Source organism: Dama dama, chromosome 10 (assembly GCF_033118175.1).
Source record: "Dama dama isolate Ldn47 chromosome 10, ASM3311817v1, whole genome shotgun sequence".
Taxonomy (NCBI): domain Eukaryota; kingdom Metazoa; phylum Chordata; class Mammalia; order Artiodactyla; family Cervidae; genus Dama; species Dama dama.
Window position 1 is genome coordinate 41,178,518 of NC_083690.1, and position 65,724 is coordinate 41,244,241.

The 65,724-nt window shown below is 61.8% G+C and overlaps 3 protein-coding genes across 4 annotated transcripts; 1 reads left to right on the forward strand and 2 right to left on the reverse strand.

Moving 5' to 3' along the window:
- Positions 1-3,072: 3,072 nt before the first annotated feature.
- Positions 3,073-11,499, reverse strand: LFNG (LFNG O-fucosylpeptide 3-beta-N-acetylglucosaminyltransferase). Its single transcript, XM_061153788.1, has 8 exons — positions 11,003-11,499; positions 6,618-6,666; positions 6,029-6,128; positions 5,766-5,919; positions 5,551-5,636; positions 4,990-5,155; positions 4,366-4,451; positions 3,073-4,214 (listed from the first exon to the last, which is right to left on the reverse strand). Exons 1-8 carry the CDS (start codon positions 11,432-11,434, stop codon positions 4,148-4,150), a joined length of 1,140 nt encoding a protein of 379 aa, XP_061009771.1. The 5' UTR covers positions 11,435-11,499; the 3' UTR covers positions 3,073-4,147.
- Positions 6,957-8,667, reverse strand: LOC133063890 (uncharacterized). Of its 2 annotated transcripts, none has more exons than XM_061153789.1 (2): positions 8,271-8,667; positions 6,957-8,161 (listed from the first exon to the last, which is right to left on the reverse strand). In XM_061153789.1, the coding sequence occupies exon 2, from the start codon at positions 8,072-8,074 to the stop codon at positions 7,439-7,441; it is 636 nt and encodes a 211-aa protein (XP_061009772.1). In that variant the 5' UTR covers positions 8,075-8,161; positions 8,271-8,667; the 3' UTR covers positions 6,957-7,438. The 2 variants fall into 2 exon arrangements, with proteins under 2 accessions (XP_061009772.1, XP_061009773.1); XM_061153790.1 differs by having other exon boundaries at positions 6,957-7,789; positions 8,065-8,667.
- A 21,891-nt stretch (positions 11,500-33,390) lies between the features above and the next one.
- On the forward strand, positions 33,391-47,390 carry GRIFIN (galectin-related inter-fiber protein). Its single transcript, XM_061153791.1, has 5 exons — positions 33,391-33,685; positions 46,102-46,181; positions 46,273-46,432; positions 46,930-47,096; positions 47,255-47,390. Exons 1-5 carry the CDS (start codon positions 33,635-33,637, stop codon positions 47,268-47,270), a joined length of 474 nt encoding a protein of 157 aa, XP_061009774.1. The 5' UTR covers positions 33,391-33,634; the 3' UTR covers positions 47,271-47,390.
- Positions 47,391-65,724: the final 18,334 nt, after the last annotated feature.

Here is a 65,724-nt window from a genome sequence, read left to right on the forward strand (position 1 = left end):
GGTTTCCCTGTCCTTCACCAACTTCGGGAGCTTGCTCAAACTCATGTCCATCGAGTGGGTGATGCCATCCAACCATCTCATCCTCTGTCGTCCCCTTCTCCTCCCCCCTTCAATCTTTCCCAGCATCAGGGTCTTTTGCAATGAGTCAGTTTTTCGCACCAGGTGGCCAAAGGATTGGAGTTTCAGCTTCGGCATCAGTCCTTCCAATGAATATTCAGGACTGATTTCCTTTAGGATGGACTGGTTGGATCTCCTTGCAGTCCAAAGCACTCTCAAGAGTCTTCTCAAACACCACAGTTCAAAAACATCAATTTGTCGGCGCTCAGCTTTCTTTGTAGTCCAACTCTCAAATCTGTACATGACTACTGGAAAAACCATAGCTTTGACTAGACAGACCTTTGTTGGTAAAGTATTGTCTCTGGTTTTTAATATGCTGTCTAGGTTGGTCATGGCTTTTCTTCCAAGGAGCAAGCATCTTATAATTTCATGGCTGCAGTCACCATCTGCAGTGATTTTGGAGCCCAAAAAGAGGGTCCAGCCCAAAAAAAGGTCTGGTTGGGTGAGAAACCACCAACTCTGGCCAGCAGGCGGCGCCCAAGGACCGTGGCAGGTTGTGCAAGGGGGCTGCCCGCTGCTTGGGCAGGGGGAGCAGAGGCGCGTGGCGCGGGAGGCAGCCACAGCTCTGAGCCCCCAGACTCAGCATGGCGACATGATCTGGGCGACCTCCAGGGGCCAAGATGAGAAGCCCCCGGGGCCCTTGGTCCCCTCCTAGTGACAGTGGACCACGTGCCTTCTGTGTCCAGCCCCGGGCTGGACTTGGGGAAGAGATCACCTTCAAGAACATTTGGTGAGGGCGAGGCTGGGGTGGCAACAGGACTGGCCTTTGGTCTGACAACAGAATGGGGCTGGCTCTGGTCCCCCCGAGGCCCTGACCCGAGGCCCAGAGAGGGCATGACGGGCTGAGGCTGCAGCAGGGCCTGGCCTCTGGAAGCATGGATGCAGACTTGTGGGCAGCCATGGGCCAGGTGGATGAGGGCCGTGGAGACCACCCTGTCTCCAGACATCCTGACGAGCCCCACCTCCGCCCCTCGTCCAGTCTGTGCCGGGGCCTGGAGCGTCTTCCTCTGCCTGCTGCCCTCTGCAGAGCCTCCCTGCTCCAGCTCAGGTGGGCCTCTTCGGGGCAGCTAACTGTGATGGCCCAGCTGAAGGAGGTTCATTTCAACGGAACAGGGCGGGCCCCACCCTGGCACCCGTCTCGGCCCCTCCAAGACATGGCTCAGCCTCTGCTCTGGCCGTCTAACCAGGCCCTCGCCCATGGGCAGCTCGGGAGCCAGAGGCAGGGCAGGGTTGGGGCGCCCAGCGGCCCCCGGGTTGTGCTTTTACATTTCATTTCTGAAAGCCCACAGTGACCCGCTGTTCGGGAGGGCCAGACTGGGGGACGTGGAGTCCCTTGAGCCCGCCAGGACCCTCTCCAACCAGCCCTCAGCCCAGTGCGCGGGGAGCGCCGATGCCACCAGGGGTGGGGCATGGGTGCCCCGGGCCGTGTCCGCTGGAGGAGGGAGGGCGCCTCTCCGTGACTCACTGGGGGAGGGCCGCCTCCCGCACCCCCAGGGCGGCGGATGCCTGTTCCTATAAAGCCTCCTGGACCGCTTCCCCTTCTGAGGATGGAGCCCGCCCCCCGCGCTCAGCTTCATGTTGAGGAGGAACGGGCCAGGGTGCCCCAGGCCTGCCCCTCCATGACCCCGCCCGGAGGCCAGGGGCTCAGCTGCCTCGTGCTGACCCCCATTTCCCACATGGAGGTGGAGACTCCCCCCACCCCCACCCTGGGCTCCCTGCTCCGCCGCCGGGACAGCCCAGACCAGCTGTGATCCTCAATGCCCACCCCTGGACCCCAGGGCCCCGCCGCTCCATGGGGAGGCGATGCCAGCCACCGGGGGCGGGGTGCCAGGCTGCGGGTCCGCTCCAGGCAGAGGCTCCTCTGACTCACGCCAGCCGGAAGGAGACCCGTGGCCTCTGCCCGCAGCGGCAAGTTCTGCTGTGACCGCCCCACGCCCGCCCAGCCTGGCACAGCGGGCTCTGGGGGCGTCCCCCAGACAGGGTCAGGCCGTGTGACGGTGAGGGGCCGTCTCTCCTGCACTGTTCCCGTCCCTGTCGCACCCCCAGGGCAGCTGCTGGGCAAACCACGCGCTGACTCAGGGCTGCACAAGGCCCAGGTGGGGTCAGGCACCGGCCGCCTGCTCCCCGGGCCAGAGCGGGCACCAGCAGGGCGTGCGGAAGCGGCGCCCTCCCAGACCCAGTGGGGGTGCTGAGTAGGGCAGCGTGGCGGGGGGGCGGTTCTGTCCCCACATCAGGGGTGGGAGGAGAGCCGCTCCTCCACCCTCGGTCTGTTCCCAGATGTGCCAACAGGGTACGCGGTGGGCATTGGGGAGCGGAGGCAGTGGGAGGAGCCCCAGGTCCCAGAGAGGACCCGCGGGGCGGAGGCGGGGGCAGCTAGGGGCTGCGGTCGGGCTGGGGAGCAGCCTGTCTGGGCTATTTGAGGAAGAGGAAGTGAGGACTGCCCCAGGCCCAGGGAGGGGACTCCCCCAGAGGCCAGAGCAGGCCCTCCCCACCCCACATCACACAGGCTGATCTGAGGAAGGGCCTGAGGAGCTGCCTTCCGTAGAAAACATTGCCACCGTCTAGGGTCAACAGCACGGGTAGGGGTGGCAGGGTCGGGGGTCCCAGGTGAAACCACGGCAAGCGCCTGTCGCCCTCAAGAGAGGACTGGACTCCCTGGCAGCCGGCCCGGGCCAGGTCTGCAGACGCCGGGGCTGCAGAGTCTGAGGGCAGCGCGTCTGATCACGTGAGATCTCCCCCTACACCTGAGGCTGTCCTGGGCTGGCCACCCAAGTTCCTGGGCCTCTCAGGAATGTGCAAGTTGCTATTCTGAGTCCAAGTTCCCGTCCCACGATAGTTGGCTTGGGGGGCGGTCTGTCCATACCTACCCCACACGAGTGCCACCGAGCCCCCAGAGCCAGCTTCCATGAACCTGCATCTCGGGCGCCACTTCCAGCCAAGACCAGGACCCCCAGGTTGCCCCAAAGAGCATCTTTATTCACAGCAAAGGACGTCACCATAGCAACACACGTCAATTCCCTGAGAACGTTTCCCTTATCGTTCACTTTCCTAGCTATGTCTTGCAGAAAGAAAAACAGAATGCAAAACACACCTCATTGGTCAGGTGCGCCGAGCTGGGCTGGGAGGAGACGGGTTCTGTGAAGGAGGTGGGCAGGGAGAGACCAGATATCATGACACATAAATACACAGAGTGTCAGACATTTCCATCAGCTTTAACAGCAAAGACTATCCCAAGTTTGGCTTCTGCTTTTCTGATCCACAGAAAAGATAACACCTTCCCCAAGCCCCTGAAAACACAGACAAAAACACCCTACTTTTTTACCCACCCCCTTTCAAGAAACAGTCACAGTAAAAAACACTGTCACAATATTTACAGACACACCCACTATGGGCGACTTTCTCTCTACTTTGGAGAGGAGTTAAAATGCTCAGCTGACTCCCCGTCACAAAGGGAAGCTGGCTGAGAGAGCAGGGGAGACCCCTGCCCGGGATGCTTCACCCAGTGGCAAGGTCGCTGGGGCCGCTGTCACTCGGAGCTGTGGTACCCAGGCCGGAGCTCAGCACGAGGGGGCTCAGGGCACTCCCCCAAACCCAGCTTCCTCGAGCTGAACACAGGGAGCTGTCCTGGGGGCTCTGAGCGGGGAGCCAGGGTCCCAGGGGGGCAGGTGCCCACGGCCACGGGCCTGCGCTCAGCAGGACTGAAAGGCGCCCACACGTCCCTGCAGAGCAGCCCCTGGGCCCCACGCCGCCCAGAGGCCCCGAAAGGGTAACAGAACCGCCCTCAGAGTGACTGACACACAAATCCTTCCGGGGCGGAACACGGACAGACAGGCGGACAGACAGGCAGGACTTTGCCTGCCCCTTGGCAGAGCAGAGCTGCCCAGCAGTCTGCTACAGGGATGGGCTCACAGCACACACACAGGCGCAGCCCCAGGGCAGCCTCGAAGGCCCAGGCCGGGGCGGCATGACAGGGGTCCTCGGGCCCTTTGGATACCAGGGGCGCCCGGGAACGGGGTTTCAGCCACGGCCGCTAGAGGATGGCAGTGCGGGGACACCAGGGTGTGTCTGGGTACAGATGGCAGTGGATGGAGCGGAACCTGTGGGGATAGAGCGGGGGCTTGTCCGTGCGGGCTGGGGGCCCTGCTCCACCCGAGCAGACGCCTGGGGGGCGCTCCAGCTCTGCCCGAGCTGCAGTGGACCCCAAGGGACCTCCGTGAGCCCGCCCCCTCTAGGCCTCCCTTTCCTCACCTCGACGGGTCAGCCTCCACCGAGAAGGGCCCCTTAATGTGGACGGCATTCCGCTTGTTTTCAAACATGCCGTAGCTCAGGGTCACCTGCAGGGAGATGGAAAGGGTGATGCTGGGGGGTGCGGTGCCCAGGCCACCCTACCCTGGCTCTGCCCAAGGCGGGCACATGTGCAGTTCTGCGCGAGGGGACAGCCTGGCCTTCTGCCCACCTCGGGCCGAGAAGCCAGGTCCATGTTGCACCCCCCTGCTCTGCAGCCCCAGGAGTAAAGCCCAAGGGAGCTTCAGCTGCGGCGGCGGTCTCGCCAGCTACGGCGAGGGAATGTTTACGGACACAGGGAAGACCCGAAAGGCTCAGAGTAGGTGTCCTGCCGAAGACAGAGGCAGGACAGACGGACCATGGGACTGCTGCTGGGGAGGTCTGGGTGCCTGGGTGGTGGCAACCAACAGCCGGGCCTTGGTGACCTATTCAAAACCGTGGCCCCTCCGCGGCCCCATCCCCCTCCCCCATCCCCTCCCCACTTCCTTCCGCCCTCCTCTCCCAGACGCTCTCCTCCGGGGCCCGCATCGCTTGCACGCGCATCGCTTGCACGCGCATCCCTTGCACGCGCATCCCTTGCGCGCGCACCTGCTCGTGGAGCTCGGAGGCAGGCACCTGCTGCAGGTTCTCCAGGTGGGAGTGGAAGAGCCCGCAGCGCACCAGGGGCACGCCCAGCAGCGCCTCCACGATGTAGCCGATGGTGCAGTCGTCCGGCAGCCGGATCCGCTCAGCCGTGCTCATGAAGTGGCCTCCGCTGCGGGAGGGAAGGGCCGAGGGCTGCAGTGAGCCGAGGGGGCAGCCGGGCAGGGCCCCAGCGGGCAGCCTGCGGCTCGGCCGGCCGGGCTCCAGCAGGAGGTGGACGCGCCCCGCGGGGCCGCTCCCAGCCTCCCTGAGCCCCAGGACAGCCCCCTCCTCTGTACAAGCCTGAGGACTCCCCTGCGCGTGGTGGGGGCGGTGGGGGGGTTACCAGATGCAGGAAGGGGTCCTGACCCCCCCTGGTGGCTGGCGGGCGGTGGTGGGGAGGACTCACCCTGCCGGAGGACGTGAGGTTTGGGGACACTGGTGCTGGGAAGATGAGCCGTGCCAGGCCGGCCGTGGGGGGACCCTGGGAGATCGGAGGCAGCCTCACCTGCGCCCCAGGGCACTCACCTGGCCCAGGGGCTCATCTTCAGGGCCAGCCCTCGGCTGATGCAGAAGCCAGCCCCGCCGGTGGCAAACCAGAAGTGGACAGGACGCTGTGGGGAGCCGGGGACGGGGGGGACATGGTGAGACTCCCAGACCCCCGGTGCCGGGCCGCGGGGCAACCCCAGCCTCCTCCCCGCGCAGCGGTGCAGGCTGGCTTGTGGGGCGGGGGGGACACTCACCACCTTGTTTTCGCTGACCCGCTCCGTGGCCTGGATGGGCCGGTCCAGGCTGGGCTTGCCCAGGTAGACGTCCTGCGTGTGTGGGTAACTGCCCAGCAGCCTCAGCAGGGCGCGCACGTTCACATAATTATCGTCATCCACGTGGCAGAACCACCTGGGGTGGGAAGGCAGGGCCGTCACGGGGGTGTCATGCGGGTGGGACTGCCAGGGCCAGAGCCCCACGAGGAGACGCTCCCGGGGCCCCGCCAGAGCCCGGCACTCACTTCCTCCCCGACTCGATGAAGCGGTCATACTCCACCGCCATCTTGCAGGACAGCGCCTGGCGGCTGTGGGCGGCGGAGCAGTTCGTGTTGACCACATGGCCTGTGGACAAGGGGAGGGGCTGTGAGCGGGTCCGAGGCGGTTCAGAGAGGGCGGCCTGGCCTGGGGTCACACAGCAGGCCCGGGAAAAGCAGAGCAAGAAGGGGTGGGGGGGAGGTGGCATTCTGTCCCGGGGCGCCCTGGGTTCAAGAAGTGCCTGCAGCGGCCACCCCACTCAAGCCCTCCCCCTGAGCCGACCCCGGCCTGCAGACCCCAGCCCCAGCGCGGGCGCCCCGCCCCGCCCCGCCCCCGCCCATTCAGGCGGCTTTTTCCCAGCACCAGCCACCTGTTGCCGCCACATCAGCTCAAAGGGCCCAGGAGCTGAAAGGGCCTCATTTGCATGAGAATTGGGGGGGGTGAGTGGTGGGGCGGGGCGCTGAGCAAACCCGTTGAGTAAACTGCCCTCCCAGGCCCTCGGCCCCGGCGACCTCTCCCGAGGGGCGCGTTTCCCCCGGGCAGGGGCCCCCTCGCCTCCCCGCGCCCAGGGCTCACCGGTGCGCCTGGCCAGCGCCTCGTCTTCCCCGTCCGTGAAAATGAACGTCTGCAAGGAGAAACGCGGCCTTGAACGGGCAGCTCGGGGGGACGCCCCGGCCACTGCGGGGCCCAGGGCTGGGACCCCTCGTGCCCACGCCGCACCTTGGAGCTTCCGTTTCCACACCCCCATGCAGAGCGGGGCTCCAGGGCCTACCCTGAGTGCAAGTGGGCTGGGGGCTCGGGAAGGACCCCCACCCCACCCCCGCCCACGGCGGCAGCTGCGCCCAAGGTCGCCGGGCGGCAGCTGCGGCGGCACGAGCCAGGTGCGGCGCCCCGCCCACCGCCAGGTAACCGCGCGCGGCCCGCCCTGAGCACCTGGCGGGCACACACCCTTATTGACAGAGTGCCCGGCCTGCGGGAGGGGCAGGGCACAGGCGGAGGGGGTCGGCTTCGGGAAGCCAAATCTCAATCAGTCGGGGACAAAGGCCTCCGCTGGGCGGCTGCCAGGCACTGGCGGACAAAGGGCCCGCAGGGAGGGTGAGTCACCGGCATTGTCCGCCAGCTTTGTCCCGGGCCGCGTTAAGCGGGAGTGGCCGCACGGCCCATTACCATACAGCTGGCCTGGTTAACTGGGCCAGGCTGGGTACAAGGTCCGGCGGGGCAGGGGTGTGGCCACAGCCCCGAGGTCCCCCCGGCTGCACCCTCGGGACGGGCCCCTCGCACCGCCGGCCGCGTGGCCAGCCCACCGAGGCGGTCGCCTTCCCTGAGCCAAAGCAGCCCCCAGGGTTTTCCGGAGACTCTGACAAGTCTACGGGGCTGGGCCGGGAAACGGCACGGGCTCACGGCTCCGCACAAGGGTCAGCGGCCACGGCTTGGGCTCGCAGACAGGCCTCGCTCGAGGCCACGTCGAAGCTCCAGCTATGCCAGCCTGGCTCCTCCACCCCTGCCAGGATCGCTCTACGGAAGCGGGGGGGCCCGACGGGGAGGGGCCAGGAGCTGCCGGCGCCCGCCTGGGCCCGTCGGCACACGGGGAGGAATGTTCCTTCCTCTGCCGCCCGCCCAGCGCGTGCCGCCCAGCGCACCCAGGCGTGCCGAGTGCAGAGCCCGGCCTGGCGGAGGGTGTTGTGAGCGCGGGCAGCAGGAGACACCCCCCACCACCACCTCCGTGGCCGCTGGGCCCCGGTTTCCTCCTGGGGAAAAATGGGCACGAGGGAGGGGCCAGCATGTGCAGGCCTAATGCAATGTGTACTCGGGAGCTGGGGGACCCACCTGGGGTGCCCACCCTCGCCTGGTAGCCCCGGCTCCCGGTCCAGCCTGAGCCCAGACCCGGGCACACGCTCAGGTGAGGCCGCCAGCTGGGTGGGCCTGGGAGGCATTGAGGGAGGGAGGGTGGACGGGCCCCTCCCGCCCGCTGCTCGCACGGTGCCCTCCTCCCCAGCAGACACCCCAGGGCGCCCGCACGCACGGACTCGCATCCAGCCCCCCGCCTGCTCTCCAGCATCTTGGCCCAGGAATGCCGTGGGAGGCCGAGGCCGGCCCGTGCAGACGCGCCGTTGCCGCCACTGGATTAAAAGGAAAATGCTTTCTTAATGAGATCAAGCGAGGCCTGTTCTCCCGCGCTTTCGATGGTGCCCTAAAAACCCAGCCCAAGGCTACAGAGATTAAAGTCACCTTTGTTCAGAGAGGAGCACTCGGAGGCGTGGGGCTGTGGGGGTGTGAGGGTGCCGGGCCTCCTGTCTCGCCACATCAGAGCAGTCAGGAGAGGAGGGGACGGGCCTTGCCCGTGGCTCCCAGCCTCAGTTTCCGCCCTCTGTGCAATGGGCGTAACCAGAGCTCACGCGCCCGGAGCAGAGCGCCCAGCTCCTTCTCTTCTTCCAGCTCCCTCACGGCCTGGGAGGAGGACACCGTCCCTTCCCGAGTGTACAGGTGGGGAAACAGAGGCCCACAGAGAGGCGGGCCCCGGCCTGCGGTCACGCCCTGGGACAGAGGTGGTGCTGGTCCCCGTTAGCCGTGCCCCGCAGACCCCTCCCCACTTCCCTGAGGCCGCAGGGCTGGGGGAGGAAGAGCCGGGCAGCAGGGCGGCAGGGCTGGCGGAGGGCGGGGGAGGGGGGGGGCGGGTGGACACCCACAGGAAGCGGCATTGTTCCTGGAGCTGCGATTCAAAGAAACACAGGATGCCAAGCTCTCCCCCCCCCCCACCCCCGACAACTGTGGCCGCTGCGGTGGCAGCCGCCGCAGCCTGGCCCACGCCTGGGAGGGACGGGGGAGCCAAGTGCGGGCCGAGGGCCCACCCCCTCACCCTGGACCTGTCATGACGTGGCCCCTGCTGACCACCCCGCCCGAGCCTCTCCAAGGGCTGGAAGTCGCTTGCACACCCCACAGGTTGTGTTCAAGATGCCCAGTTGCCCTTTCAGAGCATTTCCTACTCTCCGTCTAGCTCAAGTGGCACCTCCTCCAGGAAGTCCCTCCCTCTCCAACCCGGGTCCGATGCCCCCCTTGCAGCTCACACAGCCTCTGTGGGTTTCCCCCGCCACAGCTCTGACTTCCTGGAGTCTCCCCCATCAAACCGGGTCTGAACCACTCTGCACAGACAGGGTTGGGAGGGGAGGTCTCTCCGTTGAAGCAGTTTCAAGGACCCCTCACCCATAGGACACCATGAGAGGGATTCTTGCTAGACGGGACACACAAACTGACTGTTGGGAGTCAGATTCGGCTTCTCCCGGGTGTGGTCAGATAGTGAGAAGGGAACCTTCAGTGGGGAAGGTGACCTCCCTGCCTCTCCAGGTTTTGGCCGTCCTCTTTCACAACCCCGACCAGAGGCCAGTGCCTTCCTTATTTCAGAGGTGAGCGGACTGAGGGCCACAGAGGCCCTTGGTCATGCCCAGGGTCACCTTGCTTGGCCGGAACTGCTCCCCGAGACCCCCCTGACCATATCCCGTCTGCTGGAGGAAGTCCTCAGAGTCCGAGATGAGAGGGGCTCAGAGCTGGTGGCAGCCCAGAGGGGGCTGAGCACTGCCAAAGGTCACAGAGCAGGCAGGCAGAGTCCTGGGGGTGGTGCCTGGCTCGGGGACGGCGCCCTGCAAGTGCTGTCACTCAGGGAGGGGGGGGCCCGCAGGCCGTCATCGCCAGGCAACCTGAGTGGCCAGCACGCCGGCGGCGGTTCCCATGGAGCACATAGCTGCACACAAGAGGCCGGACGCCTTTCTCCACTGGAGAAAGGGGCTTTGTTACCTTGCCCGAGCGGCCGGCGTGAGAGCCGCCCGGCGCTGGGAATCCTAACGGCCCAGCAGCCAAACAAAACCCGCAGCCCCCGCCGCCCCCTCCTGCCAGCCTGCTGAGCCCCTGGGAAAGGGACGCCGTGTTCCCAGGAGGCTGCCGTGGGCTGGCTCCCAGGGCCCCTTCCCCACGCTGGGACCAGGAGGATCCTGCTCCCCTGGCCCTCATCGTGACCTCGTCAGAGCCCTGCCCCTGAACAGGGCTCAGCCAGGCCAGGAGGCCCCCAGGCCTCGACGGTTTCAACAGGGAGGAAGAGAGGCAGGGTCTTCTCTGAGCCCCCAGCCCAGTCAAGGGTCCTTCACCCTCATCCCAAATACTCAGACAGTCCCTGGTATCTCCCAGTTCAGGGAATTCCCCCACCCCCTCCCCAGCAGCACTCACACTCTGCCCCCATCCTGCCCCAACCCAACCATCCAGCTGCAGCCTGGAGGGAGATTTTTCAAAGTGGGGTGTGTCTTTATTATGTGTGTGGAGGAAGTCAGTACTCAACTAGGATGTGCTAAGCTCTAGGTCTCAGGCTCCAGAGACTTCTGCACTGTGGAGCGCGGGCCCCAGAACACACCCCGAGACCCAGGGCGTGCTCTCTCGTTCTTGTTCGGAGATGGACCCCCCCCCCCAGGGCCCCCAGCAACACCCACTCCCAACTTCAACAGCGACGTGTCCCCTGCCCCATGGCAAAGGCTGGGATGGGGGACAGGTCTGGCCCTGTGCCCAGGGATCCTAACCCTTTGCTCCACTTCTCAGGAAAGAGGCTTCCTCCCGGAGAAGGGTGTGAGCCCGGGGAGGACGCCCCACGCTGAATCCACCTTGGGAAGGCTTGGGGACAATAATTCCCAGATGATGAGTTCCAGGGTTTGAAGACAAGAAGCACCACTGGCGCCAACGCAGGGCACCGGTGGCTGGCGAAGGCTCAGTGCAGGCCGCTGACCGAGGTGTTTGGGGAATGAGTCCCACCCTGCACTTCCACATCAGGCAAACTGGGCTGGAAGGGCATGAACCGGCATCCCTACGCCCGATATTCCCGGTGGCGGTACAGACAGGCAACCTGGCGCCCACTGGATGCTGCCACCAGCTGGACAAGAGGGCACCTCCTCCCCTGCCCACTTGCCCAGCCTGCGGGGGCTCACCATCTCCTCGTGGCGCGAGATCCACGTCTCCAGAAGCAAGTCGAGACGCGCGCGATGAAACTTTTTGGTGGTCTTCACCGCGATGAAGACGTCGCGCGGCGCCAGCTGCTCGACCGGGGGCCGCGGACGGCCGTCGGCGGGACGGGGGACGCCTCCGGGCGGTGGGCCCGCGTCTCTGCGAGAGCGGGTGAGTAGGCTGAAGTACTCGGACAGACTGTGCACCTCGCGGACGGGCGCCCCGGGCGCCGCCGCCGCCGCCTCCAGCCCGGGCGCCGTGGCCGCCCCCGAGGGGCCCGCCAGGCTGCGCAGCGCGCGCCTACCGCGCTCAGCCGGCACCGGAGGCGGCGGCGGGTCGGCCGTGAGCACCAACAGACAGGCAAGCAGCGCGCCCGCCAGCGCCAGCAGCAGCCGGCGGCCGCAGCGCTTGAGCATGGTGGGGTGGCGGCAGCGCGGAGCGCCCGGCCCCTCTCACCCGCGCCGAGGCTCCGGGGTCCCGCCGCACGTCCAACGGCGCCCCGCCCGCGGCCCGAGCTCTTAAACCGCCCTGGCCTGGCTCCGCCCCTGAGGCGTGGCTTCGCGCGAGGCCCCGCCTTCGGCGCGAGCTCACTGGCTCCCGGGCCCCCGGGGGCGGGGCCTCGCGCGTCGCCCCTGACGCCCGGCAGCGCCCACGTGGGACCGCGGCGGGGGTCTGGGAACCGAGGAGCCGGCGCCCTGCGCTCTCGCCCCCGGTCCGCACGTGCACGCCCCGCCCCGTCCCGCCCGGATCGCCCCCCGCGGGCAGCCGAGGGGAGCAGGGACTTGGGCCCGCCCCGCCCCGCCCCGCCCCGATGGCCCTGAAGGGGAAAAACCCAGGCCGGTCAGCGCGGGGCCGGAGCTCCACGTCTGGCCTACGGAGGGGCGCGCCCTCAGCGCTCTGACGGCGATTCCGGGACAGGGACTCTGGGCTCAGACGTCCCGCGGGGGACGTCCGTCCCTCCCCGCTGGGCACTTCCCCTCCCCGAGCCGGCTTCCTCCGCTAGGGCTGGCGCAGGCCGGGTCACAGGATTGGCGGACCTCAGCGCTCCGTCCAGAGCAGCCCTTATTAATAAAACCGAGGAAGGGCTTAGCCAGCTGAGCCACAGGTAGGGACACGAGGTTCCAGCGGGAAAACACCTTACCAGATTACATCCCTAGACCCGAGCGAATTCCCTCCTCTCGGCCCAACGTCGAGGCGGGGGAGAGGGTGGGTGCCCCGAAATCCGAGGCCGAGGCCGCCCCTCCCCGCGCGGGATGAAAGGCCGCCTTCTGTCCCATTTGGTCCCTCTGCGCTCGGGCCAGATACGGGTGGCCCAGCTGTGCCCCCGCCCCGCCTCCCCGGCACACGGCGGGCCCCCATCCCGGCCCTTCCCGCGGGCTGGGCCGGCCCACCGCACGAGCAGGGGCGGCAGGAATGCGCGCCGGCAGCCCGCGTTGAGGGTGAGGGGCGAGGAAGTGGCCAAGGGCTCCCCGTGGCGAAATCAGAGTCTGAGCCCCCAGCCCGCAGCGTCTTCCGGAAGCGCGGCCAGGGGCGGCTCTCCGCTTGGCTGCGTCTCCTCTCCCTCCCTCCCCAGTCCCTCGCATCCCCTCCTAAGGAGGGAGCACCTCGGCTACACTGGTCCCCCTCTTAGCGCTGGCTCTGCCCACTGGTCCATTTTCTTCACAACGTTTACATCTGCTCCAAGGCACCCTTCGTGGTCCTTCTCCCTCCCCTGAATGTCAACTGCAGAGATGAGGGCCTGGAACACAGTAAGCACTCTATAAAGATGTATTGTGTAGGGAGTTCCCTGGTGGCCCAGTGGCTAGGACACGGAGCTCCCAATGCAGAGGGCCACAGGTTCCCTCCCTGGTCAGGGAACTAGATCTCACTTGCTGCAACTAAGACCCAGTGCAACTAAAAAAAAAAAAGATTTATTGTGTAGATGTCTGGCCCGGTTCAGCAATTCTCACCTGGCCCATTTGTTCTTAGGGCCCTGGGGCCCTATCCCCTGCCCCTCTGTGATGGGGTGCGGTGGGGGATGGGAGTTCCCAGGCCTCTTCCTGTATCCACCCCAAGGTAATTAGCAGGCGCCACCCCAGGCAGGCAGATGCCTGAGCAGATGGTGCTGGCTGTGCCCAAGTGACGAGACTCCCATGGAGTCACCTCCTGCCATAAACTCCTCCCCAGCCTGGGAGCCTCTCCTCGGCTGCAGAGGTGGGAGTGGACAGGGGTCAGCCGAGCCCCAGCACAGCTCCAGTCCTGTCTGAAGGGTCTCTGTGCCCACTTTCCCTCGCCACCCGCCCCCACCCCCCCCCCCCCCCCCCCGCTATCCCAGGTCTGGGCTAGGTTGATAGGGAGCCTCCCCCACAGCCTTCCTCTCTCCCCTGGACCTCTCGAGCCGCCTCCACGCGGGTCCTCCTGCCAGCCTACCTGCTGTATTGATTCTCCACTCAGAAACCACACAGCTCGAATCATGCACGCAGGTCCAAACCTTTGATGGTTCCCCATGGCCTCTGGGGGCTTCCCAGGTGGTGCTAGTGGTAAAGAAGTCACCTGCCAGTGCAGAAGACATAAAAGATGCAGGTTCGATCCCAGGGTTGGGAAGATCCCCTGGAGGAGGAAATGACCACCCGCTCCAGTATTCTTGCCTGGGAAATCCCATGGACAGAGGAGCCTGGCAGGCTGTGGCCCATAGGGTCACAAAGAGTCGGGACACAGCTGAAGCAGCTTAGCACACATGCATGCATGGCCTCTTTTCAGTTCAAGTCCTGGACCAGTGTCCACCTCCCTCCCACCTAGGTCCCAGCTCCATTGCGTGCCTCTGCCTGCAATGCCTCCCAGTTCTCTAACAGCCCCAAACCGTCATGCCCCGAAGTCTCTGCATGAGCGGTCAGGGCACCTGGGGTCCTTCATCGGCGTCCATGTTAAGCAGCACCACTAGGTGCTAAGGGTTCTGCAAGGGGGCGGAGGGAGGGACAGCCATGCCACCCGTACTCCTGCCTGACCCTGACGAGGTCCCATGAGCCCGCTCCTCCGTAGCCCCGCTCCAGGGGTGGGACCCCCTGCTCTGCACCCAGAACATCTCTGCTTTCTCCCACCCGCGCTCCTGGCCTCCATAGTCCTGGCTGCTGTGGTTTCCACCCACCAGGCAGCGAGAGTGATGTGCCCATTGTACAGAAAGCAAGTGGAGGCTCAAGAAGCTCTGCTGCATTGTGCTCAGGGAGCAAGGAGGAGGAGCAGCTGGACAGGGCGCAGAGGTCGGCAGGGGCTTTTCCGCACCTCTCCGCAGCCGGGCTTGGTGGGAGTGGGGGGACCTGGGTGTGACTGCCTGTCTGGGAACAGCAGGACGAAGCTCTGCAGCATTCTTGTGGGGGCCGTGGGCTTTGGCAAGAGTGATTCAATCTCTTTGCTGTCAGGAGAATGGAATTTCGTGGTGACTCCTTGAGGTCTGAAAACTGGAGGGGGTGGCCGCTCTAGCTGCCCCTGCCCCCTTCCCCAGGCTGGCTCCAGCCAGAGGTTCTCCCCTCCCCTGCCCTCACCCTAGACCCAAAGGCTCCCTCCAGGGACCCATTGGGCCAAACAGCTCTGAGGGAGTGTGTGGGGGGTGATAGAGGAGGTGCTGGGCCCAGACAGGAAATGGGGAGCCAGGCACGTGGACACAGCCCAGGGGCTAGGGGCTTCTGGAGCCAGACTAACCGCTTTCCAACCCCAGAGGGGCCACTTCTCAGCTTTTTGACCTTGACCTGGGACCTCCTCTGAGCCTTGGTTTCCCCACCTGTAACACGAGGATGACGCTATCATCTGTCGTAAAAGGGGCTGATGGGCAGTGGGTCAGAACGCCGGCGGCCTGGCCCTCTCGCCCAGGGACTTGGGCCTGGTGCCACCTGGGTGGCTGACCCCTGCTCAGCACAGCCCCTGCTCCAGCCCACGCGGGGCTCCTGGGCAGCCAGGTGACCCAACGGCTCGAGACCTGTCCGTGAGGCTGGGTGGAGAGGTGGCCGAGGACAGGGGACCTGCATGAGCAGTCCTACTCTGCCTCTCCGTCAGGCTTGGAGGACGTGCTGTCTACCCATCTGAGCTCAGGCCCCCTTTCCCAGTCGGGGCTCAGCCTGGGGCCCCCTGCAAACGGAGTCAAGTCCCAGAGGGCTCTAGAAGTCCCTTCCCCGTGAGCCCCGGAGCCTTGGGCTAGCCTCCCTGAGTGGCTGTTTCCTGGGAAGATCCTGGAGACATAATGGGTGAGCCATTAACTGGGAGGATGTCATCCATGGCAGTCCTGCTTGGCGTCCGGGAACTGCCCAGAGAGGGACGGGAGGCTCTGACCACCCCTGCGCTCCTGGGGGGCTCACACGCCCCCTCTGACACCGGCATGCGAGAGCCAGTCCTCAAGGGGGAGCTTGGACAGCGTGGGCGCCCGGGTGCCAGGGTACCCGTGGGCTTTCTGAGAGCGGCGAGTGGCATGGCCACAGTGGCCCCGGGAGGCCCCCACCCAGAAGCTTCTGGACAGAGTCTGTGCTGGCAGGAGGCCCCAGGGCAGGAGGGCGGGGGCGCAGCCGGCAGCTGCTTCCCGCTCCTGCTGTTGGGGTGGCGCTGCCCCCGTGAGAAGGACAGCCCACAGCTGCCGACAAGCCCCCAGCCTGGCCCTGCCCACCCGGGACCCCTCACCCCTAGCCCCACACGGTGTGGTCTCGGGCCAGTTTCCTTCTCTCTGTGGGCCTCGGGGGTTTTACTCGATGCTGCTCCGGGGATGTAGCTGGTGCCCGCCCTCCCCCGCCGCCCCCCACCCCGTCCCGCCAACCCTGGGCTGGCGAGGGGCTGGTACTCTGCAAGTGTGAAGTGCCAGTGTGTGCAGGCCGCCTGGCTCCTCGACCTGAGCCCTGGGGCCTGGCGTAATCAGAGCAGCTAGGCTGACTTGGCCCGGGTGGCTGAACAAGGCCCCGAGGCAAATGGATGGACGGATGGACAGATGGATGGACGGACGGACAGATGGGCACGTGTGCACTCAGGGTCGTCCAGAGGCTCGGGAGAGCCCACCTTCCTCCGCAGCGCCCACCCCCACTCAGGGGAACGTGGGTCTCAGGGTAAGGAGGTCAGGCAGGGCTGCCCACGGAACACGGAGCCGGCCCTGGGGACGGGGCCTCCGGGCAGGTGGACGCCCACAACGACCCCTGCACTTCCCAGCGAGCTGCCCGGGGGAGGCCTGGAAAGTCGCACTCAGAACGTTGGTCTTACGGGCAGGACACGGGGTCCACGGAGGGGAGAGGGCTCCCCTCGCCCCCACAGGGAAGTCAGGCCGTCCCACACTTGGGAGTAGGGTTCGTGCCCGTGGTGAGGGCAGCAGGCCCAGAGCCCGCAGCTGCGCTTCTTCCTGACGGCCGTGCCGGGGCTGGCCGCGGCTAATCTGATTTGCAGCCCCCAGTGGCAGAGCCCTACCGCCAGTTCCCACTGCTGACATCCTGCAGGGGCCAGACGTCCACCAGGGAGACACCAGAGCTGCTCTGCCCCGGCCGGCCTTTGTCTTGCCAAGAATGGCTGGCTTGTGCTGGGCAGGGGTGGGCCGTGGCTGTGCTGCTGCCCGCCGGGCTCCAGGCACGATCCCCTGCCCCAGTCCTGACCCTGTGGCAATGCGGTGGGACCAGACCCCAGGACGGGGGAGCAGGGGCGGGGGCCGCGTGGAGGTAGCTGGGGGCTGTCTTGGCTCCAAGTGAACCTGCTTCCTGCCCTGTGTGGTCCTGAGCTGGTCTCTGTCTCCCTGGCCTCAGGACCCTCCTCGGTAACGCGAGAGGGTTCCTGCTCTTCCTGCTCTCTGGAGTCGGGGCAGGGGGAGGTGGCATCCTTCGATATTCCAGGCTGCCTGGAAGAGGGGGCGGCTCCGTGCCCAGGCGTGGCAGTCACACCCACAGGGGGATGAGCCGCCACCACGGGGCCCATCTGTCCACCTGTCTGTCTGTCCATCCGGCTGTCCATACACCCCCAAGGACACCCCCGGGCCCTTGCTCCATTCCAATCTGATCTGGCTCCAGGGCAGGGAGGAGGTGACCTAGACGCCGCCCCTGGGCCCAGGGAGCTCACAGTCTCACGGGGAGGAGCCTGCTGGCATCCAGCTATTCCCCAGACAGAGGGAGGGTGGTAGGGGCTGGAAGTTCTGCCAGGTCCAAGGGTGCTGGGTGCCTGGGCGAGGGAGAATCCACCTCATGGCGGGGCTGGGGTACAAGGCTTCAAAGGAGGCTTCCAGGAGAGGATGGTGACCTTCGCCCTGCGAGGCTTCCCAGGTGGCGCTCATGGTAAAGAACCCGCCTGCCGAGGCAGGAGACAGCAGAGACACGGGTTCGATCCCTGGGTTGGGAAGATCCCTTGGAGGAGGACATGGCAATTCACTCCAGTACTCTTGCCTAGAGAATCCCACAGACAGAGGAGTCTGGTGGGCTACAGTCCGTGGGGTCACAGAGAGCCGGACACGACTGGGCACACACACCACTCTGCAGCTGACGTCTGGGGAAGGGAGCAGGGCCGGGCCGCCTGGGGGGATGGAGAGAGTGTGTTTAGATGGGGCGTGGGGAGAGGAGCGGTGGAAGATGGGCCTGCAGGAGCCTCAGATCCAGGCCCAGAGACCCTGGGGAGCCACAGGGTTTGTGAGCAAGAGGGACGTGGCCCCAGGTGGCTTTACCAAAGGAGGAGAAGCAACTGCGGTTCAGCCAAGACACAGGAGGCAAGGCTACGCCCCCCGCTTGTCTGTCCACCCCTCGGGCCTCGTGTCCTTGTGGTCAGAGAAGGAGGAAGCTGGGAGGGTGCGGGGGCCGCCTGGGCCTTGGTGCGCCCTCCTCCCTTCCTTGGCGGCTGCGGAGGGTTTTCGGAAGAGGGCAGGGCCACGTTGCTTGGAGGTGGGTGGACCCTGGTGGGAAGGGGTGGGGGGACAGGACAGAGCCTGGACCAGGCCAGCGTCAGAGGGAGGCCTGGGCCTCTAATCTCTGCCTGCCCTCTGCAGCCCCGGTTTCATTGCCTGTACACTGTCTGCAGGGCTTGCCCCCCCACCGGTCATCTTGGCCCCCTGCAGATGTTTTTGCTTGTCACACCTCTGGGGTCTGCGAGTCGATCTAGTCGGTGGAAGGCAGGGATGTTGCTCAGTGTCCTGCTACATACCAGATGGGCCCCAAACAACAGAAAACTCCCCACCCACGATACCAGGAGGCTGAGAGGAAATCACCAGTGAAATGACAGGTCTGTCTCCAGGCTCGGGCCTCGTGGGGCCCCCAGGGGTGGCCCTCCGGCCAGGCCTGGGCTCACAGCAGGTGGGCGTGTGCCTGGCAGCGGGGCCTCCAGCAGCAGCTTGCTCCCTGTTTCCTGCAGGAGGTCACCTGAGGGCAGAGGATGCTGCCGGCAGGGTGTTGGGGAAGGCGGAAGGATTACACAGGGGACTTCCGTTGAAGGCCACGGCGGGGGTCAGTGGGGGCTGGGGCGAGGGCTGGGGTGTGCTGTGGGGGCTTGGCTAGGGGTTGGGGGCTCCTTCCGGGCCTGCTGCCCCCCACCCACTCCCCGCCTCCAGGTGGTTCCAGCCTCAGGACAGGCCAGAGTAGGGAGGTGGCAGGGAGGGGCCTCCTTGCAAGCTGTTTGCTCAGCCGAGGTTTAATCTCCAAAACAGGAAGGCTCGTATTGACAGAAGCAGCAGACGGAACTGCCGATGCGCCTGCCAGGTTAAGCTCCTGGGGCCCCGCTCCCGCCCCCGTGGGCTGCTCATAGACCCTGCCCTCAAATGCAAGGGCGACCCACCCCCCCAGCCCCTGGGCTGCGCCGCTTGGTGCCTGCCAGGCCTTGAACTGAAGGCCCCTCAGTACCCTCTGCCAACTGCATGGAGGAGTGGAGCCGGCGGGGTGGGGGTGTGCAGGAAAGTGGGGGGACTGCGTTGCTGCAGGCTCACAGGCTTAGTAGGGCGTGTCTCCCGGTCTCATTTTCAAATGAGGAAGCTGAGGCTCAGAGAGGGAAGTGAGCTGACCTGCGTCACACAGTGGTGGTGGGGGGATCTGCCCCAGTGCCCCCTACCCCGGTTCTAGAACGCACTTGGGCGCGGGGCTGTCCACCACCACTGTCTGACCAGCAGAGCCGCAGGGCCCCTTCAGGGCCCAGGGTGACCTCCTGTCTGAGGGCCCCTCCCTGCTGCACCCGGGGAGGAAGGCTGCAGTGACCGTGAACGTTGGCCAAGCAACCACAGCTGACTCAGAAAGCTCCCTGCAGCCAGAGGAAGCTGGGAAGGGGCAAGCCCGCTGGGCGGCCACGGGTCAGCTCTGGGATCATTCTGGAGGATCACTTCCCCTGACAGCGATGTCAGCCCTGCAGAGGCCTGGGGCCCCTGTCTCCTCGCAGGGCCCCGACTCGACGGGACCAAGGTGCGGGGCGCCCGGCTGAAGCCCGCCCTGGGGACCACGTTGTGGCGCCCCGGCACCCCTCTGGCCCACAGTTTCCCTGGCCGCCTGCAGTGGGAGGCGGTCACAGTTCCAGGCCGGTTCCAAGCCCAAGGTGCCTGAGTCCCCGCCGGGAGCTGGAGCGGAATGAGGCGCTGACTGCGTGGTCTTGGAGGCCCCGACCCTACAAGTGGTGCTCTGGTCCAGCGCCTTCCCTGGCTCCTGCCTCACCACCCTCTCAGAGGGCTGGCGTTCCCCCCCACCCCACCGCGTCCTCCGCCTGCTCCCTGCACACCCCAAGTCCAGCAGACAATGCTCCCGCCCTCCCGGCCGGAGCCTCTGCCTGAGCCTACACCCAGGCCGCGCACCCCAGCCTGCAGCGTGGCCCTCGGCTCACCCCTCCAGGTGGGGGGAGGGAGGGTCCCCAGCCTTGGGGACTGTCTGTCCTCCGCCCAGCGTGGGGGTCCCGGGCAGGTAGGCTCTCTCTTCTCAGTTGTCCTCCAGACTCAAAGACTGCCCTCCAATCGTGGCGCTCTGAGGCCAGCCCCCTGCGCCTGGGGGCGGGGGTGTGCGCCCCCCCATCCCGCCCCTGCCTGCCACTGTGTCACTCTATCCCAGCAGCCCAGCAGGGCGGGGGGCCCCGGGGGAACAGTGTCCCCCTTTGAGGCGAGGGCGGCGGTGGATCAGCTGTCCCGGGCGGGGCCGTCTGCTGGCTCAGGGCAGGGGCCGCGGCTTTGCCATCTTCAATAGCCCAAGATTAGGTTCCGTCCCTGGGGGGGCCGCCCGGCTGTGTGGTCATTGTGACAGCGTGGGAACCGCAGCATCCCGGCCAGACAGGGATGCGCCTCCCTGCCCACGGGAGCCCCGGGCTGGGGCTGACGGGGCGTCCGCCAGGGATGGGGCCCAGGCTGGCACGTGTACGCAAGCACACACAGCCCTGCGTCAGCGTGGGGTCTCGGGAAAGCTCGCCCCGCGGGTGGGCCGTGTCCGCACTGGGTCCTGAGGACCCTGCCCGGCGTCTCGCCGGCTGCCCCTGGCCGTGCTGGGGAAAGGGTGCTCCTTTGCAGCCAGCCTGGTGCGCAGAACGCGATGGCGGGATCTCAGTCGCTTGTCCTTGGTCAGCGCGGCGGCCCCTCCCAGCCCTCCCGAGGCTTTCTGCAGCCTCTGCTGACCCGAGGTCCTCCCCTGGCCTCTGCCCTGACTGCAGGGCTCGTCCTGGGCTGACTGGTCACAGGTCAGTCCCCGCTGGAGGCGAGGAGGGATCAGGCCGCTGCAGGCCGACGGCTTCGGGCGCCAACCGCAGGGCCTAAAGACTCGATTCTCATCCAGGGATGGGCAGGCTGTTGTCGGGGTGAGTGAGACGCCTCAGCTGCCCAAACACCCCGCGCCGCGTCCCCATCGCCCTTCCCCAGCGTGGTCCTTGGGCCCTGACGCTCGGGGCCGTGCGCACAGTTTGGCAGACAGAGCTCAGCTGAACTTCTCAGAACACACACACGCTTGTGTCTGTGTGTGTGTGCATATGCATGCCTGCCTTCACACACGTGCAGGGGAGCCCGTGTGCCCTGGCTGGGGGGAGGGGGCCACGGTGGCTCCGACTCTGCACGTGCCAGCCGGCCAGCGTGTGGCTGAGTGCAGAGGACACGTGTGTCCACGTGTACGCACGCCCAGGGCCGGCCCCTGCAGCTCGAGCCGCCTCCTTCCCCCTGGCGCAGCTGCAGACTCGGGAAGGAGGGGCGTGGTGGGCCGGCCTCGACCTTGCTCCCCAGAGAGGTGGCCAGGCCAAGGTGGGAGGCCGGGGCCAGGCCAGCGAGCCGGCGGGGGCTGGGGTGGGCTGTGGTCTGTGCCACGTGCTTCCTGTCCGGCCAGTGGCAGAGACTTTGGACGGAAGGTTGGTCCGATCAGGAAGGCGCTGCCTGGAGAAGTGGGGCTCCCAGAGGCTGAGTCAGCTTCCCCCAGAGTTCATGCAAACCCTCTGCCTCTTCCTCCTCCAGGAGCCTCCTCGACCGCTGCTGTCCCCAGGCTGGCCCCAGAGGCAGGGCGAGTCGAGCGGGAGCATCCCGCTTCTGCCTGTGGGCTCTGCCCGTGGGCCCGAACGCGGCACCTCAGGGCCAGCTGGTGGTGCCAGGCCCTCTCGACATCCCCCAGCACCTCCCAGCTGAACCGCTGCCTGGGGACCCCAGCAGACATGCCCCCCAAGTTCTCACTGCCCTAAGAAGTGGCTGAAGACCCCGAGGCGGGCAGGACTTGCTTAGTGACCCACAGCCAGCTCTGGAAGGAGCTGCCTCCCAGCAGCTGGGCCCTCCCAGCTCAGGACACTTATGACTGTGGCATCGACGGCTGACCCCAGGTCATCCTCCAATGCACCTGAACCAACGGCTGAAAACCCCTGTCGGGGAGCAGGGGTCAGTGAGCAGCCCCTCGAGTCCAGGGAAGGTGCAATCCTCCAGGCCCTTGTACCCCGCCCCCTGCCCTCCTGGCTTCTGGGAGATAAGCCTTTTCAGACACCCACCCCCGCTTCCCCTGTATTAGCATCCTCGGACTGCTGTAAGCAGTGACCATGAACTTGGCTTAAAATAACAGGTATTTATTGTCTTCCAGTTCTGGAGGCCAGGAGTCCGAGATCAAGTTGTGGGCAGGGGTGGTCGGGTTCCTCTGGAGGCTTAGGGGGCGTCTGCTCCCCCCAGGCCTCTCGCCCAGCTTCCAGGGAGTGCTCACGGCCCTCAGCATTCCTGGGCGAGTGGGAGCATCGCTCCAACCTCCACCTCCGTCATCACGTCTCCCCTGCATGTTTCCATGTTCTCTGCTCCTCTTCGCAGGGTGCTTCTCACTGGATTTAGGATCCACCAGATCCAGGCTCATTTCCCATGCTGGCAAGGTGATGCTCAAAATCCTTTAAGCTAGGCTTCCGCAGCATGTGCCCTGAGAACTTGCAGATGAGCAAGCTGGGTTTCAAAGAGGCAGAGGAACCAGAGATCAAATTGCCAACATTCTTTGGATCATAGAGAAAGCAAGGGAGTTACAGAAAAATATCTACTTCTGCTTCGTTGATTATGCTAAGGCTTTTGACTGTGTGGATCGCAACATACTATGGAAAATTCTTAAAGAGATGGTAGTACCACACCACCTGACCTGTCTCCTGAGAAACCTGTATGCAGGTCAAGAAGCAACAGTTAAAGCAGACATGGAACAACTGGCTCCAAGTTGGGAAAGGAGTCGGACAGGCTGTATAATGTTGCTCTGCTTATTTAACTTCTGTGCAGAGTACATTGGGTGAAATGCCGGGCTGGATGAATCACTAGCTGAAATCAAGATTGTCAGGAGAAATATCAACGACCTCAGATATGCAGATGATACCACTCTAATGCCAGAAAGTGAAGAGGAACTAAAGAGCCTCTTGATGAGAGTGTAAGATGAGAATGAAAAGGCTGGCTTGAAACTCAACATTCAAAAACGATCGTGGCATCCAGTCCCATCACTTCATGGCAAAGAGAAGGGGAAAAATTTGAAGTAATGACAGATTTTACTTTTTGGGCTCCAAAATTACTATGGACAGTGACTGCAACCATGAAATTAAAAGAGGCTTGCTTCTTGGAAGGAAAGCTATGACAAACCTAGACAGCATATTCAAAAGCAGAGACATCACTTTGCTGACAAAGGTCTGTATAGTCAGTGCTATGATTTTTCCAGTAGTCATGTACAGATGTGAGAGTTGGACCATAAAGAAGGCTGAGTGCCAAAGAATGGTTGCTTTTGAATTGTGGTGCTGGAGAAGACTCTTGAGAGTCCCCTGGACTGCAAGATCAAACCAGTCAATGCTAAAGGAAATTAACCCTGAAAGTTCATTGGAAGGGCTTATGCTGAAGCTGAAGCTCCAATACCTTAGTCACCAGATGAGCTGACTCATTGGAAAAGACCCTGTGCTGGGAAAAATTGAAGGTGAAAGGAGAAGAGGGAGGCAGAGGATGAGATAGTTAGATAGCATTATTGACTCAGTGGATGTGAGTTTGAGCAGACTCAGGGAGATAGTGGAGGACAGAGGAGCCTGGCGTGCTGAAGTCCACGGGGTTGCTAAGAGTCAGATACAACTTAGCAACTGAAAACAACAAATCCAGGCTGACCCCCATCCCAAGGTCCTTCACTTAATTATGTCTGGAAAGACTCTGCAAATAAGATCCCCTCCACAAGTTCTGGGGGTTAAGAGTTGGACTTACCTTTTTGGGGGAGGCCATCATTCAACCAGGGTCTCCCAGGGGGTGCAGTGGTAAAGAATCCATCTGCCTGCCAATGCAAGAGATACAAGAGATGCTGGTTCAATCCCTGGGTTGGGACGATCCCCTGGAGAAGGAAATGGCAACTCACCCCAGTATTCTTGCCTGGAGAATCCCATGGACAGAGGAGCCTGGCAGGCTCTGGTCCATGGGGTCACAAAGAGTCAGACATGGCTGGGCACACACACACCCCCACACACACACCATTCAACCCTTAAATGCCAAGGGTCTGGGAGGCTGCGTCTCCCCTCACTGCCCGCCAGAGGCCCTGCACTTCATCACGGCAGCCTGGGGGCCATGGAAGTCACCCTTGACGTGTGTGAGTCAGGAGGGGCAGGGAGCCCAGCTGATGGGAGCGGGGGCGGTGGCTTGGAGAGCAGGCAGCTCCAGGCCTGCCCCCGGGAATGTGGATGGGATGGGTGGACAGACAGGTGCTGCCCGTGGCTGGTCCTGGGGGCCCCGGGCCCCGCCCCATGTAAGGACAGAGGGCACGCGTCGATGGGCCGACACCCCCTCAACAGCCGGCACTCTGCAGGGGCCTCCCACTAGCAGGCCATGGGCATGAGCCTCAGGTCTGGGCATGAGCGCCGGGCAAGTGGCCACCAGGCCCGGGGCCAGTGAGGCCCAGAGCTTACCCCCCGTGATTGCCCCACCAGCGGAAGGCGCCTTCCGCCTGGAGTCACGGTGCCAGACACAGGCTTCACTTCTCCTCCAAGGCTCCTTTTTCAACAAGCAGAAGGCTTGGCTCCGAGCTCACCAGCTGGGACTGAGGCCGGGCCTGAGGGCTCCCACGCTGAGGGTGGCCTCCTCGGCCCCGGCTCGCAGAGCTGGGAGCTCCACTGCATCTTCTGTGAGCCCTGCTCCGGGCTCGGCCTGCCAAGTGTAGCATGGGGTGAGGCTCCTACACGTCTGCGTGGCTTCCAGGGACCCTGGAAGCGAGGGACAGTGTCCCTGGCCACAGATACACAACCCGAGGCCAGGAGGGGCCTGGCCTGGTCTCTCTGCCCGTCAGAAGCGGGTCGAGGCCCCAGATGGCCCACCACCTGCTGACCTGCCTCCTCCCAGGCCCTCTGGGGGCAACCGGTGGGAACGGGCTGTGTCTCAGCCTCCCAGCCCCGGGCGGCCGCCCCCTGGGAGGCCTGGCCAGCGGGCTCAGGTGTCCCGCAAGGCCGGTTCCTCTGCCTCGTCTCATCCTCGCCTCTGTGGAGCCAGAGGGCGGGTCAGCCCCCAGAGGCGGCAGCACCGAAGGCAGGCGGGCGGGGTGGCCGTCTGGCCTCGGGGGTGGGGTTGGGGGGGGCCTGGGCAGGCTCTGATGCCATCTTCCAAGTCCCCCCGGAGGCTGGGCCGTCCAGGTGTGTCCCCGGGGACCTCCCTCGATGCCCATTCCCATGACCCCTGTGCCGCACCCCCGCCCGGGGTGTGGTCCTCGCTAGCCGCCAGCTCTGCAGCCCCAGCCTGCCCCGGTCGGGGGCGCGGGGCCCATCTGGGGCCCACCGGCTCAGGCGAGTGGCTGCCAGCTGCAGACGGCCAGATGGAGCCTGGAAGCCTTCCTGGGTGAGGGGCCTGTGCTCCCTGGCCGCTTGGTCCTTCTTGGGGGGGGTCACAGTCGTGACCTCGTTTTATAGGAACTGAAAGGAGGCCCCGCTTGTGGGGGTCCCGGCACGAGGGCCCTCCGAGCCTGTGGCCAGGACAGCCCCCCTGCCACTTCCTGCTCCTGACTGTCCGGCCCGGCCCTGGGTCTGACCGGAGAGACCTCAGCATCTTGAGCCGGGCGGTTGGGAAAGCTGAGGTTGAGGGCTGGGCCGGATGGTCACCCTGCTTGTCTGCCTCTCAGAGCCACACTCCTGGTCGTGAAGTCTTAGTTCTGCGGATTGTGCATTAGCGGCGTGACCTCAGGTGAGTCAGAACCTGTCTGTGCTTTGGTCTCTTCACCCTGTGAAATGGGAGCCGTTAGGAGACCTACGTCAAAGGGTGCAGTGAGGATCGTGTGAGCTGACCCCGCAGGCCTGGTGTGTGGTGAGGGCAGCAGCAGGCGGTGTCCTGGCCCCGTCACCGTGGCATCATCAGTCCCCCCTGCTACAGCATGACCTCCAGAGCCCAGTCTTGCCTTGGTCACTGCAGAATCACTGGGCGCAGGCCGGAGTTTATGCCCGGGGAATGCCTTTTTATACGTGACATTTACTTTTGGCTGTGCTGGGTCTTCGCTGCTGCACAGGCTTTGGTCCAGTTGCGGCGAGCGGGGGCTGTCCTTCGTGGTGGGGCGCGGCTTCCCATCGCGGTGGCCTCTCTTGTCGCAGAGCACGGGCCCCAGGGCGCGCAGGCTTCGGGAGTCGTGGCCCGTGAGCTCAGCAGTCATGGCTCCCAGGCTCTAGAGCGCAGGCTCAGTAGTTGTGGTTCACGGGCTTTGTTGCTCCGAGGCACGTGGGAGCCTCACGGATCAGGGATGGAACCCGGGTCTTCTGCATCGGCAGGCGGAGTCCTTACCACTGAGAAGCCAGAGAAGCCGGGTCAGGGAAGGACTTTAAACACGGAGCTGAGGCATGAACCCAAGTCGGCCTCACTCCAGGGGCCTCCCCTGCTCTGTCTGTCTCTCTGGGGAGACCCCGTCTCCCGAGCCTGAGCCCCTCACGGGCTTTCTCGGTGCCCTGATGTTATCCAAGTGCTGCAGTGGAGACTGGGGCTGAGGAGGCAGCCCGCCCCATCCAGGGCACCCCAGTTTGGTTGGTGCTAAGGAGCTGCTGGGTGGTCCGGGCTCGGGGGCTGGGCCAAGGTTAGGGGGATGGAGAGAAGCCGAGCTGGGGGTGGGGGCCCCGAGCCCCTGCAGGCGCGAAGCTGGGCGGGTGCCCAGGTGGCTGGGCCTGCCGAGACTCGCCGACCAGCGCCGCTGCAGACCTCAGGCACCCACACAGCGGCAGATCTTGGTCCCCCCACCAGGGGCCTGCGACCCCCTCCTTGAGGGCCAGCGTGGCCACAATCAAGGGCTGCTGCTCTGCCAGCTCCACCCAGGGCTGGACTTGGTGGGGGGCAGGGCCCCCCCCAGGCTAGTGTTTGCCCCCCACGGCTGAGCCCGCCCGCAGGCAACCCGCACAGCGCCTGCTGGACGTCATCCGCCCGGGAGTCCTGCGGACAGTCCCAGTCCTCGCGTTCTCTCCGAGTGCAGTGATGCTTGCCACACGGCAAGAGGTGCTGACCCTCACAACCTGTCTGCCTACGGCCTGGGGGAGGAGCGAAGGCAGGAAGTGCGGGGGAGGGGCGGCCTTGGCCTGCAGCTTGGTGATGGCAGCTGCAAAGCTAGGTCTTCCTCGGTTCCCCGGGGAGCCCCGGAATCCGGCTCCCGCCTACACATGGCAGAGAGAGGCCCTCTCCCCACCCCTCCTCCTCTCAGGGCCCCTGACGCTCCCTCCCACCTCTGGGGAACAGGACGTTTTCCCCTCTGCCGTCCCGTGGGGCGAGGAAGCAGAGGCTGGCTCGGCTCCTCCGACCTCGGTGGGCCCTGGGCCCGCTCAGGGCCCTTCCTCACTGAACCCCTTGGCGGGCCGTCCCTCTGAGCTTCAGCCTCTCTCACCACTGCTGCCTTCCCGGGGCCCGGCCAGCCGGCACCTCACCTGCATCTTTGCACGGCTGTCCGCTCTCCCCCAGGGTGGCCCAGGCCTCCTTGGTCGCTGCCTCCGGCCAGGCCGGGCAGCAGGAATCTATCTGGGTAGCCAGCCTCCTAGTCACTCCCATGGCCCCTGGGAGCCGAGAGTCATGGGAGGCTGGAATGGGCGGAGGGTCCAAGCCTGGGCCACACGCTTCTCACTCAGGACTGGGCAGAAAGCTGTCTTGTCTCACGAGGCCCCTCAGTGAGAAGCCTGGGCCGTCACCCCTTGCCACCTAGGGAGAGGCCCAGGATTGGAAATCAGGCGTTGCCTCCCTGCTGGAGGCTCTAGCCCTTTCCGCCTAAGACTCGGTGTTCGCAGCTGTGAAACGGGGTGGTGTCCTGTTCTTCCTGCCTCGCATGATTCCCGAGAGGTTGAGAAAGCAACGGAGGCCAAGGGTGAGCATCAGCAGGTGCCCAAAAGGGTGAGGAGAGACAGGCCAGTTTCAAGGGAGGATGCTCCCGGCTTATCAGGCCTGAATCCTTCTAACAGTCACTCATCCATGGCCCCCAGCCAGGGAGCAGCCACCAGGCACCCCAAGACAGGAGCCCCTGTCAAGGTTCCCATCAAGCTGAGCTCCCCTGACATCTGAGCTGGAACCCAGAACTGGAAGCACGTTCTCCCAACTGCACCACCCCGATGGTGAGCTCCCCGTCGCTGGAGGCATGCAAGCAGAGGCAGGAGAGGCGCCGTGGGGAGCCAAGCGTGGGTCTGGCATCCAGGCTAATCGAATCCTGGGGATGCCGGACTGCATGATTCTTTCTCTGGGGACAGGATGCAACAGGAAGCGGTGTGTGGAAAGACTGTACCCAGGAGGCAAACGGGACAGTGAAGAACTCTGGTGTGAATTCAGAGCAGCCCAGACCTGGGACCTTATCCACCTCTCGATGAGAGCGCCCCATCCCTTCATGCAGGGCGCCCACCGCCTGCCAGAAGCCAGGCACACGCTTGGGGCTGGGGCCCTGTGCTCGTGGGTCTGGCACCCGGGGGAGAAGGACTACACGGAACTCTGCAGGGCGTGTGGGAAGGGACAAGGTTACAGGAAGAACAGAACCGGTGCTGGACTTGGGAGGGCAGAAGGGCAGGGCCTGTGGCCTCACGGGGACGGTGACATTCGAGTGAAGACTCAGATCGGGCGGGGCATAGGGTGCATCTGAGACATCTGGGGAGAAAACTTGCAGACAGAAAACAGACAGAGGGCAGGCGCAGGCCTGGCGCCTCCCGGGTGTAGCGCGGAGGCCAGGCTCTCGGCGCGGGACTGCGGGAGAAAGCAGTCCCGTGCACAGCCATTAGCACGTGGGTGAGGGGGCGGATGAGCAGAGGACAGGGCCTGGGGTGGGCCTGGAGACCCTCCACTCCCAGGACAGGAGCTGACCACTGGACCAAGGCTCCCCTTCCCGCCTCTGAGGCTCCCAGAGGAGGAGGGCGGGGACTCAGGGACAATGCCAGGGACAAAGGGCCGGGGGGGGGGCCCGGGGGCTGGATTTATGGCCTGCTCTGACCCCGGCAGAGAAACCAGCCTTGTTGGGCATCCCTGAGTCACCAGCGACCAGCCTGGGGGTGGGACGGCTGGGATGAAAGGCCCAGGGAAAGGATTAGCCGTGGCCCAAGAGGCCACGCAGGGCGCCATAGCAACCGCAAGACCACAGAGCCCCAGAGAATGGGGCTTGTGTTAACACCCCACACAGCCTCCCCCATGGGGCTGGGGGCTTGTTAACCAGCTTACCAGGCGGCCCGGCCCGGCCCATTGACATGGAAATGCAGGCCTGCCATCAGTCAGCCCTGAAAAGGCCTGCCGGACCCTGAAAGGCGGCAGCCAGGGAGCAGGGGGCCCTCAGCGGGCGGGGTGGGCCGGGACGAGCCTGAGTCCCACCTTCCTGCCCCGTGTGCCCCCAGAAGCTGAGTGCCCGTGCACCATGCCAGCAGGGGCGCCCAGGCTGGGGAGGGTGATGGGGGTCAGAGTGGGCCCCGGGAGGAGGCTCACAGGGGTGGTGCGGCGGCAGGAGGCCGCGTGTCCATGACGCTGGGTTGCATGGGCTCGGGGGTCAGAGCGGGGCACGGTGGGCCTGAGCCCGCTCAGTCCCAGAGTTCAGGGCTGAAGGGGACCCCAAACGCGGCCATGGACACAGGTGTGGGCAGGGGCTGTCTGACCCTCACCCCCACCCCCAGGCCCACACCCATCCCACCCTGCCCCCAGCTCAGAAGTGAGCTGTCCCCGAGCCTGCCCAGAAAACGCGCTCAGGTGACCTGTCAGAGCGCCCAGCTCTCCCCAGCACTGAGACACGGGCTCAGGAAGGAGGAAATGGGGTGTGGGTGTGGGTGGGGAGAGAGTCACTCTGCCCGCCCCAGCGGGGGAAGCCCCTGTGGGGGGAGATGTGCAGCAATGCTGGGCAGGCCCGCGGGGGCGGGGGAGGCCGGGCAGGTGCCTAAGCCCCTGCTGAGGTGGGATTACAGCCATCTGGCGGCCCCCTGCCCACCCGGCTGGCCCCCTCCCCCGGGCTCCGGGCAGAACGGGGGTCCCTGCAGGGCGGCTCTGGCAGCTGGCTCCCGGGCGGGGTCTCAGTTTCCCTGTCGGCAAGGTGGAGTTGGCAGTGGGCAAGGGTGCCTGGGGGGGGTGGCGGGGCCTGAGAGCTCAGGAGAAGGCCTCTCTGCACTGGCCTCTGGAGGCAGAGCCCACTTGCCGGGCACTGGACGTGTCCCCGAGCCTCAGACCCTCATACTGGCGTGGAGAAGGGGTCGTGGGCTTAGCCCTGGCTTCGCAGGGAGGTGACACGTCTCCCTCCGGAGAAAGGAGCTGGAGGCACGATCCTGGGGAAACTGAGGCTCAGGGCCTTGATGCCCCCCAGGGATCCCAGCCTCAGCCCTGGCTGGCCCTGGGTTTTGCTCACAGGGCACCCCTGTTCCTGCCTACAGACACAGTCGGTCACACGCGGCCTGCGGCCCCGGCCCGGGAAATCCGTCTGCAGCCCCGGGCCCCCGCCCCCACTGGTGTTGGGTTTCTCAGGGCAGGGCCCCAGCTGCACACAGCTGGCAAAGGGCGGGGGGCTGGGAACCTGAGAAGGCTGCGTCCCCCCGGATCCCAAGGAGGGGGTCGCCCATCGGAGCCTCCCCCTGCGTTCTCAGCCCCCAGCTGCCATCTGCCTCTGTCCCTCCTCGGGGAAAGAGGCGGGGCCGGCCCGCATTCCTGCACACGGCCCTCCCCACGTCTGCCTTCCCAAACCTCCCTTCTTCCCCAGCAGGCCCCTGGCAGTGTCTGGGGGGCCCACCCGGAAGTGCTCGGGGGGCTGCCCCCTCCGCCCACCCGGTGCCCTGGCGTCTGTGTGCACTCTTGCCCGCGGCCCCTGGCAGCTCCGTGTCCCTCATGCCCCCTGTACGTCCAGCTCGGGTCGGCACCTCTCCGCCCACCCCACCCCCCCGACAGGGCTCAGGAAAGCCCTTGAGCTGAGCGGGCAGGAGAGAGGCAGAAGAAAGGAGGCTGGCTGGACGGTGGGGACAGGCGTGCCAGGAGGAGGGGATGGGCCAGGTGGGCACCCCGCCCTGTCCTGCATTCTGGTGACACAGAGGCCTTCCGTGAAGGGGTACCTGGCTGGGCAGAGGGAGATGGTGGAGGGATAATGGGCGCCAGAGGAAAAGTGCAGACCTCCAGGCTGAGGGCTGAATGCGAGGCTCCTTATTGACCCCATGGACATCCTGAAGGAGGAGGTCCCAGAAGCTGGGTCATAGCAGGGTGCATAGGAGTTCGCCAGGCAGAGACAGGACTCGTTTGCTAAAGTTCTGTGTGGGCCTGGTACTTCGCTCAGTCAGCATTTCTAGAGCACCTCCTGTGTGCCAGGCCCCAAGCTGAACTCTGGGACAGAGACATCCAGAGAGGACTGCTCCCCACGCCCTGCAGGAGGAGACGGGCTACTCCCTGAAGCCCAGGGAGGACGAAGGGCTGACCTACACTGGGACGAACTTCTCGCAGGGGCAGCTTGCCGGGCCTGGGGGGACGGTGTGTGCAAAGGCCCTGCGGCCACGAGACTGCAGTGTTTGAGGACAGGAGAGCGGTCAGCGAGGAGCCAGACAGAGGGGCGCACGCGCGCTGAGGGGGAGGCGGGCGCGGTGCCGGTCGCGGGGGTCCCACCCTCCCGTGTGCGCTGCGCCCCACCCCCAGGCTTCCGTGGGAACCCAGAGCCCGCAGTGGACTCCTGAGGCTTCTGCAGGGAATGATGTGCGCACACGGGGGACACATAGAGTCACATTTAGAGACACTCAGAGACGGGGACGCGGCAGAGACGCAGGGACTTAGGCAGGCTCTTGGCCCCCCAGGCCCCTCTCCCCCAGCCGCCCCCCGCCCCCAGCGCACACACCAGCCGCCAGGCGGATCCCCTTTCTCCGCTGCCCCTTTCTCTGGCTCTTCAGCAGAGCAGTTGCTCGAAACTAATTGAATTTTCCGCCTGGGAAGGGCCTGGGGAGTTAAGGCGGGTGGGGGCTGGGAAGGAGCTTGTTAACAGGTCTGGCCTCCCTCCCCACCCGGCTCCCCGCCTCTGCAGTGGGGGCGGGGCGGTCAGGCCCTGGTGGCCTGGGAACAATGGGCAGACGGACAGGACGCAGCCCCCGCCCCAGGCAGGGCCTGAGGGGAAGACAGGAGGCCTGGCCGTGGCCCCGTGCACCCCCGCCACAGAGAGAATGGGGTGCGGCCCTGGGACCGTAAACCCGACCCTCCGGATGGTGGATGCAAGGTGGTCCCTGCAGATTCGGGAGCCCAGCGCGCCGCCCGCGGGGAGACTGAGGTCCGGGCAGGCCCTCTGTTGGCCTGGGGACGGGAGAGCCAGCAGCTGGTGGCTGAGTGGGCTGGGGCTTCAGGGAGAAGGGGTGGCTGAGGGGACCCAGGGTTCCCCCTGCCCAGCTCCAGTGCTATCCTGGGAGGTGAGCTGCAGGTGTGTGCGTGCGTGACAGGTGTGCGTGCGTGACAGGTGTGTGCGTGTGTGACAGGTGTGTGCGTGACAGGTGTGTGCGTGCGTGACAGGTGTGTTCGGGCTGGGCTGACTGACGAGCAGCAGCTTGGAGACAGAGGAGGGGGCTTGTAACCCTCGCTGCCAGACCCCTGCCCCACTACCAGCCTCCCTCCTTTGCTGAACTCCAGCCCCCTCCCACTTGGAGACTGCCCCAAATGTGCGGCGGTTCCGCCCTGTTGGCAAGCCCCCCGCCCCATACCCTCACGGGGGCCGTGAGGGTGTGGGGCGGCTCCGGGGGCTTCAGGAGCCAGATGAGGGGCCCCCGACCCCGGGGAGGTGGCCAGACGCTGGGCCAGGCCCCGGGGGCTGGCCTCTGACTCGGGACAGCCGCGTCTGCCCCTCCCTCGCTAAACAGCTGCCTCTCGGGCCTTACCGGGGCTCCTGCCTGGGGGGCCTGCTGCGGGGTCTCGGAGACGGTGGCAGGACTGCAGGTCTTGTGCCATGGGGGCCCGGCCCCTCTGGCCCCTCAGTGCCCGCCTGGCTTCCCGGCTGGGCCCAGAGCTGCACAAGCCTCCGTGGGAGTTGGGAAGTGTGGCTGTCCGTGGAGGGCGGGGGGACATGGCTGTCCCTGGGGATGGGGTGGTGGCACGTGGCTGTCCTGAAGGCAGAGTGGCTGTAGCCCAGGACAGGGACGCTGAAGCCCTGGGTCATGCCGATGGGGGTGAGGCTCTGGTTCGGGGGTTCAGATCCTGACTCCATGTGTATCCCCCCCAGCCCAGATCCTTCCCCCACTAGGTCTGCAAGGCTGCGGGGGTTCCCCTGGAGCAGGGTGGGTCCCAGACGTGGGGTCAGGGGGTCTGGGGAGGACGCCGATAGTCCCAGGGGCCCAGGCGAGGCTGGAGGCAGCCTGGGGTGACCGAGAAGTCTGGAGCTGCCAGCAGCCCCGGCTTGCCCTGCCCCCCAGCTGACCTCCGGGATGCCCGCAGGCACAGCCCGCCTCCCTTCCTGCCCCCTCCCCGGGGCCCTGGCCCACGAGGCAGGCACACCCGTTCCTGCCTGCTTCTCCGGAGGGCACGCGCCAGGAACCCGCGGCAGCCTCTCCGGCCTGCGCCTCTGGGGGTCACGTGGGGGTCACGTGGGAGCCCGGGGTACTGAGCTGGCCGGCGGGGGCAGGCGGGCCCTGGGCACTGATGACCGCCTTTGCCAGGCTGGGGGATGACCTGTCTGTCCAAGCCCACCCAGCCACATACCACCCACCCACCCAGCACTCCTACCGAAGGGCCTTAAGCACCTACCTGCCGCAGACCCGGGGCCCGGCTGGGTCACAGGCGCTGACCACACAGTGCCCTGTTCCAGGACCCCAGGCTGGCCACACCTCAGCATCCAGGCGTTCAGACAGGGATGCAGGCCCTGGGGGGCATGCGTGAGGGTCACTGCCTGGAGCTCAGCACCGTAAGTCACTCCTAACAGCCGCCAGGAGGCCATCCTGGGGAGGTGACCCATGTCTAGGGTGGGCGGGGCCGTGAGGGCAGAGTCCCGGCGATCAGCCTCCAGGGCAGGCGCTCTGCTGTAGAGAGAGGCCCCCAGAGGAAGGATGTGGTTGGAGACGAGTCAGAGATGCAGACACAGAGACAGCGAGACCCAGAGCACAGTGAGGTCGACCGGGTCCTCCCCTCTGGTTTGGAGCCCCAGACGGGCGGCCAGCGAGCCCGAGGCCCCTCCCTCCTCCGTCCCAGCAGGGAGATAAAGGGGATGAGGCTGTGATAAGCCTGAGTGTCTTGGCAGTCGGAGCCTGATTCTCCTCTTGGGGGCATTTTTTCCCCATCAAGTCATCCTGGGCTTGGTCCAGGGCCCTCTCCCCAAGCCTGGGGTGACCAACACTCCCCCGTGAGACACCCTGAGGCCAGAGAAGGGTCTGTGAGGGGCCTTTCCCACAGCCTTTCCTGGAACCCAGGGCTCCCCCTGTACTGAGCTCGCGGGGGATGGGGAGGGACGTGGAGTCGGTGAGGACCTGCTCCTCCGGGCATCTATTGGTCCATCCGGGCAGCAGGGCCCCTCTGCGGCCTCTGGGGCTGTGCCTGAACGGGGGTTGCCCGCCCTGCTCATGACAATGGGTCCAACCCCGCCAGCTCCTCGGGCTTGGGTCAGAGACCAGGAGGGCCAGCTGCGGCCTCTGTCTTCCTGGAGCCCCCACCCCGAGCGGGTAGGCGTGGCAGAGGAAGCCATCCGTCGGGGTGGGGGTGGTGGTGGTGACAACTCAGGGTTCCAGGAAGGAGCGAAGCTCTGAGCAAGAGGACACTGAGCCAGGCAGAGTCCGGGGCCCCGCCTGCTGTCCCCACCGCGTCCTCTCTGCTTCTCTGATCCTGCTCCCTTGGCCCCCTGCCCCCTCTGGACAGACAGATGGACAGAGGGGCATGTGAGTGGACGGATGCATGGGTGGATGGACAGAGGATAGAAAGGAAAGATGGAAATTAGGACCGATGGAGGGACGCTTGGAGGATGAGTGGTCAGATAAACGGAGGGGGCGGACAAAAAAGACAGAGGGACGGATGGACAGAGGGATAAAAGGACGGCTGGATAAATGCTGGGCTGGCTGGCTGGCTACACGGGGGGATAAGTGGCGTAGAGATGGAGAGATGGCAGGAGAGTGGATGGATGGAGAAGCAGATGCTCATATAGACGGAAGGATGAGGTGGCAGAATAGTGGCCCCCACCACCCTCAAAGAGTTCCACGTCCTTCCCCCGATACCCATGGGTTTCCTGCCCTTATGCGGCAAAAGACTTTGACGACGTAATAAGTGAAGAATCTTTTTTTTTTTTTTAAGTGAAGAATCTTGAGACAGGGACAAAGAGGTTTTCCTGGACCTTGCCAGGGGACCCAGTGCGGCCACGAGGTTTTTGTGAGTGAAGAGGGGGTCCGAGGAGCTGTGAAGGTGGAAGCGAGGCTCAGTGTTAGCATGGCGACCTCTGAAGACGGAGGCCGGGGCCTCCAGCCAAGGGATGCAGGCACTTCTGGAAACCGGAAAAGGCCAGAAAACAGACCCTCTCCTGGGGCCTGCAGAAGGGATGCAGCCCTGGCCACACCTTGATTCTCACCGGCCAGACCCATGTCTGTCCCACGGGGCTGTGAGATAATAGATTCGCGTTGTTTGAGGCCACTGCGTTTGCGGTAATTTATTACGACAGCAACAGGAAGTTGATACAGACAGAAGGACAGGCGCTAAATGGAGGGGTGAGTGGATGGATGGTCAGAGGGACAGGCGTGTGGAGGGATGGCCCCAAGGCTCACTGCGTAGCTCACACTTAGATGAGCCCTGGTGCTGAGGGCTGGGTGGTTAGACCTCTGGCCCTAAGCAAGGTTCGGGGTTCAGACGCCCCAGGTGTCCAACATAACCAGAGCCCTCACACCTGCAAGGCATGAGCCAGGCCGTGGGCCTCAGGGCTTACTGAGATCGGCCTAGAAACTCCCAGAAGGCAGCCCAGAGTGGGGCCTGCCCAGGTCCTTGGGGGGTCCAGACGGCCTTTGTTTGGACGCTCACCTTCACACACACACAGACAGCCACACGGACACACGTGTGCACACGCCTACCCACGCTCCTACACGGACACCACGTCGCGGCAGAGGAAGGGCCTGCTCAGCCCTGAGCCTGTGTCCCCAGCCACGTCCCTGGGCCTCTCGGGGTCTGCATCTCCCCATCTGCGGGCTGAGGGGGGCGGGGGGGTGGGATGGGAGCCCTGGCCTCGCGTGGGTGTGGCGTCAGAGCGGTGGTCCTGGCCCTCGCTGCTGTTCCTGACCACCAGGCTTCCTCCCCCGCGCCCCTCTGGGAGGGACTGTAATTAACTTCTTCCTGTTCTGATCAGGAGCCTGTTTCCAAAAACATATTTCGAAGGATTATTTTGCAAAGGAAATGTTTTTGAAAGAATCTCGTGTCCCGACCCAGCCTGGGGAAGTGGGGGCCGCAGTCGGAGCGGGGACGGGGCGGGGTGGTCCTGGCGGGTTCTGGCGGCTGCGGCGAGCTGGTCCCAGCCCCTGGCCCCCTGTCCGTCCGGGGCAGGGAAGGCCTGGGGCGAGCAGAGGCCAAGAAGTGCGAGGAGGTGAGCAGGGACGGCTCCTCTTCCCCCCACCCGCTGCTGCTGCCCTCTGCTGAGCTGAAGGCCCCGGCCACCCTTCGCTGGGGAGTCGCCGCCCGTGGAAGCCTTTGCCCAGTTCTCTGTTGACCACGCGCTCCTGTCCTTGCCTCTCCCCAGGGCCCTCTCCTGTCCTCTGTCCTGGGCCTGGAGTCCTGCCCACCCTGGCCCTCGTGCAGAATACCCGCTGCGGCCAGGGTGCATAGGCATCCTCCAGCCAGTGGGGCGCCGGCCTCAGTGTCTGCCCCTCCCGAGTTCTGCTGCTCCCATGCACACCTGGCGGGCACTCACTTTCTTCACTTCTTGCTGGGGTCAAGAAACACGTTGTAAAACTTCCATCATCAAAAAGCGAGCAGTACTTTGACGGAGCGTTGCTGGGGGTGGGGGGAGTTGTTTGATGGATAGTTTTGGTTTCCAGTAGAAAACACCTCGACTCTTCTCTGGGACGTGTGGGCCGGGGACATGCCAGAGCCTGCAGAGTGCTGACCCTGACCCTGACCCTGACCCTGACCGAGCAGACTCCAGCCCCGTCCGTGTACCCACACAGGGCCCACCGTGGCCAGGTGGCCTTAGACGTCCGTTTACATTGTTCACCTCGTTGCGGTCACCAGCTCCCGGCACACGACGAGCATTTAGTAACTGTCTGTTGAACGAATGGATCATGTGGATCGCGATAGGGGTCTTGCAGTAAAGACCCTTTAATTTTAAAAAATCTACCCTGCAGTTCCCACTGCTCAGAGTTCCCGGCTGGGTCCTGGGGTGGGGAGGGCCTGGCTCCCCAGGCAGCACCCCTGGCCTCCGCTTCCCCCCAACCTCCCCCTCACAGGGGCCAGCCCACTGTGGGTTTCCCCTTCCCTGTTGTTACTGGGGCTGCGGTCACAGTGCTGGCCACGCCGCTCGGGGGACGACCCTCAGGGGGCTCAGGGCAGGGGAAGCCCGCCAGCAGGGGGCATGGGGAGCAAATGTGAGAGGGACACAGAGGGGAAGGTGTGCTCCTGCTGAGCGGCTGAGAGCAGGAACTCGGCCTCTCTGGGCCTCAGCTTCCATCCTGGGAACACAGAGCGCCTAGGAGATGAGTCCTTCATGACCTCTGAGGCCCTGGGGTCAACCGGGTCAGACAGGGCTCCCCACCCGTCGCCGCTGAGCGTCCACCCACCTCCACCTCCCATTCGGCTGCCCGCCCAGCCGGACCTCAGCCAAGGGGCACAGCCCCCTCCCGCTCTGGAGGCGCCCTGGAGGCCCACCCGGCCTGGCCCTCTGGAGGGGCTGGGGCTGCCAGTCTCGGGTGCCCGTCTCCACCCACCGCCTCTGCCCACTCCACGACACTGCTCCTTCACGTGCCTCTGCGGGTCTCTGTCCATCCCCGGTTTCTCTCGCCCTCACCTTCCCTGCCGGCCCCGCTCTGCCCCCCCAGCCCCCACCCTGCACTGGGCTTGCGATGTCACCGCTTGGGGTCCCGGGACTCCGCCCCCCACAGATGTCCTGGAACTGGCGTAAGGTTATTTCGGGAGCTGGCGGCTCCCCTGGGCCTTTCCCAACAGTTCTGGTGAGCGCGTCCGCGGGGGTCAGCCCGAGCGGGCCGAGGACATGCGGCGGCCGGCCCGGGCAGGGCTGCAGGGAGTGTGCTGTGGGGACTCGGTGACCGGCACTGACCTCCGCTGTCCCAGGCAGGGGCACCGGCTGGGCCTTCCCAGCTGTGCGGGGCCAGAGCTGCCCCAGAGGACGCTAGGGAGGGGGCAGCCCCAGACCAGCTCGGTCCCCAGCATGTAGGGGCCGCTGGACGCTCCTCACGTGGTGCAGCCCAGCCTGGTGCTCCCTCCGCTCACCGCTAAATGCCGCCTCACTATTTCCCGGCCCCCAGTGCTCCCAGGCTGCGGTGACGCCAGCCCCCATGCTGCTCTGACCCCAGGGCCTTTGCATCTACATCCCTCTGCCTCTCCTGAGCGGGCCTTTCTCAGCATGAGCTCTCGAGGCAGCAGCCACTTCCCCTCAGAGTTCTGCTCCAGCTGAAATAGCCCCCACCTCTGAAGAGCCGACTCACTGGAAAAGACCCTGATGCTGGGAAAGACAGAAGGCAAAAGGAGAAGGGGGCGGCAGAGGTTGAGATGGTTAAATAGCATCACTGACTCAGTGGACATGAATCTGAGCAAACTCCAGGAGACAGTGGAGGACAGGGGAGCCTGGCGTGCTGCAAATGGCTCAATCGGTAAAGAATCCATCTGCAATGCAGGAGACAGAGGAGACTCGTGTTTGATCCCGGGGTTGGGAAGACCCCCTGGAGGAGGAAATGGTTAACCCACTCCAGTATTCTTGTCTGGGAAATCCCATGGACAGAGGAGCCTGCGGGCTACAGTCCGTGGGGCCGCAAAGAGTCAGACACAATTGGGCAAGCATTCCTATTTAACCCAATACATACAAAATATTATCATTCTGTTCAGTTCAGTTCAGTCACTCAGCCATGCCCGACTCTTTGTGACCCCATGAATCGCAGCACGCCAGGCCTCCCTGTCCATCACCAACTCCCAGGGTTTACTCAAACTCATGTCCATCGAGTCGGTGATGCCATCCAGCCATCTCATCCTCTGTCGTCCCCTTCTCCTCCTGCCCTCAATCTTTCCCAACATCAGGGTTTTTTCAAATAAGTCATCAAGTGGCCAAAGTATTGGAGTTTCAGCTTTAGCATCAGTCCTTCCAATGAACATCCAGGGCTGATCTCCTTTAGGATGGACTGGTTGGATCTCCTTGCAGTCCAAGGGACTCTCAAGAGTCTTCTCCAACACCACAGTTCAAAAGCATCAATTTTTCGGTGCTCAGCTTTCATCACCGTCCAACTCTCACATCCATACCTGACCACTGGAAAAACCATAGCTTTGACTAGATAGATCTTTGTCGGCAAAATAATGTCTCTGCTTTTTAATATACTGTCTAGGTTGGTCATAGCTTTTCTTCCAAGGAGCAAGCATCTTTTAATTTGATGGCTGCAATCACCATCTGCAGTGATTCTGGAGCCCCCCAAAATAAAGTCTATCACTGTTTCCATTTTTTCCCCATCTATTTGCCATGAAGTGATGGGACCGGATGCCATGATCTTAGTTTTCTGAATATTGAGTTCTAAGCCAACTTTTTCACTCTCTTTTTTCACTTCCACCAAGACGCTCTTTAGTTCTTCTTCAATTTCTGCCATAAGGGTGGTGTCATCTGCATATCTGAGGTTATTGATATTTCTCCCGGCAATCTTGATTCCAGCTTGTGCTTCATCCAGCCCAGTGTTTCTCATGATGTACTCTGCATACAAGTTAAATAAGCAGGGTGACAATATACAGCTTTGAGGTACTCCTTTCCTGATTTGGAACCAGTCTGTTTTTCCATGTCCAGTTCTAACTGTTGCTTCTTGATCCGCATTCAGATTTCTCAGGAGGCAGGTCAGGTGGTCTGGTATTCCCATCTCCTGAAGAATTTTCCACAGTTTGTTGTGATCCACACAGTCAAAGGCTTTGGCATAGTCAATAAAGCAGATGTTTTTCTGGAACTCTCCTGCTTTTTCTATGATCCAACAGATGTTGGCAATTTGATCTCTGGTTCCTCTGCCTTTTCTAAATCCAGCTTGAACATGTGGAAGTTCATGGTTCACGTACTGTTGAAGCCTTGCTTGGACAATTTTGAGCATTACTTGGTTAGCATGTGAAATGAGTGCAACTGTGCAGTAGTTTGAGCATTCTTTGGCGTTGGAATGAAAACTGATCTTTTCCAGTCCTGTGGCCACTGCTGAGTTTTCCAGTTTTGCTGGCATATTGAGTGCATCACTTTAACAGCATCATCTTTTAGGATTTGGAATAGCGATCTAAAATCATTAATGAGATATTTTACACCATTTCTCTGCACTAAGTCTTGAAAATATAGTGTTTTTTAACACTCACATCTCAATTCACACATTTCAGGTGCTCAAAGGCTAAGTGCAGTCAGAGGCTATGGAACTGAACGGTACAGCTTTTTTTTTTTTTTAATGCTACTGTCCTATTTTACTTTTTTCCTAGCACAAATCACTATCTAGAATGTTCCATGTATTTGTTGAGCTATTTATCATTTGTTGTGCTCTCCACAATGCCATGCAATAGGCACTCTGAACATGTTTGGGAGTGAGTGATGGGAGGCTACATGGGTCTGACTCACCCTCACCCGGGAGGGGTCACGGCCGCCGGGTCACAGAGCAGGTCACGGAGGTTTACTCTCTAGAGAGCGGGGGCTTGAACCCATGCCTGGTGTCCTGCATCCCCTTGAGCTGTTGCCATCTCTGCCCTGGTGCTGGGCATGGGGACTCTGGGTCCTTGAGGCGCCCACAGCCTCATCTTAGGCAGCTTTAGGGTCCCCCAGCCACTTCCCCATCTAATTGGATTTCCAGCTCTTCCGCCTTCAAATGGGGCTGCTGCTGGGTCTGTTTATAAACCCGGTGCAGCCTGCTTCCCTGGCGGCTCCCGGAGCCCAGAGCCCATCTGGAGGAGCCGTTACAGTCCCCCCTCCAGGCCAGATGTCCGCCGGTCTGTCCCGCCTGCCCAGCCCAGCTGGCCCCCAGCCTCTGTCCTGCCGCAGATAACTCACCTTGGCCTCTGTGCCCGGCCAGTGGCCACCACACCCAGACAGCCTTCCTGGCAGGCCCGTCTGGGCTGGTTGAGCTTCCTGCAAGATGGTGCCATCGTGGGATAACTCCTGACTGGTACTGGTCAAGGCCCAAGAGGCCCCAGGTCCCAGCCACATCCCACCCCGCCCAGTCCAGAGCCATTAGGGAACCCTCCCCCTCAGCCCCAGGACCCCAAGGCAGCACCGCCAAGGGCTTTGGGGGTCTCCTGAGCACATCCTTTGACAGGGCAGGGTCGTTCCCAGCGTGCCTCACCAGGGACCCATGCACGCGGCCCACAGCAGCCTCAGGCTCTCCGTCTGTGAAATGGGAAGGGAGGCCCGTGCCTAGCAGGGCTGTGAACAGACGTGAACTCACTTGGGGGACTGCAGAGGAGGGGGGCCCTTGTAACACACACAGAGCTGAGGAGCGCAGCTGTGGGAGCTGGGAAATGACAGAGGGAAGCTGGGCGGGGGGAGGCTCTGTCCTGCCTCCCAAATCCTGCCCCACTTCCGCAGGGCTGTGACTGAGGACAGCAGCTCCACCAGCAACCTGGGCTAGTGAGGTCTCCCCCTGAGTCCGGCTGCCACATCTATAAGCACGTGGTGAAACAGAGTGGGGGCCGGGCGCCCCCTCCTGGGGGCTGAGGCCTGACTGGGGTGGGCCTGCACCCCCTCCGGGAAGCCTGTCTGGGCAGGAGCCCACATTTGCTGACAGGAAGGGGGAAACCCCAGCCTTACCCCGACCAGCGTCGGGTCTCCGTTGCTCAATTGCCCAGAGCCCTCCCTCCGTGTCCCTTGCTTGGGTCAAGGCCAGCTTTGCGTCCGTGTCCGGCTGAGCTCACGGGCAAAGTTCATGGTCCCCCTTGGCAGCCTCAGGTGGGGAAACAGATTCTCAGGGAGGGGCAAGGACTGTCTGCGGTCAAGGGCAGGCAGGCCGGCTTCCACTTGCAGGGAAGGACTGGAGGGAAAGGCAGGGCTTTCCTGGCGGCTCAGCCATAAAGGATCAGCCTGCAGTGAAGGAGCCGTAGGAGATGTGGGTTTGATTCCTGGATCAGGAAGATCCCCTGGAGGAGGGAAAGGCAGCCCACTTGGGTACTCTTCCCTGGAGAATCCCATGGACAGAGGAGCCTGGTGGGCTAGAGTCCATGGGGTTTCAAAGAGTCGGACACAACTGAAGCAACTTGGCACGTTCGCACGTGTGGAGTGAAAGCTGTGGGTGGGGAAGGAGGGGTGGCCCCAAGAGGGGAGACCTGCAGGGTCCCCACAAGAGAGAGGCCAGGCTGACGCCAAGTGTCCTTTGGGCCAACAGCCCGCCCCTGCCAGGGAGGAGGCGACATCAGACCTGGTAGCCCCCGCTTGGCACTGACTGGGGTAAAACCTTATCACCCTCCACGTGCCCCTGCATGAGCTGATTCTCTGGGCGATAAGAGACTCGGCGGAAAGCAGGGGACACAGACAATGGCCTGGCACTGGGTGGGCAGCTAGGCCAGGAACAATGCCAGCCCAGATGAGGGAGGCGACGGTGGTGCCTAGCAGGAAGGCCAGGGAGGGATGGATCTCAGCCAGGCAGCAGAGGTGGAGCGGGGAGGGCGCCTCCCGTCTCGGCCTTTCCCTCCCCAGGGCCTTTGCACACACTGTTCCCTTTTCCAGTAACACCCTTCCCCGAGTGCCTTCTGTTCTAAGCTCAGTTCCAATGTCACCTCCTCCAGGAAGTCTGCCCAGACCAACTCATGTCAGTCCAGCTTCCCCCAGACACCACGATCCCTCCCCATATTTTCATCGTAATAATAATTCAGTCACGTGAAGCTGGACTTGTCCTTTAATGTTTGCCCCCTGCCTCAGACACTGGAAGTTCCCTGAGGGCAAAGGCCCTGTGGCTCTCTGTCTGTCTGTCTTGTGAACCACGGCTCAGGGCCCAGCACAGAGTAGGGCTCAGCTGACGTTTGCTGAGTGACTGCGCGGGCGTCTGGTTGTGATGGGGGGGTGTACCCCACCTGGCCGAGGGATGAGTGACGAGCACTGAGCTCACAGCGGGGGCTCAGCTGAGGCGTGACCGTGACCGTGCCAAGACGAGCAGGGTGCCCTGGATGTGGCTCTCGTGTCTCCCTTCCCTGAGCCTGGCCGCCAGCTGCCCCATGGCCGGAGCCCGAATATCCAGTGCAGGTGGCGCCGTTTGTAAACAGGCTGAGCTCCAGGGCGTGTGTGCTCACTCAGTCGTGTCCGACTCTCTGTGACCCCACGGGCTGTAGCCCACCAAGGCTCCCCTGTCCATGGGACTCTCCAGGCAAGGATACCGGAGTGGTTTGCCGGGCCCTCCTCCAGGGGATCTTCCAGACCCAGGGATCGAACCTGCGTCTCCTACAGCTCCTGCGCGGCAGGCGGGTTCTTTACCCGCTGAGCCATCAGGGCTCCAGGTGGACGGTGGTTACCACTATGCCACGGGGCAGGATCTCTCGTCCGGGTACCTCTGCACCAGGCCCGTGCCTGACGCCACCTGGCGATGGCGGCCCCAAGGCTGAGACGGGCCTCTGAGCCCAGCCTGCTGTCTGGGTGGATATCCTCCGTGGAACTGGGTGGAGACCCTGCTGCTCGCTCTGGAAACCAGCAGCCTGGGGCAAAACCGCACGTCCGGGAGGGGGAGGGGCTGCGTCTGGCCGCTCTGGCTGGGCGGGTCTGTTTGCTCCAGGCCCCAGCCCTGGCTGGCCAGAGACTCCAGGTGGGGGCACCGCCCCCGGCCCCCGGCCCCACACCTCGGGGACCCCTGAGGACAGCTGGGGTCCGAGTTGGACTCCACGATGTTGGGTGCGCCTGCAGGGCTGCGCCAGCCCTGAGGGGCCTTCAGGGCCCCTGGCTGCCCGGCCACTCCTGGCTCCCACCCCATGTGGAGAGGTGCCAAAGCCACAGCGGCGGACGGGGGTGAGACCACAGGCCTGGCCGTGTGCGGGCCCACGCCAGGCACAGGTGTCATGGGGTGGGCGGAGGCCCAGAGCCTGCCTGGGCCCAGTTGGGCTTCATGAGGTCCCCAGGCTGGAGCGAACAGGCAGGCTCTCCACCCCGCCTGCTCCAGGTTCAGTGGCTACCTGCAGCACAGTCCCCAGAGCCCCCATATACGGGGAGGCTGAGGCTCAGAGTGGGACAGGCCTGCGTGCATCAGGGGTCCTCCAGCTCCTCACTCAGGCCAGGGCTCCCGGCCACTGAGCCCCGGGGGCCCTCAGCCAGGCCCTCTGCTGACCTCAAAGCCAGGACACAACAGCCCAGGGCGCTGCATCCACCCCGGGCTACCCTCCCTGCTTGGGGAAGAGGCGGGGGCACAGATGGGGGTGTGTAGCTGGGAGGACTGCGCCCAGAGGCTACCAGCTCTGGGTCCCTGGAGGGCTGGAAGCCCGCTCGGGACCCCTGAGTGCATGCTCTGCCCACCCCGGCCCGTGCTGTCCCCAGAGTCCAGGCCCTGAGCGCCCCCTTGTGGCGGGGCCGGAGGCAGAACCGGGAGGTGCAGAGGCAGGAAGGGGCTTCATCTTCTCTGAGACCCTCGGGGAGGCAGGGGTCAGGGGTCTGCCGTGCTCGGACCCTAGGATGGCCCGGCCAGGTGGGGCCCTGGATGTGGGAGTCAGCAGGCTGATGTGTGAGCTGGGAGGCCATGGCAGGCGGCCTCACCTCCGCTGCCCAGGGCTGCCCCCTGCAGGCCCCGCCGGCCCTGCCCAGCCCCCCGCCTGCAGGGGAGGGTGAAGCTGGCGCATTCCCGGGGGGTCATGGCCACCTCCTCGTCCCTTCCCATTCATTACCACTACCTCCGCATCAAAATGACAGACACACACTTCTCACCAGCACAGAGGGAGGCCAGGCGGGACCCAGCAGGGGGCGGAGGGAAGAATGACTCAGGGGAGTGGGGTTGGGGGGGCTGGCAACCCTGCCCCCCTGGGGCCCTGGGGGGCCAGATAAACCCCGGCCCCTGCGAGGCTGGGCAGGGAAGAGCAGCAGCCCCAGGAGCCGCACACTCAGCCTCGCACACGACACCCCCATATCCAGCGTGCACATCATCACGTGCTGACTCCCCCCGCCACCTGGTCCCACACTCACCACACATCTGCACACTTGCACGCTCGCTGCCCACGCAATGCACGCCCCCACCGCCCACAGCAGCCCTGGGGATCTGTGCGTCCAGCCTGGCTCCTCTCTGCCTCGTCTCCCTGAACAGTCCGGCCAAGACTCCCCCTTGGCCGCCTGGAAAGCCTGGGGAGATACTGCCTGTCTCCCCCGCATGCTCCCCAAGGACCCCAGCCTGGCCTGCTCCGTGGTCAGCTGAGGGGGCTCAGGAGCAGGCCAGGAGGGGTGTGGGGGTGTGGGAATGGCCCCCCCCACCCCATCCACTGCCAGTGCCCTGGAATGCGCTGAGCGCAGCGGCCGGCCTAATCCGCCCTCCGCCCGCGGGGCGGCTGAGCCCCTGGAGCAGGGCAGCCAGGGGAGGCCGGGCTGGACTGGGGGGCTTGAATCACCAGGCAGCCCGACTGCCCCAAAGTCCAGGGCACGGTGGGTAGGCCTCCTCTCTTGACCAGATGGGGGAGTCTGGGTCCCAGAGACCCTGGAGGCTGAGGCTGACTGGGAGGCTGCCTGGGCCACACCTTGCCTCTAAGAATGGAGGAGAAGTGCTTTCCTGGGGGTCTGGGGGTCCTCGGAAGTGGAGTGAAGCCTGAGAGCCAGGCAGGCCCCCGAGGAAAGGGGGTAGGGAGCGGGCCACCCTGTCCCGGAGCTGGCCTAGAGGACCTGCTGGTGGGGCTGGCAAGAGGCTGAGGGGGCAGGGAAGGCCGATGACCTCATCCCTGGGGTGGGGCCCCGCGCCCCCGCCCAGCCCAGCCGCTATATCCCCAGGCTGCGCTGCTCCCCACAGAAGCCGGAGAGATGGCCCTGCAGGTGAGTGAGACCTGGATTTGGGGAGCAGAGAGCAGGGCCCACTGGGGCCCCGCCAGCTATGCTCCCCCTCCCCAGAGACCCCCCAGCCAAGTGGGCATGTTGATCAAGGGGCTGGGGTCTGGGCGCGGGCCACAGGCTGTGGGGCTTCCTGGGGGAGGGCGTACCCCAGGGAGAGGAGGCCCGGGACACAGGCCCTCTGCCGCCCCTTTTGTCTGCAGTTTGAAGCCTTCCACGCGGGCGGCCTGGCCCCGGGCTGGAACCTGCTGGTGCAGGGACATTCTGACTCTGGAGAGGACCAGTAAGGGATGCGCCCTCCCCCTCACGGGTCCCCTCCTCGGCCTCTGCGGCTGACTGCCAGCCGCCCTCACCAACGCCATGGTGCCCCCCAGGTTTGAGATCAACTTCCTGTCTGAGACGGGCGACATCGTCTTCCACATCAAGCCCCGGTTCTCCAGCGCCACCATGGTGGCCAACACCTTCCAGGGCGGCCGCTGGGGCCAGGAGGAGGTGTCCAGCATCTTCCCGCTGGTGCTCGGGGAGCCCTTTGAGGTGAGGGGCCGGGGTGAACCCCTGGAAGGTGGGGGAATCCGTGGGGCAGGAGGGGCAGGCCCGTGGGGTGGGGCAGGGAGGTGGGGGGAGGGTCTGTGGACTCACCAGGTCCACCCACTGCTTTGCGGGGTCTCAGTGAGGCGCCCCGTGCCCCGGGCTTCCAGCAGCCCTGCTGTCCCCGCTGGGGCTCTGGCTGAGTGGGGGGCTTATTGCAGATGCTTACAGGGGAGAGCCAGTTCAGGAGTCTCCCTGCTGGGTCTGGGGGCTGCAACCCCTGGCTGCCGGCTTACCCCTCTGAGGCGAGGGGAAGGGGCCCCCAGCTGGGGGCTCTGAACCCCTGAGGGGCGGGCCTGCATGACGGGGGTGGGGGGTTCACATGCTGCGGGGACCGCGGGCCGCCCGCCCCCGCTGGGCCTCCGGGGCTCAGAGCTGTCGGAGGTCACGCAGGGGCAGGACGCGGGCCCCAGGGCCACAGGTCCCTGGCCTCCCGCCCCCAGATGGAGGTCAGCTCGGACGCGGAGCACTTCCACGTCCACGCCCAGGAGCACAAAGTGCTGCAGTTCGCCCACCGCCACAGGCCGCTGGCCGCCATCACGAGGGTGCAGGTGCTCAGTGACCACCGCCTGGCCCAGGTGGAGCTGGCCCGGAAGGGCCTGAGCTGGGGGTAATGTTCCGCCCACGGGGCATCTTTATCCGGGATCCCACCCGCCCGGGAGGGGTCTGTGGGCTCGGTCCTCCCGCCCCGATCCTCTGCGAGCCTGTGGGCCCGTGTGGGGGGCGGGGGGCGGGGCTGGAGCTCAGGCGGGGGTCCGATGCTTGCAGGGCCGGGGGCTACTGAGCTGTGTCAGAAGTCCCAGGATCGAGCCTTGGCCGTTGACCCTCCCACGTCCAGTGAAGCCCACTCTGGAGAAGCTGGGGGGAGAGGGCTCTGTGGTTCTGGGACCCGCATTTCAGCTCCACCTCCAATAAAGTTTAAGCAGGCTACAGGAACTTGGCTGCTGTGAGACGGGGGTGGGTCGGTGCAGGGTGGGGGCCAGAAGCCCCTGAGACCTGTGTCTTGGGGATGGTCTGACCCTTAACTCATTCCCAGGACACGGGGGTCTGGGGGGCTGCGACAGACACAGGCTTGGGGTTGTTGTTACTGTTCAGCCGCTCAGTCGTGTCCGACTCTTTGCGACCCTGTGGACTGCAGCACTCCAGGCCTCCCTGTCCTTCACTGTCTCTCGGAGTTTGCTCAAACTCTTTTCCATTGAATCGATGATGCCATCCAACCATCTCATCCCCTGTCACCCCCTTCTCCTCCTGCCTTCCGTGGGGAGTCCTCCTCTAGGGGGCGGGGGTGGAAGTGGTGATGACATTGGGGTGGGGGGACTCCTGGCCGGAAGGTCCCAGCTGGTCCTCACCCAGGACACCGGACTCACACCCTCCAGCTCTGCCCCTTTGGGAAGTCCCCAAACTGTCTCCTCACCCCGCTTCTCGAAGGGTGGAGGGAAGGGGTCCCACCTGGACAGAAGGGCCTTTCTGGGTGTGTGGGGGATGGGGGAGCCCTGGGGGCCACGTCTGGGGAGAGTGCACACGGCTGGGGGTCCCCTGGCCCTGGTTTCAGAGCTCACCCATCCACCCCTCTATCCATCTCAATTAAACCAGTGACAGCACAATTTAGAATGACTCAACAGGTGTCCACCCTGTACGGGTGAGTGACAGAGAAAAGTCAGGTCAGCAATCGCAGACACAGGAGGGCGGCCGTGGCAGCAGCGGCCCGGGTCCGCTGCGGCTCTGAGGGGCGAGAGGCGGCCTTGAGCGAGCTTCTGACCCTCTGGGGGCCGGGCGAGCCCTCAGCTCACAGGGAGCGCTGGAACTCGTGAACCGACCCAGGGGAAGCCCGAGAGAGGGGCTGGCACTCATCCTGTAGGGACCCTGGCAGGATCCGCCCTGGTGTCTCCGGCTCTAAGGTTACGACAGGGAAACTGAGGCTGGGAGGGAAGGAGGTCAGCAGGGAGGGGCTCAGAGAGGGCAGGGCCCAGTGACCACCCCGGCTGGGGCCCCCCAGAGCGGAGGAGCCACGGGGCACCCGGACAGAGGGCAGACACAGCGCCCCCACCCCCAGGTGGGACAATGGCGGCCCCAGCCTCCAGCAGAGCGGCTTCCTTCCTGTCTCCGCTCACTTCCCCGCCTGTGTCCACAGCCCAGCTGGCCCGGGAGCCCCTTCCGCCCCCTCCTGCGGGAGGCCTGGCCTTTTGTGTCAGCCAGGAGGGGTTGGGGGCTGGCGGGCCGGTGGACGTGTAGCCGTTCAGGCCCCGGGAAGGACTGGGGTGGTGGGAAGGGGCCAGGGTGGGGGTGGGGGTCCGAGCCCACGGGCGGGGCTCCCCGCTCACGGTACGGGCCCCCTGCTTCACCTTGAGACGCCTGCTCGCCTTCTCTGGGCCTGGTCTCCCTGTGGGCAAAAGGCTCCTCTCCTGGTGAAACTCTGCCTCCCCAAAAGGGATGCAGGTGGGAGGGCGGGAACATACGGCTTTCGTTTTCTTCAGTTCGGGGCGGGGGCTGCTGAGTCTGGGGACGTCCCAGGCCCGGAGGCAGACTCACTGACTCCGGATTTTGCTGGGCTCTACTTGAGGGCCAGGTCTGCACCATCTCCCAAGGACTTGGCCGGGTATAGAGAGAACATTCCTTTCACAGGTGGGAGGCAGGCTCAGAGAGGTTAAGTGACTTTCCTGGGGTTGCTCAGCAGATGAGAGATGGAGCCAAAACATCCATCTGACAGAATTCACACACACACACAGAGCATCCCTCGAAGTTGGTCCTGAGCTAAGGCTGCTTCAGATCAGCACTTCTGTGGGGCAAGTCAGACCTCAGGGGCCCCAGGCCCACTGCGTCTTGAGCCCCAGCTCTGAAGCGGGGTGCAGGGGGCTACGCTCTCAGAGAGTGCTGCTGCAGGAGCTGTGTGCCGTGTGGTGACCCTTCCATGAACCCCAGCCCGCTCTCAACACAAAGGGCAGGGGGTACCCGCCTGCCTACAGCTGCACCACAGCCCCGGGGCCAGAACTGACACTGTCCCCTCGGCGTGGTGACACCGTCCCTGGGAAGCCCTCCCTGACTCCTGCTCCCCTCCACCTCCTGCCCTCCTCACACTGTCTCTTCTGGAGGCCAGGGACCAGGTCCAACACCAGCCTCCTCCTCCCCCAGCCCCAGCCGCTCCAGAGCACGTCTAGCCCTGGAAATTGCTGAATGAGTGAGTGACTGACTTGGGGAACACCACTTAGAGCTTTGGACAAGTCAGAGATGACCCTCCCAGCAGGGAGCAGGGAACGGCAGAGGCCTCTACTGCTACCTCCATCCTGTTTAAGGTGGGCCCCACACCTGGGACTTGAGAGCAAACCCAACCGCTCCCCTCTGCGCCCGAAGGCCTCACAATTCCGGCGTCACTTCTCCTGCTGCTCGTCCACCTGCGTCTGGTCCTGGAACAGGAGCCGTCTCTGCCCCAGGGCCTTTGCACCGGCTCCTCCCTGCAAACCCTCCCCCAGCGCCCAGCCAGCCTACCCCTTCTGGTCATTCAGGCCCCTCTTCTGCACGCTGTCTCCCCGCAGGGACCGCTAGGCTCCCTGGCTGAGTTTACTCTCCATTACTGTTGCACTTGCTCCTGAGGAGCAAAGTTTGGTTCATGGATTTAGCTGCTCCCAGGTTGGCCATCTCTCTCTCCCTGCCTGGACAGCCAGAGTCCAGACGGTCCCCCACTGTGCTCACCCCTTCAAACTAGGCACAGGAGGACGTGGGTCCAGAATGGGCAGCTGCTCTGACTTTTAAAAACCCCAAGTTAAGTTGCTGTCCAATAACATCTGTTTTTACTAACAAATACTGACCACTACATACACAGAACGAGGCATCAACCTGCAAGCTGCCCTGGGGCTGACCAGTTCAGGGCCTCTGCTCTGAAATCCACTGTTGCCTGTCCAGTCCCACTGGGACAGGGTTACAGGTTACCGGGGCTGGGCAGGCAGGTGCCTTCCAGCTCCCCACCCCCTGTTCCAAAAGCCTCTCCACCTCCCGAGGAACACTCTGGCCAGCAGAGGCACCAGACACAGGCCTGTCTCAACCCCAGTGGCAGGCTGCAGGGACCAGCTTCCAGGGCCCGCCAGGGAGTGCCTGGGCCCAGGGTTTGAGCTCCTGCAGAACAACAGCCTGGGCCGGAGGCCAGCTGCTGAGACGGGGAGAACCAGGCACCCCTTCCTGTCTGCCTTACTGCGGAACCCCAGCCCTGGCCCGCGCTGAATGACGTGTGTGCGTGCACGTGCGTGTGTGTTAGTCACTCAGTCGTGTCTGACACTTTGAGACCCCCTGGACTGTAGCCCGCCAGCTCCTCTGTCCGTGGGATTCCAGGGAAGCCCCCAGTGCGTGATGGACTTGAGCCAATTACAGCTTCTCTGACCCTCACTTTCCAGTTGGACACTTGGCCTTGGAGAGGGGGGCATGGGGCAGGTGTGATTTGCCCCAGCTCCCCTCCCCACCCTGGCTGGAGCCCCTGACCCCTCAGTCACCGCGCAGCACCGCCCTGAATAAGGGGCTTGACCCTCCCGGTTACCCGCCCCGCCACCCATCGGCGGAGCTGTCTTTTCAGCACCAAGGCAGTGACTCCAGCCCCGAGGGTGAGGGCCCCGGCCAAGGGAAGCCCCTGCCCCAGCCCCACAAGCAGCAGCCCTTCCTTGCGGAAGCCCCGTGGACATCAGCTGACTCGGGAGGCGGGGCTCCCCCGTGGGAATTGAGCCCCAGCCCCGTCTCCCCCCAGCAGGCTCTCCCGCAGGAGGCGGAGGTGGTGCCGCCGTGCTGGGGTGGTCCACTCCAGCGGGTCCCGGGGGTCTGGCCTGGCCCCCTGGGAGGGCTGTGGAGGGCGGGGTCCTGCACAGAAGTGGGCTCGGCCTCCTCCCTGGGTCGCGGCTGTGGGTTTTGTTGGGGGCGGCACCTCTGATGTGCGACGGCGTTCCTGCTGGCCTCACTGTGCTCAAGCGCCGTCTTCCCCGCCCCAGCCCGTTTTGGTCCCGTGGGTAGGGTGGCGACATGGGAGGAACGTCCCCTCCCCAGGCCACCTGGTCCTCTAGAGGCCTGGGCTCATGTCTTCCTCCCCAGAAGGAGAAGGGCAGCCCGGGGACCCTGGGTCGGGAGCTGAGAAGGTTCCGCCAGGCAGAGGGGAGAAGAGCTGGGAGCGGAGGAACCAGGATGGGGAGAGGCATCAGCATCCCCCTCCTCTGGGGCCCTCCAGGGGGGCGGGGTCTGTCTCCCAGCTTAGAGGGGGGGCACCTCTGAAAGTCAGGTCCTGTTCCCTGGGGGAGGGGCAGCTCTCCTCCAGAGCCTGGGCCACGCCCCCCACCCCCACCCATTCTCCTCTCTGTTCACTGTCCCTTCCCACATGGGGTCTTGGTGATGATTTCAGGGGTTAAAGGCAGCCCAGCTTTGGGGGGATAGAACTTGCCAAGAGAGGGCTCAGTCGTGAAAAATGTGAGAGATGTGACGGCTGGGACCTGGGGCCCCCTGGGGCTCGGCAGAGAAGCTGTCTTTTCTAAACACTTCGCGGCGACCTCGCTTATCTTCACAAGAGCCCTCTGAGGTTGGTCCCGTTGCCGATTTTTAGATGAGGGATCTCAGACAGAGAGGGGGAGACGTTTGCCTGAGGGCACACAGCACGGCCTTGGCAGAGCTGGGATCTGAACCCGGGCAATCTGATTCCAGAGCTTTCTAGATATTTGTGTGGATGTTGTTGGAAAAAACATGTATATGGATACACATTTAGTGCTATTTCCATCGCTTTTCTTCCTTTTAAGAATACTTTTCGCAGTTACTGACGGCCGTGCGGGTCTTCACCGCCGCCTGCAGGCTCTCTCCAGCGTGGACGGGGCAGCGTGGCTGCTCTGGCCGTGCAGCCGTGGCTCAAAGCGCTCGGGGTTTAGCGGATGCAGCGCGCGGACCCTGCGGTCGTGGTGCGTGGGCTTAGCTGCCCTGCGGCACGTGGGATCTTCCTGGACTAGGGAGCAAACTCATGCTCCTGCATTGGCAGGCGGTTTCTTAACCACTGGACAACCAGCGAAGTCCTCCTTACTTTTTTTTTTTTTTAATGAGGTTTTGTGTTTGCAAACATGGATTTTGTAAACACCATTTATGGGGGGGCTCTGACCCCCCCAGCTGGGGAGGCATGGGTCTCTCTGGCCCTGGCAGAGGCCCATACTCATGTCTGATTCCTGCAGGTCTGAGAGGGGGTCTGGGGGGGCAGGCAGGTAGTGGGAAGCGGGTAGAGCCAGTGGCTGTGGCCCATCCAGGCCCCAAGGGAGCCCAGGGGCTGGCTGGAGGGGACCCTGCGTACTCTGGCCAGCTGCCTGCAACCTCCTGGAACCTGGAGAAGGGGACAGCCTCCTCTGGGAGCGCCAGGCCCTGGGCCTTGTGGGGGTGGGGGCGGGGCGCATGGAAGTGGGACATGAAGGAGGTGGCCTGCTCCTACAGCCCCTGCAGGAAGGCGTCTCCAGCCGCACGGTGACCCGGCCGTGCTTCGACTGGACCCTGGCTGTGGCTTCAGGACCCTGGAGACAGCCCGCCACCCTCACTTCAGCCCCCGCCCTCCCTCCAGCCCCGAGCCTCGTTCCTGTGCGGTGAGCACTGCCCTCCCTGACAGCCAGCCTTTCAGAGCCCGCTCGCCTGGGACCAGTTCCAGCCCACGGGACAAAGCGGTAACCAGGGCCGCAGGCCCGGCTGACCCTGGACGGGCACTTGGCTCCGCTGCCTGGCAGGGCGCTTGCCATGGTTACCGCCCACCCAGGGCTCTGCTCAGAGGCTGGCATTGTCTGGGTGTCAGAGTGTGGTGAGCGCGCGGGAGCCAGGCGGGCACTCTGGCGAGGGCTTTCCCACGCTCCGGGCTCTCAGCCGCCCTGGGGAGCGGAGCGGGCACCGGCTTTGGCACCTGGGGAAGCGGGGGCCCGGGAAAGAAGCGTGCAGGGGAGTCAGGGTCGGCCTTGGGATGAGGCTCTGAGTCAGGGCCTGAGGCATTCAGACGATGGGCGCGGTTCCCCACCTTTGTGAGGGAGTGTCAGCAAAATGACGGGACTGCTGTGACGTGGACCGTGAACATATCCAGGCTGACGCGGCCGCTCCACCAGTTCCGTTCCCAGGCGGGCAGGAGCACGCGCGGCTCAGACGCCCTCAGGCCTCCGAGCCTCTGCCCCAGTGACCACTCTGCCTAAATGCCTGTCAACCAGTGCTGTCCCTGGGCACAGATCTTCCCTAACCCCTCACCACGGAGCAGGAAGGGACACTGTTTCACTCGCCCCTTTTAAAACACACACCAGCTTCTCTTTGGACACTTGTCCTTCCCCTGTGCACTGTGGTCTTGAGGCGAAGAAGGTCCCCCCTCAGAGGCTGAAGGGTCCCCTCTGCCTGGAGGGTTTTCCTCCTGCGCCCCTCTCCCTCCCCTGGGTCAGCCCAGGGTGGGCCATTCGGCGTTGTCTGCTGGTTCTGGGTCTTGAACGAAGGACACAAGAATGGGTTTACCGACTGCACCCACCACCCCGTGGTCACCACAAATGCTGAGGAAAAACACGGAAGCAGAGGCTTCGCTGGTGGTCAGGGGTTAACACCCCACCCTTCTACTGCAGGGGGCATGGGTGGAATCCCTGTGGGGGAACTAAGACACCCCATCTCTGCTGTGGGGCACAGCCAAAAAACAAAACAAAATAAAATCCAGTGTCGAATTGTTTTAAAACATCTTCAAAAAAGATATGAAAACAGCAAGAGAAAAAGAAGTCTCGCATTCACAGAACAGTAGGAGGATGGCTCACTTCTTAATAGGAGACGAGTGGAAGGACATACTCAAAGTAGTAAAAGAAAAAGAAGTCAACCCAAAATCCTATATCCAGCAAAACTATCATGAATGAAGGTGAACTGAAAACATTTCCAGGTTTATAAAGTCCAAGGAGAAGCGTTGCAGGCAGACCTGCCTTACAAAAAATACTAGAAGAAGTCCTTCCGGGTGAGAAGAAATGACAAGAGACAGTAACTCAAACCTACAGAAATAAATGAAAAGCACTGAGATGGTAAAAATGTGCGTTAAGTAAAAGACCGGGTAAGTGTATTTTGATTTCTTACCTTTTTTAAAAGACATAAGATTGTGTAACTAAGTAAGGATAATGCTCTATACTTTAATAAATAATTTTACCACTGTATTTATGCCCCATATACAGATGTAACACATATAACAATAATAGCACAAAAAAGTGGAGGGAGGTAGAGTTATAAATTTTATGGAATTAAGTCAGTATTATTCAGAAGGAGATGCTGATAAGATGCATATGTAAACCTCATGGCAAACACTAAGAAAATTATTAAAAATATAGTTTTAAAAAATCAACAGAGAGACTTCCCTGGTGGCCCAGAGGTTAAGATTCTGCTCTTCCAGTGCAGGGGACCCAAGGTTTCATCCCTGGTTTGAGCCCTAAGATTCTGCATGCTACAAGTTGCAGTCAAAAAAACCCACAAAAACAGAGAAATTAAAGTGGTATGTGTGTGCACGCATGCGTGCTAATTCATTTCAATCGTGTCCGGCTCTGTGCAACCTCATGGACTGTAGCCTGCCAGATTCCTCCGCCCGTGGAGGAGGAGAATGTCCATGTCATTCTCCAGGCAAGAATACTGGAGTAGGTTGCCACGCCCTCCTCCAGGGGATCTTCCCAACACAAGGATCAAACCCGCTTCTCTTTCGTGAATATTTATGTGAATTATGTGAGTAATTACATTAAATACGAATTTGAGTCTAAACACCCCAATCAAAAGGCCAGTGCTTTCAGACTGACAAAAATTTTGCATGACAAAAAAATTTTTAAATCAAGATTCAACTCCATAGTCTAAACCTTAGATTCAAAGACACAAATAGTTGAAAGAAAATGGACAGAAAAAGACACACGTGCAAACATCCGGCCACAAAACAGGTCAGGTGGCTGTGCTAACATGAGACAAGATAGACATTAACATAAGACATACGACTAGAGACATCTCATAATGATATAGCAATTATAAATGCATGCATCTCTAATGTAAGAGTCTCAAAATACATGAAGCAAAAGCCGACAGAACTGGAAGGAAAAAATTAAACAACGCAGTTGGAGATTCCAATACCCTACACTGGGTAACTGATAGGACAACTCGTCAGAAAGTCAGGAAGGACAGAGAAGACGTGAACAACACTGCAACCAACTAGACCTGACATGTACAGACACCCCACCCAGAAAGGGCAGGAACACATTCTTCCCGAGCATACCTCGGACCATCTCAGGACAGAGTGTGTGCATGGCCACAGATCACATCTCAAGATACTACACAAAGCGTGTTCCAGCCATAGTGGAATTAAATTAGAAACCAACAGCAAAAAATCATCTGGGAAATCCTCAAATATCTGGAAAACAAACAACATGTCTCAAGAAAACATGAGTCAAAGAAGAAATCACTAGAGAAAACAGGGAATGCTTTAAACTGAATGAAAATGCATGCATGCAGGCTTAGCTGCTTCAGTCATGTCTGACTCTTCGCAACTGTATGGACTGTAGCCCACCAGGCTCCTCTGTCCATGAGATTTCCCAGGCAAGAATACTGGAGTGGGTTGCCATGCCCTCCTCCAGGGAACCTTTCCGACCCAGGGATCGAACCCACAGCTCCTGAGTCTCCTGCTTTGGCAGGTGGATTCTTTACCACTGAGCCACCCGGAAAGCCCAGATGAAAATGAAAACACAGCATAACAAGCACTGCAACAAAAGCAGTGCTTAGGAGCGAACCATAACTCTGGACACCTAGATCAAAAGTCTCAAATCAATAACATAAGTTTCCACTTTAAAAGCTAGGAGGAGAAAATTAAACCCAAAGCAAGCATAAGGAAGGAGATAATAAAGACGAACACAGAAATCAATGGTAGCAGAAAAACAAAAGAGAAAATCAATGAAACCACAAGTCGTCTTTTTAAAATATATTGTGACTTCCCTGGCTGTCTAGTGGTTAAGACTCCATGCTTTCAATGCAGGGGGCTAGGGTCCGATCCCTGGTTGGGAAACTAAGATCCTACAGGCTGAGCCAAGCTGTGCTTAGTCGCTCAGCCATGTCCGCCTCTTTGCAGCCCTATGCACTGTAGCCCACCAGGCTCCTCTGTCCACGGGATTCTCCGGGCAAGAACACTGGAGTGAGTTGCCATGCCCTGCTCCAGGGGATCTTCCCAACCTAGGGACTGAACTTAGGCTTCCCGCATCGTAGGTGGATTCTTTACCGTCTGAGCTACCAGGGAAGCCCATGAATACTGGAGTGGGTAACCTATCCGTTCTCCAGGGAATCTTCCAAGCAGTGTGGTGAAAAAAGTATCTAATTTTTAAAAATTAAAAAAAATAAATCTTTAGCTAGACTGACCAAAAAAAAAAAAAAAAACCACAAAAGGACAGAAGGTATAAATTATCAAACTCAGGAACCAAGAGGTGAGAACACTTACCCTACAGAAATAAAGGCTTACAAGAGAATATTATGAACAACTTTATATTAGCAAAATAAACAACTTAGATGCAATGAATAAATTCCCATAAAGACTCAAAATTTAAAAACTTGCTTAAGAATAAATTGAAAGTTGGAAAAGACCTGTAGCAAGGAAATTGAATTAGTAGCTTAAATTCTTCCCACAAATAAAAGTCCATCCCAGATGGCCTTACTGATAAATTCTACCAAACATTTGAAGAAAAAATAATACCAAATCTCTCACAAAATGAAAGAGGAAACATTTTCCAACTCATTCTATGAGGACATTCCCCGACACCAAAACAAAGACATCACAAGAAAACTACAGACCAATATCCTTATGAACACGGATGCAAAAACCCTTAACAAAATATTACGAACTGAATAGAGTGCCATGTAAAAAGGATTATACACCATGACCAAGTGGGATTTATTCCAGGAATGCAACGTTGGCTTAACATTCTCAGATCAATTAATGTAATATTCCCAACTGACAAAAGAGAAGAGAAAACCCACAGGATCACCTCAATAGATGCAGGAAAAGCACGTTACAGAGTCTAATGCCCATTCGTGATAAAAACTCACGACAGACGAGAAATGGAGGGAATTTCCTCAAACTGATAGAGCAATCTATGAAAAGTATGAATAATACCATGCTTCATGATGAAAGACTACATTTCCTCTCTAACGTTGGCGAAAAAAAAAAAAAAAGGATATCTGCTCTTGCCACTGTTATTCAACATTATACTGAAGGCTCCAGCCAGTGGAATAAACAAAAATAAAATAAGATAAAACAAAAGAAATAAACGAAAGGCATTCTGGTTGCAAAGGAAGAAGTAAAACTATCGCTACTCACAGATGACACAGTCCTATGTGTATTATGTTAAATCCTAAGGCATCTCCCCCCAAAGCTATTAGAACTAATAAATGAGTTTAGCAAGGTAGCAGGATTTAAAATCAATATACAAAAATCAATTGTATTTCATTTAAAAAATATTTTTGTTTATTTGGCTGTACTGAGTCTTAGCTGCACCATGCTGGATCTAGTTCCCTGAACAGAGATCAAACCCAGGCCCCCTGCATTGGGAGCGTGGATCGATCCCTGGGTCGGGAAGATCCCTTGGAGAAGGAAATGGCAACACGCTCCAGTTTTCTTGCCTGGGAAATCCCATGGACAGAGGAGCCTGGTGGGCTACAGTTATGGGGTCGCAAGAGTCAGATAAGACTTAGGGGCTAAACCACCACCACCAGGATGGCTAGAATCAGAAAGACAGTAACAAGTGTAGTGAGGATTGGGGACATTGAAACCCTCATGCACTGCTGCTGACATGCCAAATGGTGCATCCACTTTGTAAAAGTCTGCAGTTTCTTTAAAAAGTCAAACTTCCATGCGACCTAGAATTTCTACTCTCAGGAATTTACTCAAGAGAAATGAAAACATATGTCCACACACAGATGTATCAATATATGAATGTGCACAGCATTATCTCCACAGTGTTCCCCAACTGGAGACAATCTAAACGTCCATCAACTGAGGAAGGGCCAAACAAGAGGGAGTCCATCCAGACAATGGGCTACTATTCAGCAATGAACAAAGTAAGTACTGATACCTGTGACAACCGAACGAATCTCAGAAACACGCTAAGTGAAGCCAGACACACAGGACTACTAATACTGCAAGATTCAATATAAGTGTTTGGAAAAGGTAGACCAAAAGAGACGGAAAGCAGGTCAGTGATTTCCTGGGGTTCCAGTGGAAGCAGAGTGGGCTAAACAGACTTGGAGGCACTTTTGGTGTGATGGTAATGTTCTAAATCTGGATTGTGGTTATGGTTGTATGACTCTGTAAATTTACTAGAAATCATGTACAAAGGCTAAATTTTGTGTGATGTTAATTTTACCTCGTCAACAAAACCTATTTTTTTTTTAAGAAACAAACATGTATTATTTTGTGGTATTATAGTATCTGTGTTTGTTGTATTATTTTATTGTGTGAAAAATACAATACCATTTATAATCACTAAAAATAAAAACTCAAGACGCAAATCTAGAGCTTCCCAGGTGGCGCTAGTGGTAAAGAATCCGCCTGCCAGTGCAGGAGATGCAAGAGATGTGGGTTTGATACCTGGGTAGAAACCATGGAGGAGGGCATGGCAACCCACTCCAGCATGCATGCCTGGAGAACCCCATGGCTAGAGAAGCCTGGGGGGCTACGTCCATGGGGTTGCAAAGAGTCAGACACGACTGAAGTGACTTAGCACCCGCACACAGATGCAGATCTAACAAAACACGTATAGGACTTTTATGCTGCAAATTACAAAATACCAAAGCAAGAAATAAAAGACTTAATAGTGGAGAGACAGACTTTCCTCATGGAATATAAGGCTCAACATAGTAAAGATGTCATTTCTCCCCAAATTGATATACAGATTAATGCAATTCCTGCAAAGATCCCAGCAATATTTTTTGTAGAAACAGAAAAGAGTACACTAAAATTTATGTGGAAAGACAAAGGAACTCAGCTAAAACAATTCTGAAGAAGAATGAAAGGAAAAGAATTACTCTGTTCAGTTTCAAGCCTTACTCGACAGTGACAGTGATCAACAGCGTGTGGGTGGGTGGAGGGTAGACACACAGATGGAGGGAACAGAGAACTTGGAAAAAGCACTGCGTAAGTACAGCCAGCTGATTTTTAACAAAACTGCAAAAGCAGTTCAGTGGAGGAAAGATTGCCTTTTCAGCAAACAACACTGGAACAATTGACTAGCCACAGGCAGAAATAGCAAACTTCAGGGGCATCGCTGGTGGTCCAGTGGTTAAGAAGCCACCTTGCCACGCAAGGGGCACCAGTTCGACCCCTGGTCCTAGAAGATCCCACATGGCACGGAGCCACGAAGCCTTAAAACGCAACCGCTGCAGCTCTCACGCCCAGAGCCTGCGAACGGAGAGGAGAGGCCCCTGCTCCCCGCACCTAGAGAAAGCCCACACGCCTCCACCAACACCCAGCACAGCCTAAAATAAATCAATTAAAAAAATGTAAACTTCAATCTAAGCATCACAATTTATTTTTAAAAATCAACTCAAATTAATCATGGATTTAAATGTATAATAGAAAACTTTTAGAAGATGGCATAGGAGAGCTTTGGGACCCAGGACTCGATGCAAGAGTTCTTAGACCTAACACCAAAGTCAGTCTGTTAAAAAAAAAAATGAATAAGTTGAATCTCCTCAAAAAAAACACAAAAAACAAAAAACCTCCTGCTCTGTAAAAGACCCTCTTAAAGGACAAAAAGACACATACTTGCAGAGTGGGAGCAAATATTTGCAAACCACACATCTGACAGAGGACTCATTTCCAGGGTTTGTAAGAACTCTCAGAACTCCACATTAAAAAAAGCCAGTGAGAAGATGGCCGAGTGGCCGAGCCACTTCTGCCGGGGGCCCCCACAAGTGGACAAGTGTGTGCGGGGGCTGGACCCGGTCCGGAGCCCAGGGCGGGGCGGGGCGCGGCGGGGAATGCCGCTCTCCGGCAGCACCACGCATGCATGCACCTGCCCGTATTCGACGTCACCCCCGAACAGAGGAGGCCCAAGGACCGACTCGGGCCTGGGGGTCCTGGGGCCACGTCCTCGGGGCTTCAGGACCTGGGCAGGCCCAACAGGGGCCCTCGGTGAGGAGTGGCCTCCTCAGACAGCAAGCAATGGAGCTGAACGTGAGGGCTTGGTGAGGGCCACCCGCCCCTCTCCTGCCAGCCCGTCACTGCAGAAAGATTCACCAGGCCCGGGAACTGCCCACGCCCCACGGAAAAGCCCTTAATTTCCCAGCAAAGGCCCCGCCCGGCAGGCGGTATTCCTGACCCGAGGCTGCCCCCTGGCGGGAGTCACGGGGACACTGCAAACCCAGCCGCGAGCCGACCCAGGGACCCGGTCATCGTGCCTGGTGGACCCCTCCGCAGAGGTCCCACGTGGCGCTAGTGGTAAAGAACCCACCTGCCAAGACGCGGGTCCAATTCCTGGGTCTGGAAGAGCCCCTGGGGAAGGAAATGGCTATCCCCTCCAGTATTCTTGCCCAGAGAATCCCATGAACAGAGGAGCCTGGCGGGCTACAGGCATGGGCTCGCACGGAGACGGACACGACTGAAGCGATTGAGCTCGCACGCCTCCCCAGAGGGGACCTCGCTGGTGCCCATGGCATCGGGAGGAGGGTGGGGAAAGCCCTGGGGTCACTCCAGAGCTGCAGGCCAGGCTTGCGTCTGGCCCCTGGGAAGGCCCCTGCCTGAACGGAGCCAAAATCCTGGGGCAGCTGCTGGGCGTGACCTGGAGGACTTCAATCTTGGTCAGACCCCTCTCTCACTTCACTTTCCTTATCTATGAAACTGAGACAGCTACGGTGTCCACTCCTCAAACTTACACAGTCTATTCTGGCGGCCTCTGGTCACTTGTGACCACCTGAGCACTTGAATGGCATCACCGACTCAACGGACTTGAGTTTGAGTCAACTCCGTGAGCTGGTGATGGACAGGGAAGCCTGGAGTGCTGCAGTCCATGGGGTCGCCAAGAGTCGGACTCGACTGAGGAACTGAACTGAACTGAGCACTTGAAACGTGGCTGGCCTGAATTGGTATGTGCTGAGTATAAAATACACACTGGATGTTGAAGTCTTGGTATAAAAAAAAATTTACACTCAGGCTATAAAATAGCTTACAATAATTTTTATATGATTCACAAATTGAAATGACATTTTGGATATATTGAGTCAAATATATTGTTAAAATTAACTTCACTTCTTGCTTGCTTAGTTTTTAGAAACGACAGCCACGTCCCCGACGGAACAGCCGAGTGTGCTTGGCCACTCAGTCCTGTCTGCCCCTGCGAGCCCATGGGCTGCAGCCTGCCAGGCGCCTCTGTCCACGGGATTCCCCAGGCAAGAGTACTGGAGTGGGGTGCCCTTCCCTCCTCCAGGGGACCTTCCCGACCCAGGGATCGAACCTGTGTCACCTGCATCTCCTGCACTGGCAGGCGGGTTCTTTATCCCCATGCCCCCTGGAGCAGAGTGGCCGATGACAGGAGGAATTTCCTCAAAATCTTGGTTTTATCTGGAAAACTGACAGTAACTCTGAACTCTGTTCTTGTGCTTCTTTTCGAAATTTTTCTTTTTAACAAAACTTGAATCAGTCAGCAGCTGAGGAAGAGGTGTCCCCTTTTACCCGGCGGGTCAGCAGGGCCTGTGATCGTGGCCACGCCGCCTCCGTGAGCAGCAGGCCCAGCCCCACTGCCCTCAGCCCCGCCTGTCCAGCCCCCTCCCGCTGCCCCCACTCTGGTAACAAGAGCTAGAACTGGCTGCCTCATTCATTCCTCAGGAGTAGCTGGGGAGACTCAGCCACACATCTCCTGGGACCCCCCACCAAGACGGCCCAGAGCAGGGAGTGACCCTCCTCACAGACAGAAAGCAAGAGAGTGAGCCCCACAAGAACTCGGCCCGGGTGAGTTCTGGAACTGTCCATCATGGGGGCAGACAAGCCACAGGCGGCAGCTGAAGTCGGGAGAGGAGTGGAGGTCAAGTGTGGGGAGATTTGGGGGAAGGCGCGGTCCTGGCTGTCACGAGAACAGGGAGAGAAACCAGCGGGCTTTGAGGAGGAGGTGATGCCGCCTGAAGGCCAGGGCGGCTCTCAGAGCCCCTCCCTGCCGCAGCTTTTGGCAGCGGCCTCCTGTGCCCGCTCCGTCACTCACGCTCTTGGCAGCTGATGCTGGTTAGGGGCAGAGCCTGACCACCCCAGGCGAGGGCAGAGTCGCCCCAGGTGGCCACGGCCTTGCCCTAAACGAGGCCCCTCCTGGAGTCGTTGGAGCCACAGGGTCCCCTGGGGTGGCTCCTGACGCTCCACACTCGCTGGGCGAGTGGACGGCCAGCAGCCCCATCCTCGTGCCTGAGGAGAGGATCTGCGTGCACGCCCGCTGCGTCCTCGATCACAACCAGCACAGGCACCAGCTGCTGCATCTTCCTGCACCCCGGCCGGTCCCCTGACCACCCTCCCTCTCTCTGGCAGGAGTTCACGCATTCACGAATGCATGCGCGCACACACACACACACACACACACACACACACACACACACTACACACGTAGTATGCAGCCAGGCTGCATGCCAGTTACTGCCTTCACACCCTCCGAGTGCACAGGGCTTGGAGAAAGGCTGAGAAAAGTGGATGCTGTGACAGCCAATTCTTACATAACACTCGAGGTGTTCGGCCAGGACAGAACGTGTTTCCATTCAAGACGTGACCACTCTGCTGAGCAGAGAGCACATTTCGGCATCTTCACCAGCTGAGAGGTTTGCTGCTTCTCAAAGCCCCTCAGAAAGCCTACAGCATCTTTTGCATGCCTGTCTCAAAGTGTCCTCAGGAAGGCGAGGCAGAAGCTAAGCACTAGGACCACTGATTCCCCCAAAGCAGTGACAGGCTGGAGCCAGGCTCTGACCTCCACTCTTAAAAAAAAAATTATTTATTTGGCTGCACTGAGTCTTAGTTGTCGCATGTGGGATCTAGTTCCCTGGCCAGGAATGGAACCGGGCCCCTTGCGTTGGGAGGATAGAGTCTTAGCCACTGGACCACTGGGAAGTCCCCTGACCTCCACCCTCACCAGCTTTTGCATGAGCCTCTCTTTAACCTGGGGAGATGAGTACAGTAGCCGTCTTCTTGGATCTAAGCCATCTAATGGGGGAGAGCCCACAGGTTTGTGTGGTTTCCGAGTTAGAGAGAGGCAGGCTGGGCTCCCGAGTTAGGAAGAGGTTATCCAGCCACTGGGGGCAGTGAGGTAGTGAGCCTCCTGCCACAGCAGCTGTGCAAGGCAGAGCTGACCCAACCTGCTAGGGAGACTGCTGTGGGTTCGGGGTGACCCCAAGATCTCCTCCCACTCAAACATTTTCTGGTGCCAATTCCTTCACCTGCACAGACGTTAGAAGTGTTTACTCGACAAGCCAGATTCGCGGGGGTGGGGGGTACACCAAGGAACAGCCTCCAAGGAGAGTCCAGCAAAACAGGCTTCCCGCTGCCCCTGAGGTCCCCTGTGGGTGCACAGAGGGTCCAGGCGGGGGCACGGATGTTGGTGGAGGAGAGACAAGGGAGGGCGGGCTGTGGAGAGAGCCCCCGGCCAGGGCGGGCAGGGGCAGGAGTGGCCAAGGGGAGCCTGTGAGGAGGGCCCCGCCCGGCAGCGGTGCTGGAGCCTGGGCCTGGCCTCCGCCAGCCGAGATGGGGCACTGGCAGCCCTGCACGTGCTGGGAGTAGGTTCACAAGGGCCTGGGGGTGGTGGGAACACCCACAAGTACCCCTGTCCCAGAGCTTGGGCAGGCTCGGTGCCAACTCAGCGTCCCTGGCCTCCCTGCTGGCTGCACCCCGGTGACATTCAGGTCCAGCTCGTCCGGACAGTGCCCCTGGGAGGCCAGCACAAAGGCAGAGGGCGCCCGGCCAGGTCCTAGGAACCCTGGGAGGCAGCGTGCGGGGCTACGGCGGGGTATCCATGGGGACCACCTTGACCCCACTCAGCTTAGAACACCACGGCCACAGCCTCGAGGAGCTCAGAAAATCCGTGTCTCCGGGCATCTGAGCAGGCTAACTCACGGCTTGCACCTCACCTCCACCTGGCACCTGCCTGCATCTCCAGGCCTCGTCAGGTAACTACCTCTCCAGGTGGGTCCCTCAGCCCGGCCAGAAGCTCCGGGCTGGGGATGGGCTCAGGGCTGCCTGGCTTCTCAGTGCCTGCGGCGGGGCGCCCCTTCAGGAGGCTGTGGGAGTGTGGGGGTGGCACGCACCCTCCATACCTGGTTGACAGTGAGTGTTAGTTGCTCAGTCAGGTCTGACTCCTTGCAACTCCATGGACTAGGACCCCAGCTGCTATATCCATGGAATTCTCCAGGCAACAATATTGGGAGTGGGTAGCCATTTCCTTCTCCAGGGATCTTCCTGACCCAGGGATGGAACCCGGGTCTCCTGCACTTCAGGCAGATTCTTTATCATCTGAGCCACCAGGGAAGCCCTTGGTCAAATACCTCTGTATTAGAGCAGCGCCCTTCTGATTGTGCCCTCATTCTGGCCCTCACGGGGCATCAGAACTGGCTCTGGGCAGAGCTCACAGCCGCTGAGGGCAGGCGGCCGCGGGCGCCCCGCCACCTTGGCCGATGAGGATGCAGCCCCAAGTGCCGGGCGCCCAGCCCTCCCTGGCTGCAGCCCACGTGGCGTGAGCTCCACTGGACGGGAAGAGGCCCCCAAATTAATTAACACATTTGAGGCAAGACTCTCTTGGCTCCACAGACGGGTGCTGACACCCAGGGCAGGGCTGCTCCGCTGGGTTTTTCCTCTCCCCTCCCCTCTGCGCTGGGCCTCCCTGCCAACACTCTGTCGCCCACATCACTCCACCCCAGGACCGCGGCGGGCTGTCAGCTGTGTCCTTCCCGCCAACTCCCCACTGTTCCATCGTCACCAGCCTGAGGGCCAAGCCATCCCGAGGCCCTGCCTGTCGCCTTCCTCCCAGCCAGTGTCTCCTCCTAGGGAGGCTTTCCCAAAGGCTGGGCCTGACACCGAAGCCCCCAAGGCCTGCTGTCAGACGCACAGACAAGGCAGGTGGGGGAAGGCCGGTCAGGTGCCTCGGTGGCAGGCGCTGCTCCTAAGTGCTCTGCTGAAGGGCAGGGCTCAGCCAGGAGGTAGGGTCGGAACACCTGGGTTCCTGAGGAATGGCGGGGCCAGAACAGACCATCACAGCCTCGCGGGGTCTCAATTTCCCCATCTG

Excerpts from the sequence above, each read along its gene's own strand:
- GRIFIN (XM_061153791.1), top strand. The coding sequence starts at position 33,635 with ATGCAGGCCCTGGGGGGCATGCGTGAGGGTCACTGCCTGGAGCTCAGC. Across the intron at positions 46,182-46,272 it reads TCTGACTCTGGAGAGGACCA|GTTTGAGATCAACTTCCTGT; the intron begins GTAAGGGATGCG and ends GGTGCCCCCCAG. Across the intron at positions 46,433-46,929 it reads TGCTCGGGGAGCCCTTTGAG|ATGGAGGTCAGCTCGGACGC; the intron begins GTGAGGGGCCGG and ends TCCCGCCCCCAG.
- LOC133063890 (XM_061153789.1), bottom strand. The coding sequence starts at position 8,074 with ATGCGAGTCCGTGCGTGCGGGCGCCCTGGGGTGTCTGCTGGGGAGGAG.
- LFNG (XM_061153788.1), bottom strand. The coding sequence starts at position 11,434 with ATGCTCAAGCGCTGCGGCCGCCGGCTGCTGCTGGCGCTGGCGGGCGCG. Across the intron at positions 5,920-6,028 it reads TTCATCGAGTCGGGGAGGAA|GTGGTTCTGCCACGTGGATG; the intron begins GTGAGTGCCGGG and ends TTCCCACCCCAG. Across the intron at positions 5,156-5,550 it reads AAGATGAGCCCCTGGGCCAG|CGGAGGCCACTTCATGAGCA; the intron begins GTGAGTGCCCTG and ends TCCCTCCCGCAG.